Source organism: Hordeum vulgare, chromosome 1H (genome assembly GCF_904849725.1).
Source record: "Hordeum vulgare subsp. vulgare chromosome 1H, MorexV3_pseudomolecules_assembly, whole genome shotgun sequence".
NCBI classification, from domain to species: domain Eukaryota; kingdom Viridiplantae; phylum Streptophyta; class Magnoliopsida; order Poales; family Poaceae; genus Hordeum; species Hordeum vulgare.
Genome location: NC_058518.1, coordinates 220,560,627 through 220,632,715, shown reverse-complemented (window position 1 = coordinate 220,632,715; position 72,089 = coordinate 220,560,627).

Here is a 72,089-nt window from a genome sequence, read left to right as displayed (position 1 = left end):
ACCTCTACGGTGCTTGTGAGTGTGGAAAAATGACCAGATCCAAACAGCCCTCGAAGACTATCATGACTACTACTCGTCCATTTGAATTGCTTCACATGGATTTATTTGGACCTACTCATGATGCCACTCTAACAAATGCAGCATCTTTATACGGCTTTGTCATAGTTGATGATTATTCCAGATATACTTGGGTGCATATCATTCTGTATAATACTGAAGTGCAGGAAGTCTTCAAATGTTTTTCCTCAAGGGCCTCGACGAACTTTGGCGTCAAGATCAAACACATCAGGAGTGATAATGGGATAGAATTCAAAAACACTAGTCTTGATGATTATCTTGATGAACTTGGTATTACTCACGAATTGTCTGCTCCTTATACTCCTCAACAGAATGGCGTCGTCGAAAGAAAGAACATGACTCTAGTTGAGATGGCACGAACCATGCTTGAAGATATCAGACTCCTCGTCGTTTCTATCCTGAAGCAATCAACACTGCTTGCCATATCATCAACATGGTATATCTTCACAAATTCCTCAAGAAAACTTCATATGAACTCCTTAGTGACAAGAAACCCAATGTAAGTTATTTCAAAGTCTTCGGTGCAAAATGCTGGATTAGAGATCCTCACCATAGGTCAAAATTTGCACCTAAAGCACATGAGGGTTTTATGCTCGGTTATGGAAAAGACTTGCACACCTACAAAGTCTTCAACAACTATCACAACAAGGTTGTTCAAACTGTAGATGTGCGGTACGATGAAACTCATGGCTCGCAAAGAGAGCAATTGCCTCCTGATCGAGATAAATTGTCTCCTCAGGAAGCAATCAAGCTCAAAGCTACTAAAGACATTGTTCCCACTCAGGAAATTGCTGAAGAAATCACACCCAACACTGATGAAAATCAAGAAGATGCTCGTGAGGAAATTGCTCCAGAAAAAATTCCTCAGCCCAGACGAAATCCTCAACCAGCTCATCCGAGGATTGCAAATGAAGTAGAACTTTACAAAATCCTCGATGACATCAATGCGCCAGGTCCTCTCACTCGCTCAAAAGCTTCACACTTAGTTAACTTTTGTGGGCATTCTTCTTTTGTGTCTATCACAGAACCTTCAAAAGTTGATGAGGCTTTCATGGAACCTGAGTGGATTCAAGCCATGCAAGATGAACTTCTTCAATTCAAGCTAAATGACGTGTGCGAGCTCGTCAAACGACCAGATCCTCGCAAGCACAATATCATCGGAACCAAGTGGATTTTCCGAAATAAGCAAGATGAGGATGGTCCAGTGGTGAGGAATAAGGCACGACTTGTAGCCCAAGGCTACTCATGGGTTGAAGGAATTGATTTCGATAAAACTCCTGCACCTGTTGCTAGACTTGAAGCTATTCGAATACTACTTGCTTATGCTAATCATCATAACATTACCTTATATCAAATGATGTGAAAAGTGCATTCCTCAATGGTAAGCTTGAGGAAGAAGTATATGTTGCTCAGCCCCCATGTTTTGAGGATCCGAAGAATCCAAACAAAGTCTTCAGACTCAAAAAGGCGCTCTATGGCCTCAAGCAATCCCCTCGGGAGTGGTATGATACATTGAAGGAATTCCTCATGAAGAAAGGCTTCAAACCTGGTTCACTCGATCCAACTCTTTTCACAAAATCCTATGACAATGAACTATTTGTGTGCCAAATATATGTCGATGACATCATATTTGGTTGTACTGACAAATGTTACAGTGATGAGTTTGCTTACATGATGAGTGAAGAACATCAGATGTCTATGATGGGGGAGCTGAAATTCTTCTTAGGTCTTCAAATTCGTCAACAACGCAATGGAATCTTCATATCACAAGAGAAATACATCAAGGATGTTTTGACGAAATTTGACATGCATGAATGCAAAGGTGCCAAGGCTCCCATGCCTACCAACAACCTCCTCTGCACTGACGAAAATGATAAAGAATTCGATCAACATGTATATTGCTCAATGATTGGATCTTTACTGTATTTGTGTGCATATAGGCCAGATATAATGCTTAGTGTTTGGATGTGTGCTCCTTTTGAAGCAAAACCGAAGGAATCACACCATAAGGCTGTGAAGCATATTCTTTGATACTTAGCTCACACACCAACACTAGGATTATGGTACCCCAATGGCTCAAATATTCATCTTGTGGCATATTCTGATTCTGACTATGCTGGTGACCGTGTGGATCGGAACTCAACTTCTGGCACTTGTCATTTCCTCGGAAGATCATTAGTCTGCTGGTCCTCAAAGAAGCAGAACTGCGTTTCTCCCTCCAGTGCCGAAGCTGAGTACATTGCTGCTGGATCATGTTGCGCTCAATTACTATGGATGAAGCAAACCCTCAAGGACTACGACATCAACATGAAGAATGTGCCTCTCTACTGCTACAATGAGAGTGCAATCAAGATTGCATACAACCTAGTAAAACACTCGAAGACTAAGCACATCGAGATTCATCATCATTTTCTTCGGGACCATGTAGTCAAGGGCAATATCATCATCGACCATGTGAAGACTGACGATCAACTAGCTGATATTTTCACTAAGCCCTTGGATGAGAAAAGGTTTTGCAAGTTGCGGTGTGAGCTAAATATCTTAGAATCTTCAAATGTTTTGTAAAAACAAGCACACTTCCTAACACTTATGCAAAATTGATGACTTAGATGTGCAACACACAAAGAATTGATTTTCTTCAATCAATGAAGAATATCACTCGTAGTGTGAGGAAATTAATGAAGAATCTGGTTCTCATGGCCCTAGGACAATTGTACGCGGCGCCTGAAATCATCATTCTTATACGGTGGGTCACGCCACCACCCAACTTTGAAAACCTTCAAGCTGCTTTTTCATCAAAGTTGAAATTCATCAACCTGACGCTTTGTCACAAAATCCTCAAGTTTTTCAAAATCTTCAAAACACTTGATGATTTTCATTTACCTATATATATATAGACTGCGATTTCAAAGTCATCAAGAACATTCACATAGCTATTTCTTCAATTTGATACTTCATCTAAGTGAATGTGATCGGACCCGACTCCTCTCCATGCTGTACTCAACTAGTCTATTCAATTCTTCATATGTGTTCTACTTGAAACTTTATTCAAAATCCTCACTGTGTACTTATCAGCTGAGAATTTTGCAACGAAATCCTCAAATCTTCAAAATTTATTTTTATATTGTTACACAGTAACTGAATACCACTTCCCACGATCAGATAAGAATGATATCCACCGCTTTAATCTGAGGCTACATGTGTCATGCGGAGACGAATGGGCAAGGGCAGTTCGATCCGAAAATTTTGGCGGGACCGTTTTCACCTGAGCTATAAATATATCCTTACCCCTTCTGTCCAAACTCTTCCTTCTCTCGACCTTCTCTCCGCCTCAAGCAAAACCTAGTGCCACCGCTGGAAATCTCGTCGCCGGTGAGGAACAACTTTACTGCCTCGACCTTTCCGTCGCCAAACTCACGCCGGAAGCGGAACATCTACATCCGCCGCTGCCGTAGCCGTCTTCTGCCGCCAAGTTAGGGTGCAGCGGACTCGAACCGAAGAACATCTTACTGTTATTGTCTCTGTTCTTCGTGCTTGCCATATAGGGTAATTAAAATCCTATTTTATCGTCCCTTTCAATCTACTAGTTTACCTTAGATTCGAGAAATATGTTTTTCCTCAGTGTCTATCAGCTTCGCACACTCTATTCCTCAAACACTTGATGAATTTCACTAAGCCACTAAAATTCTTCACGTGATTCTTCAATTGTGCAACTTTTCAAATCTGCACAACTCTGGAACCCAAGATTAGAGTGCTTAGACAAATTCCTCAACCCACTGGTCAAATTCCTCAACTTTAAAATTTCAATTTCTTCAAATCTGAGAACGCATATTACCTCTCCAAATTCTTCGCACCTATACTATGCTCACAAGTACAAAATGTCAGCCGATGAATCTCTAGGTTCTCATGAACTTAACTCATTTGAAGCGTTCCTCGAAGAAACTTTGCGAGTGTCATCAGAATCCTCAAGAGTGCAAATTCCTCAGCAAAAGCCTCAGCCGAAGAAAATGGAAGACGACAGAAAACAAAAGGGTGGAAAGAAACTTGAACATAACACTGCAATTGATATCCTTGAGGATATATACCTCGACTATTTTACGTGAGATGAGCAAGAACCTATGGCAAAAAGGAAAATCGGGCTTCAAAGGATAGAACGCAGGTGGACTAAGGAATGGAAGGAATATCGCTTCATCACTCCCAAGTATGCGAAGAAATTCGCCCTCAAGCCACCTTGCAAAAGGCCTCCTCTTGGTGATCATCAGGTAGCACATCCCTCAAGCATCAAAACTGTTGATGATTACCCTGAGGAGAAAGACAAACACTTGTCTAAACTTCAGAAGAAAGCAACAACTATAGTGAGGAAATTCAATGAAGAATCTGTTGCTGCCACTGCAGCCACCTCTTCTGCTGTGAAGCTTTTGGTACAGCTATTCCTCAAGTGAAGGCTGTGCCATAGAAACCAAAGGCTTCAAAGCCTAAAGAGCAATTGCCTCAGAAGGCTGCACCTGCAACAAAACACTCAACAGCTACACAGGCCTCAAAGCCTGAACACAAGCAGACTATCAAGCAACAACCTGCTCACTCCAGCTCTTCTGTACCATATGCCACGAGCTCAGAGACAAAGTCTTCACCAACACCATTGAAGACTAAAATGACTGCTGGAAGGGGCATCAGGCCCAGCCCAAGCAAAGTCATCAACGTCCCTTCTGCATCAGAAGCAAGTGATGAATTTGATGATGAAACTCTTCAAGCCAACATCAGAAACAAGCAGGAACGTGTTGCACAAGCTTCAGGCAGCGCTATTCCTATTGCCATGGATCCAAAAGTTCTGCTGGACTACATCAATGTCTGGTATGATCATCCAAACACACCCATTGATGACTTGAAGCTTCCCCCATGTATCAGCCATATGGTGGCCACATTCATCAATGAGGCCAAATGGAAAGAGACGCAAGCCAAGCAAGCAAAGGCTGCAAAACTGAAGGAGAAATTCCTGAGGCAGAATCTCCTCGATGTGTCGCGTGATAATCTTGTGTCTACCCAGGCTGAACTGAAGACTTTGACCGACAAGTACACGAAACTATCTGATCGTCAAAGTCTCAAGTCAAATTTCATCAAGTTTGCAACTAACGCAGTTGATGAATATAACAAGAAGGCTACTCCGCCAGCAAAACCAAAGCAGCCAGAGCCCAACTATTATGTTCAGCTGACTGAGGAAGATGAAGAACCTCCTGCTGAGGAAATGCCTCAAGATAGTCGAGCTGATGAACCTATAATTGAGGAAATACCTCAAGACACTCCAGCTGATGAATCTGCTCCAGCTGAAGAAAAAGCCTCAGCTGAGGAAACTGCCAGGACTGATACTGCACGAGCTCCTGAAGAGAAAATTCCTTCACCTCAATCCTCAAAGGTAAAGAAGATGGTTCCGTCTACATCAAACGTGAAGAAAACCAAGGCTGTTGAGAAAGAAGCAAAGAAAAGAAAAGCTTCCTTAACCCCAGAATCATCACAGGCCAAGCGCCTCAAAACACTTGATGAAACTGCTCCAGTGGATGCTGTGCCTCTGAAGGTAGCTCCATCATATACTTTGATTCCCTTCGGAATTGACTATGTCATTCTTGAAGAAGATGAGGGAACTCCGATTGATGAGGAAATGAAAGATGCTGATTCTGAAGAAACCATGGATGAGGAAATTCAAATTGATGATATTCCTCAGTCCTTCATTCCTCACAAGACATCTGATGATCCTGCTCAAGGATCAGCTGCAACAGTTGAAGATTTTGCCTCCTCCACCAAGCAAATTCCTCAAGCCAAGGAAAATCCTCAAGCTGAGGAAAACCATCAACCTGATGAAAATCCTCAACCTGAGGAACATGCTGAAGAAAATGCTCATGCACCCAATACTGAAACTGCTATTGTTGTGGTCAACTCTGAAACAACAATGATAGTATCTCCTCAAGAAAAGTAGCATAATCTTCAGCCAATGCAAAATCAGCCTTTTTCAAAGAGGCCAAAGTTTCAGAAGGAAGCATTCTATGAAGAACGGATGTATTTCATCGGTGACAATCCATATGACAAGCTTCGCATCAGGCACAGAAAGTTTTGGACAAGGACTCAGCTCAACTACTATGCCTCTGTGCTTTGTGGAACAAAGAAAATATTTCAGCATAGGCATATTCCTCATGTTGAGATGGAAGAAATTCCTTGCTTTGCCCCAGTCCTCAATGTTCTTCGTGAAGTCGGACTTCTGCCTCTCTGCATTGATATCAGTGATTGTAACAGTGATATTGTTCTTCAATTTTATGCTACTTTGCACATCTCTGGAGACCCGAAGGATATCAACACTTGGGTGATGGACTGGATGACTCAGCACACACATTACAAAGCTCCTGCCACTAAGCTACTGCGAGTGCTTCGAGTTTCAATTCCCTCGGAACAAGCTGTGTTGATGTATGATGAACGGGAGTTGCCCAACAAGCTGATGGAAGTCCTCATGAAGCCTTTAGCCAAGGATCAACCTCCAAGAATGACCTTTCTGGTTCAAGAATTGAAGTATGAACCAAGGACTGTCTACAGGATCCTGTGCAGTGTCATCGCTCCAATCAAAGACCATGATGATGAAGAAGATGTCGTAGGCATCATGAAGAATATCCTCTTCAACATCATCCATGGCATACCAATTAATCTTTACGACTTCTTCCTGAGGACTCTAGCTGACAATGCTATGTCACCCTTCGGCTTGAAGATTTACGCTCCATGGATCATGAGATTCATCAGACGCAGGTCAGGCATCAACTATCATGCTGATTTCAACAATCACATTGGATATCTGCCTCCTATCAGAGTCAACAAGAAGACTTTTGAGCCTGTTGAAGGAAAAGGAAAATCTGTCATCAATGAAGGAAGTCGGCCCCTTGATGGCTAGTTTCACGAACCAGAAGCATATTCTTTATGGGATGACACTGAAACTCAGGAGCCGCCTAGCCCTATTGCCCCAAGGATATTGACTAACAGAGAACTAATCCTCAGTCTTCAACAGACGGTCGATCGCAATCACAAATGGGTCAAACGTCAATTCAGTGCCACTATGAAAACCGTCAACAAGACTCATAATGCAGTGAAGAAAAATCACTACTATCTTCATGAGGTTTTTGAACGCACCTAGGCCACTCTGGCTCATCTGAAGACTCAAGAAGAACTTGATGAATTGGAGTTTACTCAGGACTTTGACTGGTCGTGGCCTCCCAAGAAGAAAATTCAAGCCAATTCCAGTTCCAGACCTTGAGGACAGTTCCTTTTCTTCATTCCGCCCTGCAGAATCTGATGAAGACCCAGAAGACACTACCACTGGCCCAAGGAGGAAGCCCGTCGCCAAGAATCCTCACGCGTCTTCTTCATCAGCCAAGAAATGAAAGTCCTCATGGGGCGTTAGTCCTCAGTTTTGTCCCTTTTCGCCACTTGATGACAAAGGGGGAGAAATATGAGAGTTAGTATTCACGCGGGATAAATTTTGGGGCTTATGAACTTTATTAAGTTACAAACTCTTGGTTCTTCTGAAGTGTTTTATGTAATGAGTTGTAACTTAAGCCCGATGGTACTCTGACGCTTTTGAATGTTTTTCTTTGCATGCTTATTCCTCAAATATTAATGCACGCATGCTGAAATTCGTCAGATACCATTTCTCATCATGCATTATCAAATTATTTATATTATATGTCATATGTATGCATGATTTACAAGATTCAGGGGGAGGTCTCCATGATATAAATCATCAATGTGCATTTGCTGTGAAAAGCAAAATCCTCAAGATATGCACATCTTCACGGGGAGTCTCTTTGTATCTTGATTTCAAATTCATCAAAATGAGTATTTACACTTCATATTTTTATCTCCGTTGAAGACTTAACCCAATTTTCATCAACCAACAAAAGGGGGGAGATTGTAAGTGCATCTAGTACCCCGTAGTAATTTTGGTGGTTTGAAGACTTATAGGTTAAGTATCTAATGTGTTCATGAGTGTACACGGGATCTATAAGTTGCCGAGGAGTTTGAAATATACGATGAAAATCAACCCCTAAAAATGTATATCTTCGGCTGAAGAAATTGGTCTTCTCCTAAAGACTTTGATCGCGAAGAAATTGCGATGAAATTGATATTCCTCATGAAGATATTGAAGATGAGGAATTCGGTGTGTGCTAAAGAAAAATGATCCGAAGACTTTGAAGCGTGAAGATTTATTCTTTTTGTTTCATTTTCTTCACTTTTGAGTCATAGGAACACCGTACTGTTAAAGGGGGTCGAGGTAACACTTTGGAATGAATTTCCACATGATGCTGAACCCAAGCCTAATCCTACCAAAAGCCTTAAGTGAGGAATATGAGAGACATGAGGACTCTCACAGTTGAGGGTCCCGACCGTTGCCGCAATTCACGCCACATCACCGATCTTATCCACACCAACGGTCATAGTATTTAAGGGCATTAATGTCAAATCATGTCGAGATGCTCCCAGGCTATAAATAGCCGCCCCCACAACCATTAGTTGGTTGGCTGCTCTGCGAGAAACTGACACTTGTCATTTAGAGCAACCCAAATTCCTCAGAGTCTTCGAGAGTAAATCATCAGTGAGGAAATACCCCAAACACCAAACCACAAACCAAAAACCAAGTGATTGAGCATCACTGAAGAATTTGTTCCTGTGTGGAACTGAAGCCTTTTACCTTCGAGGACTATGCATCATCTAGACGGTTAGACATCATGGTCTAGAGCAATCTAGCAGTCAATTGTGGATCGTCGGGTGACCAAGTTTGTGAGGGTTTGGAAGTCTGCCATGAAGACTTACCACGAGTGTTGGGCGAGGACTGTGTGTCCTTAGCTCAAGGATAATACGGTAGGGACCGTGTGTCCCGGGAATGTGTGTCCTTTGGTTTCAATACCAATCCACTCCAAACCAGACGTACAACTATCATAACAGTTGGAACTGGGTCATCAACCACTGTCTTCACTATGATACGGGTTCTATTTCTTCAACTCTTTCAATTCCTCGATATTGTATGTTGAAGATTTTGAAAGTGCGTTATATCGACTAGAGGGGGGTGAATAGGAGATTTTTAGAATTTCATCACTGAGGAAATTCCTCACCGATGACTATCTTACAACGGAAACAGTAAAGGATCAGACGTGCAAACGTTCACAACCGCAGTATTTCAGAGTGAAGAATGTGAAAACAGATTGCACAGTGAGCAGGCACGCAGAATACAGATGAGGATTAACTAACGTGAAGAATTTGAGGTTGAGGAAATTCAGAGAAAGTCTTCAGCAAATTCTTCAAACAGTCATAGTGAAAGTCATCAACACATAATACAGGGAAAGTAAAGAGTTGAGGAATTATAACACGTTTCTCAGTGAAGACAGTCGTTGATGACCCAGTTCCAACTGCTGTGACAGTCGTACATCTGGTTTGGAGCGGCTTGGTATTGAAACCAAAGGACACCCAGTCCTGGGACACACAATCCCTACCGTATTCTCCTTGAGCTAAGGACACACAGTCCTCGCCCAACACTCATGGTAAGTCTTCAGGGCAGACTTCCAAACCCTCACAAACTTGGTCACTCGACGATCCACAATTAACTGCTGGAACGTTCTAGACCATGACGCCTAACCGTCCGGAGGATGCACAGTCCTCAAAGGTAAAAGGCTTCAGTCCCACACAGGAACAACTTCTTCAGTGATGCTCAATCACTAGGTTTGGTTTGTTGTTTCGGAGGGTGGTGTATTTCCTCACTGATGAATTACTCTCGAAGACTCTGAGGAATTTGGGTTGCTCTTATGACAAGTGTCAGTTTCTAACGGAGCAGCCAACTAGCTAGTGGTTGTGGGGGTGGCTATTTATAGCCTGGGAGCATCCCGACATGATTTGACACTAATGCCCTTAAATAATATAACCGTTGGAGTGGATAAGACCGATGACTTGGCGTGGTTATCGAAACGGTCGAAACCCTCAACTGTGAGAGTCCTCATGTCACTGATATTCCTCGCTTGAGGCTTTTGGTAGGATTAGGCTTGGGTTGAGCATCATGAGGAAATTCATTCCATAGTGTAACTTCGCCCCCCTTTAACAGTATGGTGTTCCTATTACTCAAATGCGAAGAAAGTAAAACAGAAAGTGTAAATCTTCATGCTTCAAATTCTTCAGAATGATTTTCTTCAGGAACCACCGGACTTCTCAATATCAGTATCTTCATGAGGAATATCAATTTCATCGCATATTCCTCGCAGATAGTGATGGTTAATCTTCACAGAGTTCTGTGTTTCAGTGAGGGTTTTCACAATGGCACCAAACTGGCGTTTGACCCATTTGTGGTTGCGATCCACCTTCTGGTGAAGACTGAGGAGGAGCTCTGTGGTATTCAGCACGCGATGAGGAACTGGGCTTGCTGGATGAGTCTCAGTATCGTCCCATGAAGAATATGCTTCTGGCTCTTTGAACTGGCCATCAAGGGGCCTGCTGCCTTCTTCAATCACAGATTTTCCTTTTCCTTCAATGGGCTTGAAAGTCTTCTTGTTGACCCGGATAGGAGGCATATAACCCATGTGGTTTTGGAAATCAGCGTGAAAGTTGATGCCTGTCCTTGTCCTGATGAATCTCATAATCCACGGGGCATATATCTTGTGATCAAAGGGGCACATGGCATTGTCGGCCAAAGTCCTCAAGAAGAAATCATGGATATTGATAGGAATACCGTGAATGATGTTGAAGAGGATATTCTTCATGAGGCCTACAACATCTTCTTCATCGTCATGGCCTTTGATCGGTGCGAGCACACTGCAGAGGACTCTGTAGACAGATCGGGTTGTGTACTTGAGCTCGTGGACGAGGAAGGTTGTTCTTGAAGATTTGCCTGCAACCAAATGCTTCATGAGGACTTCCATCATTCCATTTGGCAGCTCACGCTCACCATAAAGCTTCACAGCCCCATCTGAGGGAATTGGCATGGGCAGTTCTCTGAGGAGTTTAGAAGCAGGAGCCTTGTAGTGAGTGTTTTGTGACATCCAGTCAAACACCCAAGTGTTGATGTCTTCAGGGTTGCCAGATATGTGAAGAGTGGCATAGAACTGAAGAATAACCTCGTTGTTCTAGTCTGATATGTCTGAGCACATTGGAAGCAAACCTGCGTCGTGGAGTACACTGAGGACTGGCTCCAGGCAAGGTATTGCTTCAAGCTCAACATGAGGAATATGCCTGTGCTGGAATATCTTGTTTCGTCCACAGAGCACAGAGGCATAGTAGTTCATCTGAGTCCTTGTCCAAAACTTCAGATGCCTCATTTGAGGCTTGTCATAAGGGTTCTCTCCGATGAAGTACATGCGTTCTTCAAAGAAATTTTCTTTCTGAAACTGTGGACGCTTGGAGAATGGCCGACACTGAACTGGCTGAAGATTTTGCTGAGGAATAGGGGGAGACAACCATAGCAGTCTCTAGTTGAGCACAATGAATGCATTGTCTTGGGCGGGTGCATTTTCTTCAGCATTTTCCTCAGGGTGAGGAATTTCAGCAGCTGGTACTTCAGGCTGAGGAGATGGTGCTTGCTCTGGCTGAGCTTCAGGCTAAGGCATTTCTGCTTCTTTCTCAGTTGGAGGAGTTGGATCAGCATGTTCCTCATCTTCAGGAGTCTGCTCAGAGTGTTGAATTTCGTCAGCTTGAGGATTTTCAGCTTGTTTTTCCTCAGTTGGCTTTGTGGCAGAGGCAGTTTCATCAGCTGGTGCAACTGATGCTTGAACATTTTCTGTCTGAGGAATGAGAGGTTGAGGACTGTCGTCTATCTGAATTTCCTCATCACTGTGTTCCTCAGGGGCGACATCCTTCATTTCCTCATCTGCCTTCGTAGCTGGGTCTTCAATGACGACCATCTCATATGAAGGGGCGACATTGAGGGGCACAGGGTCCAGAGGAGCAGTTTCTTCAATTTCTTTGAGGCGCTTTGCCTCTGTTTCTTCTACTGCTGAGGAGGCTTTTCTCTTCTTGGCTTCCTTTTCAGCAGCCCTTGTTTTCTTCACGTCTGATGCAGATGGAATTATCTTCTTCACCTTTGAAGCTTTTGGTGAAGGTGTTCTCTCTACAGTTTCTTCAGCTGGTATTGAGGAACCAGCTCGAACAGAGTCATCAGCCTGCTTTGATGAAGCAGCTCGAACAGGAGCAGTCTCATTAGTGGCAGCAAGTTCATCAGTTGGAGTTTCCATGATGATTTCTTCAATGGCCGGTTCATCAACACGACGCTCTTGGTGTACTTCCTCAGCTTGAGGAGTTTCCACCTCATGAGGAGATTCATCTGCTGGCTCCTCGATCAAGGGTTGAGGAGTTGGTGCTGGGGGTGCGGTTCTCTTGTTGTAGTCATCAACAACACTAGTGGCCAGCTTGATGAAATTGCTCTTGAGGTTTTTTGCGATCTGACAGCTTGGCGTACTTGTCAGTCAATTTTTGCAGCTCTGCCTGTGTTGTCACCAGTGCATGAGGAGTCAGTTTGAGGAGATTCTGCCTGAGGAATTTCTCCTTTTTGATCTTTGCAACTTTGGCCTACCTGGCCTGCTGTTCTTTCCACTTGGCTTCATTGATGAAAGTGGTCACCATGTGACTGATGCCAGGCGGAAGCTTCAAGTCATCAATAGGAGTGTTTGGGTCCTCATACCAGATATTGATGTAGTCAAGGAGGACTTTGGGGTCCATGGCCAGAGGAATAGCACTGCCTGATGCTTGAGGTACTCTTTCTTGCTTGTTTCTGATGATGGCTTGCGGGGTTTCATCATCATATTCATCACTTCCCTCTGATGCAGACAGGACTGTGATGATTTTGCTCGGGTTGGGCAGAGGTGCACGTTCAGCAGTTGCCAAAGTCTTCACACGAGGTGTTGAAGACTTTGTCTCTGAGCTGGTTGCAGCTGGGACTGAGGAGCTTGAGCTGGCGGTCGTAGGCTTCACGACATGCTTCTGTACTGGTCTCTCTTGAGGCTTTGGAGGTGGAGTTGAGGATTTTGGTGCTGAGGAGATTGGTACTCAGGGTTTTGGCGCTAATGCTTTTGGTGTTGAAGGTTTTGGTAATGAGGGTTTTGGTGCTGAGGGTTTTGTGACAGAAGCCTGAGCAGACTTCTCTTGAGGCTTTGGAGCCCTTGGCTTTGACGGCACAGACTGCATTTGAGGAATTTCTGAGCCTGAGGTTTCTGCAGCTGAGGAATTAGCAGCACCGGAGGCAGCAACTGAGGATTCATTAAATTTCCTCACTGCAGCTTCTGCCTGCTTCTTGAGCTTGGCCAGATGTTTTTCTTTCTCATCTGGATAGTCATCAATTGTCATGAGGCTTGAGGGATGTGCTACTTGATGATCCTCAAGTGGGGACCTTCTGCCAGGAGGCTTCAAAGCGAATTTCTTCGCATATTTGGGAGTCACAAACCTGTACTCCTTCCATTCCTTCACCCATCGGCGTTCAATCTTCTGCAGCCGTATCTTTCTCTTGGCCATTGTCTCATTTTCATCAGGCGTGCAATTGTCCAAGTAAATGTCCTCAGGGATATCAGCAGCTGTGTTTTGCTCAAGTTTCTTTCCTCCCTTCTGTTTTCTGTCTTCCTCCATTTTCTTCAGTTGAGGATTTTGCTGATGATTTTGAACTCTTGAGGATTCCGATGAGCCTTGAAGAGTTTCTTCCAGAAACGCTGCAAATGAGTTAATGTGATGAGAACCGAGAGATTCATCAGCTGACATGTGTGTACCTGTGAACAGAGTATAGTTTCGAGGAATTTGGAGAGGTCATATGCGTTCTCAGATTTGAAGAAAATGAAAAAGTTTGACAGTTTGAGGAATATAACCAGTGGTTTGAGGAATTTGCCTAAGCATACTGTTCTTGGGTTCCAGAGTTGTACAGATCGGAAAATTCGCACAATTGAGGAATCTCGTGAAAATCTTAGATGCTTAGCATAGTTCATCAATGATTGTGGTGATAGGTAGTGTTTGAATAATCAAGTGTGCATCGTATCTTGAGGAAAAACAGATTTCACATAGAAGATGTAAAATTTTAGATCTAATCTTGCTGTAAAAATGGAATATATTTACCGTGGAAGGTGCGCACGAAGAACACAGAAAGTTGTGTGTTGGAGAGGCTCTTCGTTCGAGTTTCCAATGCACCCTAACTTGGCGACAGAGGACGTTTACGGCGGCGGCGGACGAAGATGGTCCGACTCCGGCGTGGTTCCGGCGACGGAGAAGTCGAGGCAGTGAAGCTCTTCCTCACCGGCGACGAGACTACCAGCGGTGGCGCTAGGGTTTGGTGGAGTGTGCTGTGGCAGGAGAGCGATGAGGCGAAGAAGAGGATGCCGAGGGGGATAAGGACATATTTATAGCCAAAAGTTACTGTTGGCGCGAGAATGTCGGACCAAATAGCCTCTGCCTCTACGTCTCCGCAGGACACGTGTAGCTCCCGTACGATGCGGTGGAGATAGTGGAGATCGTGGTTATCCGATCGTGGGAAGTGGGGGTTCAGTTACTGTGTCTTTAAAGAAACAATTTTTTGAAGATTTGAGGATTTTCATTACAAAATCATCAGCTGACAAGGACGCAGTGAGGATTTTGAACAAAGTTTCAAGTAGAACGCATATGAAGAATTGAATAGATTGGATAAGTATAGCATAGAGGGAAAGTAGGGTCCGATCACATTCACTTAGCAGAAAATATCAACTTGAAGAAATAGCAATAAGTGAATGCTGTTGAGGACTAGAAATCACAGTCTATCTAGTCAAATGAAAGTCATCAAGTGTTTTTGAAGATTTTCTAATAAATCATCACAATGAAGAACAACTGTTTTGAAGAAAAACACATTGTGAGGAAATTGATCATTTGAAGAAAATCAACTTGAGGAATTTCACATTGGGCAGTGGCGTTACCCACCATATAAGAATGTTGATTAAAGACGCCGCGTACAATTGTCGTAGGGCCGTGAGAATCAATTTCTTCGTTAATTTCTTCACATTCAGAGTGACATTCTTCATCAGTTGAAGAAAATCGATTCATCATATGTTGCACATCTAAGTCATCAACTTTGCATAAGTGTTAGGATGTGTGCATGTTTTTACAAAACATTTGAAGGTTCTAATATATTTAGCTCACATCGCAACTTGCAAAATCTTTTCTCATCCAAGGGCTTAGTGAAGATATCTGCCAGTTGATCATCAGTCTTCACATGGTCGATGAGGATATTGCCCTTGAGGACATGGTCCCGAAGAAAATGATGACGAATCTGGTGTGCTTGGTCTTCGAGTGCTATACTGGGTTGTATGCAATCTTGATAGCACTCTCATTGTCACAGTAGAGAGGTACATTCTTCATGTTGATCCCATAGTCCTTGAGGGTTTCCTTCATCCATAGCAATTGAGCACAGCAAGAACCAGCAGCAATGTACTCAGCTTCAGCAGTGGAGAGTGATACGCAGTTCTGCTTCTTTGAGGACCAGCAAATTAGTGATCTTCCGAGGAAATGGCATGTGCCAGAAGTTGACTTGCGATCCACACGGTCACCAGCATAGTCTGAATCAGAATACCCTACCAGATGAAGATTGGAGCCCTTGGGATACCATAATCCTAGTGTTGGTGTGTGAGCTAAGTATCGAAGAATATGTTTCACAGCCTTATGGTGTGATTCCTTCGGTTTTGCTTGAAAATGTGCACCCATGCAAACACTAAGCATTATATCTGGCCTAGATGCACATAGATACAATAAGGAGCCAATCATAGAACGGTATACCTGCTGATCAAAATCTTTACCATTTTCATCAGTGCCGAGGTGGCCGTTGGTAGGCATCGGAGTCTTGGCACCTTTGCATTCGTGCATGTTGAATTTCCTCAGAACATCCTTGAGGTATTTCTCGTGTGATATGAAGATTCCATTGCTTTGTTGACGAATTTGAAGACCTAAGAAGAATTTCAGCTCCCCCATCATGGACATCTGATATTCTTCACTCATCATGTAGGCAAATTCATGAGTGTATCTTTTGTCAGTACAGCCAAATATGATATCATCGATATATATTTGACATACAAACAGCTCATTATCATAGGATTTTGTGAAAATAGTTGGATCGAGTGAACCAGGTTTGAAGCCTTTCTTCATGAGGAATTCCTTCAATGTATCATACCATGCCCGAGGGGCTTGCTTGAGGCCATACAAAGCCTTTTTGAGTCTGAAGACTTTGTCTGGATTCTTTGGATCCTCAAAACCTGGGGGCTAAGCAACATATACTTCTTCCTCAAGCTTACCATTGAGGAATGCACTTTTCACATCCATTTGATATAAGGTGATGTTATGATGATTAGCATAAGCAAGTAATATTCGAATAGCTTCAAGTCTAGCAATAGGTGCAAAAGTTTCAACGAAATCTATTCCTTCAACCTGGGTGTAGCCTTGGGCTACAAGTCGTGCCTTGTTCCTCACCACTTGACCGTCCTCATCTTGCTTGTTTCGAAAAATCCACTTGGTGCCGATGATGTTGTGCTTGCGAGGATCTGGTCGTTTGACGAGCTCCCATACGTCATTCAGCTTGAATTGAAGAAGTTCGTCTTGCATAGCTTGGATCCACTCCGGTTCCAGAAAAGCCTCAACAACTTTTGAGGGTTCTGTGATGGATACAAAGGAAAAGTGCCCACAAAAGTTAACTAAGTGTGAAGCTTTTGAGCAAGTGAGAGGACCTGGCGCGTTGATGTCGTTGAGGATTTTGTCAAGTTCTACTTCGTTTGCAATCCTCGGATGAGCTGGTTGAGGATTTTGTCTGGGCTGAGGAAGTGGTGCTGGTGCAATTTCCTCAGGAGAATATTCTTGGTTTTTATCAGCGATGGGGATCGTTTCTTCACCAATTTCCTCAGTGGGGACAATGTCTTCAGTAGGCTTAAGCTTTGTTGCTTCCTCAGGAGACAACTTATCTCGATCAGAAGACAATTGCTCTCTTTGCGAGCCAGTAGTTTCATCGAACCGCACATCTACAGTCTCAACAACTTTGTTGTGATAGTTGTTGAAGACTCTGTAAGTGTGCGAGTCCTTTCCATAACCGAGCATAAAACCTTCATGTGCCTTAGGTGCAAATTTTGAGTTATGGTTCGGATCTCTAATCCAGCATTTCGCACCGAAGACTTTGAAATAACTTACATTGGGTTTCTTGTCAGTGAGGAGTTCATATGAGGTTTTCTTGAGGAATTTGTGAAGATATACCCTGTTGATGATATGGCATGCAGTGTTGATTGCTTCAGGCCAAAAGCGACGAGGAGTCTGATATTCTTCAAGCATGGTTCTAGCCATTTCAACAAGAGTCCTGTTCTTCCTTTCGACGACACCATTCTGCTGAGGAGTATAAGGAGCAGACAATTCGTGAGTAATACCAAGTTCATCAAGATAATCATCAAGACTAGTGTTTTTGAACTCGGTTCCATTATCACTCCTGATATGTTTGATCTTGATGCCAAAGTTCGTCGAGGCCCTTGAAGAAAATCATTTGAAGATTTCCTGCACTTCAGTTTTATATACTATGATATGCACCCAAGTATATCTGGAATAATCATCAACTATGACGAAGCCATATAAAGATGCTGCATTGGTTAGTGTGGCATAGTGAGTAGGTCCAAATAAATCCATATGAAGCAATTCGAATGGACGTGTAGTGGTCATGATGGTTTTAGAGGGATGCTTGGATCTGGTCATTTTCCCAGATTCACAAGCACCGCAGAGATGATCCTTGAGGAATTTGACTGATTCGATGCCGATGACATGCTTCTTCTTCACGAGCGTGTGCAAATTCCTCATGCCTGCATGACCTAGTCTTCGGTGCCACATCCATCCTTCTGAGGTTTTTGCTAGTAAGCAAGTGGCTGGTTGAGGACCTATAGAGAAATCAACAATGTACAAATCCCCTCTTCATACACCTTCGAAGACTTTGGATCTGTCAAATTCCATGATGACTACACATCTATATCTACCAAAGATGACAATCATATCAAGATCACAAAGCATCAAGACTGGCATAAGGTTAAAACCAAGGGATTCAACAAGCATCACTTTGTCCATATGCCTATCCTTGGAAATAGCCACTTCGCCAAATCCCAATACCTTGCTTTTACCTTTGTCAGCATATGTGATTTGCTTCAGAGGTGATGGAGTTAGTGGCATATTCATCAGTAAGCTTTTATCACCAGTCATGTGATGTGTGCAGCGACTATCGAGAACCTACTCAGTATTCTTGGGTTTGTCATCCTGCAGATGAATTAGTACAACTTACCATCTCATATGCTTCAGATTTGAAGAATATGATACTAATTTCATCAGATCAGTAATTTCATCATAATATAAATGTAAGGACGTGTGAAATATTTCTATTTCATCAATCATTAGCTTGCGTCCTATCAAGCATTTCCTCAGGTCTCCACCAAATTCTTCAGATGATGATTTTCATCTGGAGACCTGACCTGCAGAAGTGATTAGTTTGATTTCTTCACCACCCACATCTGAAGGGGTGGCAAAGCGTTCATCATCCTGCGAGCACCATATGAGAAAGGTGGCATTGAAGCTAATGCACTTCTCTTAATAGTAGGGGGATTAAAGTACTCATATGAATATGCAGAGAACTGGTTTGAGGATTTATGAACATAATGATTTGAGGAGTAACGCTCATATTCATATTCCTTGTAGTTTCCCTGCATGTTAGAAGCATAAGCACGGGTACGAGCATAGTTTTGACCAGTTGAGGATTTTGATCCTCTTGAAGACTTTGATCCTCCTGAGGAATTTGATCTGGGGTTCAGATTCTTCAGTGGTGGTGTCATGAGGACATTCACCTGAAGATTTTCAAGACAACTTTTGGGAACCCAGATTTTCCTCAGAGGAGGGCCATTCCTGCAGTTAGTTCCAACATATCGAGCAAATACTTCACCAGATTGATTTTTGAACAGTTTATAGTTGGAATCAAATGACTCATCCGAGGAATAGGATAATTCACATGAAAAGCCAGTTAGATTAGATGGATCAAAAGGAGGCCCAGTAGCAGCAACCCATGAGGTTTTGGGATACTGCTCAGGTTTCCAATAAGATCCATCAGCATTTAATTTCCTCTCAAAGGCAATTCCTTCTTTCCTCGGGTTCTTGTTCAATATCTGCTTTTTAAGCACATCACAAAGGGTTTGATGTCCTTTGAGGCTTTTGTACATGCCTGTCACGTACAATTCCTTCAACCCTGCATTTTCATCAGTAACATTTGTGTTTTCCTCAAGTGAGGAAATAGACACAACAGGTGCAGTTTTAGAATTTGTAGCAATGGTAGCATTTGATGATTCTCGTGAGGAATTAGCAGTTTCGCGTTCAATGCATTTAAGACATGGAGGAATAAATTCAACTTGACTAGCGCTGATCTGTTGAGCTAGTAATGAATCATTTTCCATACGAAGATCATCATGAGACATCCTCAGCTTCTCAAGATCAAGCTTCCTTTGAAGAAATTCATAGGAAAGCTTCTGATGATCAGTGAGGAGTGTATCATAACGATCCTGAAGATTATCAAATCTAGACTAACGACTTTTCATGTCATCAGTGAGGATTTGGGTAAGGTTCATTTCATCATTCAACAGATCATCACTTTTGTCTAGCAGTTTCTGAAGCTTTCCAAGAGCAGTTTGTTGTTTAGTGGCAATGATAGCGAGTTTACTGTAACTGGGTTTCTTATAATCATTAGGTTCACAGTCACTTGAATCAGAGGAGGAGGCATTATTTGGTACCTTCGAACCCTTTGCCATGAAGCAATAGGTTGGAGCGAAGTCATCAGCATAGTCATCAGTATGGATGGTGCAATCATTTTCTTCAAGATTGAAGATTGACTTGCTGACGAAAGTGGTTGCTAGTGCAAGACTAGCCTGTCCAGATTCTGAGTATTCTTTAGAACTTTCTTCTTCATCACCTTCCTCTGATTCTGCCTCGGAGTCCATTTCCTTGCCAATAAGTGCTCGAGCCTTTCTGAAACTAGTCTTCTTGTGTGATGAGGGCTGTGAAGATGAGGATTTTGAATATTTCTTCTTCTTCTTCGAGTCATCAGAACTGTCATCCTTGTATTTCTTCTTCTTTGATTCCTTTCCCCAACGGGGACAATCAGCAATGTAATGACCTGATTTCTTGCACTTGTGACAGGTTCGTTTCTTGTAGTCCTCAGATGAAGATTCTGATTTCCTCATGTCTCTTCTTGAAGATTTACCGAACTGGCCACGTCGTGTAAATCTCTGGAATTTCCTCACGAGCATTGCAAGCTCCTGTCCAAATTCTTCAGGGTCACAAATGCTGTCATTTGTGTCTTCTTCTTCAGATGAGGAAATTGCTCTAGCCTTTAATGCACGTGGTCTGGAATAGCTTTGTTCATATAGATCTCTCTTTTCTTCTAGCTGGAATTCATGAGTATTTAGCCTTTCAAGTATATCAGCTGGATCCAGCATCTTGTAGTTTGGTCTTTCTTGAATCATCAGAACTGAAGTATCAAATGAAGAATCCAAAGATCTCAGTAGTTTCTTCACAACTTCGTGATCAGTGATGTCTCGAGCTCCCAGTGCTTGCAGTTCATTTGATATGTCAGTGAGGCGATCAAAGGTGTCTTGGCAGCTTTCATTGTCATGTCTCTTGAAGCGATTGAAGAGATTGCGAGGAATGTCAACACGAGAGTCACGCTGGGTTGATACTCCTTCATTTACCTTGCACAGTCTCTCCCAGATCAGTGTTGCAGAGCCCAAAGCACTTACTCTTCCAAACTGGCCTGGGCTCAGATGGCCACAGATGATGTTCTTCGCTTGAGAATCGAGTTGCTTGAATTTCTTCACATCAGCCGCAGTGACACTGGTACAAATTATGGGGACGCCATTTTCTACAATATACCAGAGATCATTATCAATAGCTTGTAGATGCATTTGCATTTTGTTCTTCTAGAAGGGAAAGTTCTTTCCTTCGTAGGTAGGACATACTGCAGTCACCTTAAACATGCCTGCAGTCGACATAACTAAAACTCCAGGTGGTTAAACCAAAATCACATAGAACAAGGGAGTACCTTGCTCTGATACCAATTGAAAGTGCGTTATATCGACTAGAGGGGGGTGAATAGGAGATTTTTAGAATTTCATCAGTGAGGGAATTCCTTTTGAGGAAATTCCTCACCGATGACTATCTTACAGCGGAAACAGTAAAGGACCAGACGTGCAAACGTTCACAACCGCGGTATTTCAGAGTGAAGAATGTGAAAACAGATTGCAAAGTGAGCAGGTACGCAGAATACAGATGAGGATGAACTAACGTGAAGAATTTGAGGTTGAGGAAATTCGGAGAAAGTCTTCAGCAAATTCTTCAAACAGTCACAGTGAAAGTCATCAACACATAATACAGGGAAAGTAAAGAGTTGAGGAATTAGAACCCGTTTCTCAGTGAAGACAGTCGTTGATGACCCAGTTCCAACTGCTGTGACAGTTGTACATCTGGTTTGGAGCGGCTTGGTATTGAAACCAAAGGACACCCAGTCCCGGGACACACAGTCCCTACCGTATTCTCCTTGAGATAAGGACACACAGTCCTCACCCAACACTCGTGGTAAGTCTTCAGGGCAGACTTCCAAACCCTCACAAACTTGGTCACTCGACGATCCACAATTAACTGCTGGAACATTCTAGACCATGACGCCTAACCGTCTAGAGGATGCACAGTCCTCAAAGGTAAATGGCTTCAGTCCCACACAGGAACAACTTCTTCAGTGATGCTCAATCACTAGGTTTGGTTTGTGGTTTCGGAGGGTGGTGTATTTCCTCACTGATGAATTACTCTCGAAGACTCTGAGGAATTTGGGTTGCTCTTATGACAAGTGTTAGTTTCTAACGGAGCAGCCAACCAACTAGTGGTTGTGGGGGGTGGCTATTTATAGCCTAGGAGCATCCCGACATGATTTGACACTAAAGCCCTTAAATAATATGACCGTTAGAGTGGATAAGACCGGTGACTTGGCGTGGTTATCAAAACGGTCGGAACCCTCAACTGTGAGAGTTCTCATGTCACTCATATTCCTCACTTGAGGCTTTTTGTAGGATTAGGCTTGGGTTGAGCATCATGAGGAAATTCATTCCATAGTGTAACTTCGACCCCTTTAACAGTACGGTGTTCCTATTACTCAAATGCGAAGAAAGTAAAACAGAAAGTGTAAATCTTCATGCTTCAAATTCTTCAGAATGATTTTCTTCAGGAACCACCGGACTTCTCAATATTAGTATCTTCATGAGGAATATCAATTTCATCGCAGATTCCTCGCGATTCATTTCTTTAGCTTCAGACCAATTTCTTCAACTGAAGACATATATTTTTAGGGGTCGATATTCTTCAAATATCTCAAACTCCTCAATGACTTATAGATCCTGTGTATACTCACAAACACATTAGTTACTTAACCTATAAGTCTTCAAACCACCAAAATCACTAAGGGGCACTAGATGCACTTACAGATTTTCATTGACAGTGTTTGAAGAATTTGCTAAAGACTTTCTCTGAAGTTCCTCAACCTCAAATTCCTCACGCGAGTTAATCCTCACCTGCTTACTCTGTGCGTGCGTATTATGCAAACTGTTTTTCATATTTCTCATCTTGAAAACTGTTGTAGTGCTACTTTGCACCCCTCATCCTTCGTTGTTTCCGCGGCGAGTTATTCATCAGTGAGGAAATTCCTCAAAAGGAATTTCCTCAGCGATGATATTCTAAAAATCTCCTATTCACCCCCTCTAGTCGATATAACACACTTTCAATTAGAAGTATTCCCAAGAAACAAAAGTACCTAGTAATTCAATTGGCGTGCACGAGCTCTAGTAACTGGTCCACTATGTATAGTAGCTGGGTCTATGGGTGTAATAATGGTGTTGATGTCCTCATCATCCTCCCCTTCTTGAACTGAAGTCGTCCTCGACGGAAGCTCATCTTCCTCACCCAAATATGGCTTCAAATATGCAATTTTAAAAGTGGGACTAATCCCAAAATCTGCAGGCATCTCAAGTCTATATGCATTATCATTTATTTTCTCTAACACTTTGAAAAGACCATCAACACATGGCATTAGTTTTGACTTGCGCAAATCAGGAAACCTATCCTTACGCAAATGCAATCAAATAAGATCTGCAGGTGGAAAGACAACATGTTTTTGTTGGGGAACGTTGCATGGGAAACAAAAAAATTCCTAGGCACACGAAGACCTATCATGGTGATGTCCATCTACGAGAGGAGATTTGGATCTATGTACCCTTGTAGATCGCACAGCAGGAAGCGTTTAAGAGACGCGGTTGATGTAGTGGAACGTCTTCACGTCCCTCGATCAGCCCCATGAACCGTCCCATGAACCGTCCCACGAACCGTCTCGCGATCCGTCCCACGAACCGTCCCGTGATCCGTCCCACGAACCGTCTGGCGATCCGTCGCATGAACCGTCTTGCGATCCGTCTCACGATTCGTTCCGGTCTAGTGCCGAACGGACGGCACCTCCGCGTTCAGCACACGTACATCTCGATGACGATCTCCACCTTCTTGATCCAGCTAGAGGGGGTGGAGAGGTAGAAGAGTTCTCCGGCAGCATGACGGCACGCCGGTGGTGGTGATGATATAGTCCGGGAGGGCTTCGCCTAAGCTCCGCAGAAATACGATCTAGAGGAAAAACTGCGTGGCATAGGGTCGAGCAGCACGTGGCAAAGTTGTATCTCAAAAAACCCCAATACCTCTAGTATATATAGGAGGGAGGCAGAGGAGGAGGCAGCCTCAAACCCTCAAGGTTTGCCCGAAATTGGAGCTGGAGGAGTCCTACTCCAATCCTACTTGGAGTAGGATTCCACCTTCCCACTTGGAAACTCTTTCCACCTTGTGTTTTTTCCTTCTCAAACCTTATGGGCCTTAGTGGGAACTTATTCCAGCCCACTAGGGGCTGGTTTATGTCTTCCCATAGCCCATGAGACCACTTGGGGCATGACAGCCCTCCCGATGGTCCCCGGCACCCCTCCCGGCACTCCTCGTACACTACCGATGAGCCAGAAACTTTTCCGGTGACCAAAACAGGACTTCCTATATATTAATCTTTACCTCCACACCATTCCGGAGCTCCTCGTGACATCCTAGATCTCATCCGGGACTCCAAACAACTTTCGGTTACCAACACCTATAACTAAACTATACAGAAACATCATCGAACCTTAAGTGTGCAGACCCTGTGGGTTCGAGAACTATGTAGACATGCCCCGAGGTACTCCTCGGTCAATATCCAATAGCGGGACCTGGATGCCCATATTGGATACTACATATTCTCCGAAGATCTTATCGGTTGAACCTCAGTGTGAAGGATTCATATAATCCCGTATGTCATTCCCTTTGTCCTTCGGTATGTTACTTGTCCGAGATTTGATCGTCGGTATCCGCATACCTATTTACTTCTCATTACCGACAAGTCTCTTTACTCGTTCTGTAACACAAGATCCCGTGACTTACACTTAGTCACATTGCTTGCAAGGCTTGTGTGTGATGTTGTATTTTCGAGTGGGCCCCGAGATACCTCTCCGTCACATGGAGTGATAAATCCCAGTCTTGATCCATACTAACTCAACGGACACCTTCGGAGATACCCGTAGAACACCTTTATAGTCACCCAGTTACATTATGACGTTTGATGCACACAAGGTATTCCTCCGGTGCCAGTGAGTTATATGATCTCATGGTCAGAGGAACAAATACTTGACACGCAGAAAACTATAGCAATAAAACGACACGATCAATATGCTACGTTCATAGTTTGGGTCTTGTCCATCACATGATTCTCCTAATGATGTGATCCCGTTATCAAGTGACAACACTTTCTATGGTTAGGAAACCTTGACCATCTTTGATCAACGAGCAACTAGAGGCTTACTAGGGACAGTGTGTTGTCTATGTATCCACACATGTATTTGAGTTTCCAATCAATAAAATTCTAGCATGGATAATAAATGATTATTATGAACAAGGAAATATAATAATAACTAATTTATTATTGCCTCTAGGGCATATTTCCAATAGTCTCCCACTTGCACTAGAGTCAATAATCTAGTTCACATCACCATGTGATTTCAATGAATCCAACACCCATATAGTTCTGGGTGTGATCACGTCTTGCTCGTGAGAGAGGTTTTAGTCAACGGTTCTGAAACTTTCAGATCCGTGTGTTCTTTACAAATTTGTATGTCATCTTATAGATCCTGCTACTACGTGCTATTCGGAAATACTCCAAATATCTACTCTACTATACGAATCCGTTTCACTACTCATAGTTATTCGGATTAGTGTCAAAGCTTGCATCGACGTAACCCTTTACGATGAACTCTTTAACCACCTCCATAATCGAGAAAATTCCTTAGTCCATTAGTTACTAAGGATTACTTTGACCGCTGTTCAGTGATTCAATCCTGGATCACTCTCTGTACCTCTTAACATACTTGTGGCAAGGCACATATTAGGTGCGGTACACAGCATGGCATACTGTAGAGTCTACGGCTAAGGCATAGGGGACGACCTTCGTCCTTTCTCTTTCTTCTGACGTGGTCGGGCTTTTGAGTCTTACTCATATTCACACCTTACAATACAAACAAGAACTCCTTCTTTGCTGATCTATTTTGAACTCCTTCAAAAACTTGTCAAGGTATGCATTTCATTTGAAAGTTCTGTTTCAGAATTTTGATCTTCTCCATAGATCATGATGCTTAATGTTTTAAGTAGCTCTATCCAGGTCTTCCTTTGAAAAACCCCTTTCAAACAACCTTTATGCTTTACAAAAATTCTACATTACTTCTGATCAACAATATGTCAACCACATATACTTTATCAGAAAAACTATAGTGCTCCCACTGACTTCTTTGGAAATACAAGTTTCTCATAAACCTTGTACAAAACCAAAAGCTTTGATCATCTCATCAAAGCGTATATTCCAACTCCGAGATGCTTGTACGAGTCCATAAAAGGATTGCTGGAGCTTGCATACTTGTTAGTATCCTTAGGATCGACAAAACCATCTGATTGTATCACATACAATCTTTCCTCAAGGAAACCGTCGAGGAAACAATGTTTTGTGTTCCTATGTGCAATATTTCACAAATAATACAGCAACTACTAACATAATTCCAACAGACTTTTAGCATCGCTACGAGTGAGGAAGTCACATCATAGTCAACTCTTTGATCTTGTCGAAAACATCTTTGCGACAAGTCGAGCTTTTCTTAATAGTGACTTATCACAATCATCGTCTGTCTTCCTTTTAAAGATCCATCTTTACTTAATAGTCTTACTACCATCAAGTAGTTCTTCCAAAGTCTACACTTTGTTTTATACATGGATCCTCTCTCGGATTTCATGGCCTCCAACCATTTGTTGGAATCCGGGCCCACCATTGCTTTTCCATAACTCGTAGGTTCATTGTTTCTCAACAACATGACCTCCAAGACAGGGTTACCGTACCACTCTGTAGTAGTATGCGACCTTTGTCGACCTACGAGTTTTGTAGTAACTTGATCCAAAGCTCTAATGATCACCATCATCAGCTTCCACTTCAATTGGTGTAGGCGCCACAGGAACATCTTCCTGCGCCCTGCTACACACTGGTTGAAGTGACGGTTGACTATCCTCATCAAGTTCCACAACCCTCCCACTCAATTCTTTCGAGAGAAACCTTTCCTCGAGAAAGGATCCGTTTTTAGAAACAAACACTTTGCTTCCGGATCTGAGATAGGAGATGTATCCAACTATTTTGGATATCCTATGAAGATGCATTTATCCGCTTTGGGTTCGAGCTTATCAGACTTAAACCTTTTCACATAAGCATCGCAGGCCCAAACTTTCAAGAAACGACAACTTAGGTTTCTCTAAACCATAATCTATAATGTGTCATCTCAATGGAAATATGTGGTGCCCTATTTAAAGTGAATGCGGTTGTCTCTAATGCATAACCCATAAACGATAGCCGTAACTCGATAAGAGACATCATAGTATGCACCATATCAAAATAGGGCGTAGCTATGACGTTCGGACACACCATCACACTATGGTGTTCAAGGTGGCATGAATTGCGAAACAATTTCCACATTGTCTTTAATTGTGTACCAAAACTCGCAACTCAGATATTCATCTCTATGGTCATATCGTAGACAGTTTATCCTCTTGTGAGGACGATCTTCACTTTGAAATAGCATTGAACTTTTCAATATTTCAAACTTGTGATTCATCAAGTAAATACTCCCGTATCTACTTAAATCATCAGTGAAGTAAGAACACAACGATATCCACTGCGTGTCTTAGCACTCATTGGACTGCACACATCAAAAATGTATTAATCCCAACAAGTTACTCTCTTGTTTCATGTGGCATGATTTGCATGTCTCAAGTGATTCAAAATCAAGTGAGTCCAAACGATCCATCTCTATGGAGCTTCTTCATGCATTTATACCAACAGGTATGGTTTGCATGTCTCAAACGTTTCAAAAATGAGTGAGTACAAAGATCCATCGGCATGGAGCTTCTTCATACATTTTACACCAACATGACTCAAGTGGCAGTGCCACAACTAAGTGGTACTATCACTATTACTTTATATCTTTTGGCACTAATATTATGAACATGTGTAACACTACGATCGAGATTCAATAAACCATTGAGGGTAAATATTCAAGCAAATAGAATAACTATTATTCTCTTTAAATGAATAATCGTATTGCAATAAACACGATCCAATCATGTTCATGCTCAACGCAAACACCAAATAACAATTATTTAAGTTTTACCACCAATCCCGATGATAGAGGGAGCATGCGATGTTTGATCACATCAACCTTGGAAACACTTCCAACACATATCGTCGCCACACCTTTAGCTAGTCTCCGTTTATACCGTAGCTTTCATTTCGAGTTACTAATTACTTAGCAACCGAACCGGTATCCAATACCCTCGTGCTACTAGGAGTACCAGTAAAGCACATCATGTATATCACATATACTTGTGTCGACTTTTGCGAGCCTTCTTTTTACCAAGTATCTAGGATAGCTCCGCCTCAGTGAACGTTCCCCTCATAACAGAAGCACTTAGTCTTGGGTTTGGGTTCAATCTTTGGGTTTCCTCATTAGAGCAACAACTGGTTTGCCGTTGCATGAAGTATCCCTTTTTAGCCCTTGCCCTTCCTGAAACTAGTGGTTCTACTAACCATCAATAATTGATGCTCCTTCTTGATTTCTACTTTCGCAGTGTCAAACATTGCGAATCACTCAAGGATCATCATATCTATCCTTGATATGTTATAGTTCATCATGAAGCTCTAGCAGCTTAGTGGCAGTGACTTTGGAGAACCATCACTATATCATCTGGAAGATTAACTCCCACTTGATTCAAGTGATTGTTGTACTCAGACAATCTGAGAACATGCTCAACGATTTGAGCTTTTCTCCTTTACTTTGTAGGCAAATAATCTTGTTGGAGGTCTTATACCTCTCAACAAGGGCACGAGCATGAAATCTTAATTTCATGTCTTTGAACATATCTCATGTTCTGCAAAGTTTTCAAAACGTCTTCGGCGCCTTGCTTCTAAGCCATTAAGTATTGCGCACTAAACTATCATGTAGTCATCAAAGACGTGTATGTCAAATGTTGGCAACATCCACAGCCGACGCCAGAGGTGCAGCACAACGAGTGGTGCATTAAGGACATAAGCCTTCTACGCAGCAATGAGGACAATCCTCAGTTTTACGGACTCAGTCCGCAAAGTTGCTACTATCAACTTTCAACTAAATTTTCTCTAGGAACATATAAAAACAGTAGAGCTATAGCGCAAGCTACATCGTAATTCGCAAAGACCATTAGACTATGTTCATGATAATTAGTTCAATTAATCATATTACTTAAGAACTCCCACTCAAATAGTACATCCCTCTAGTCATTTGAGTGGTACATGATCCAAATCCACTATCTCAAGTCCGATCATCACGTGAGTCGAGAATAGTTTCAGTGGTAAGCATCTCTATGCTAATCATATCAACTATACGATTCATGCTCGACCTTTCAGTCTCTTGTGTTCCGAGGCCATGTCTGCACATGCTAGGCTCGTCAAGTTAAACCCGAGTGTTCCGCGTGTGCAACTGTTTTGCACCCGTTGTATGTGAACGTTGAGTCTATCACACCCGATCATCACGTGGTGTCTCGAAACGACGAACTGTAGCAATGGTGCACACTCGGGGAGAACACAATTTTGTCTTAAAATTTTAGTGAGAGATCAGCTCATAATGCTACCGTTGTTCTAAGCAAAATAAGGTGCATAAAAGGATTAACATTACATGCAAGTCATAAGTGACATGATATGGTCATCATCATGTGCTTCTTGATCTCCATCACCAAAGCACCGACACAATCTTCTTGTCACCGGCGCCACACCATGATCTCCATCATCATGATCTCCATCAACGTGTCGCCATCGGGGTTGTCGTGCTACTTATGCTATTACTACTAAAGCTATGTCCTAGCAATGTAGTAAACACATCTGCAAACACAAACGTTAGTTTAAAGACAACCCTATGGCTCCTGCCGGTTGCCGTACCATCGACGTGCAAGTCAATATTAACTATTACAACATGATCATCTCATACATCCAATATATCACATCACGTCATTGGCCATATCATATCACAAGCATACCCTGCAAAAACAAGTTAGACGTCCTCTAATTGTTGTTGCATGTTTTACGTGGCTGCTATGGGTATCTAGTAGATCGCATCTTACTTACGCAAAAACCACAACGGAGATGTGCAAATTGCTATTTAACCCCTCCAAGGACCGCCTCGGTCAAAACAAATTCAACTAAAGTTGAAGAAACTGACACCCGCCAGTCATCTTTATGCAACGAGGTTGCTTGTCAATCGATGAAACCGGTCTTTCGTAAGCGTACGAATAATGCCGGTCCGGGCCGCTTCAATCCAACAATACCGCCAAATTGAGAAAAGACTAAGGAGGGTAGCAAATCGAACATCACCGTCCACAAAACCCTTTGTGTTCTACTCGAGATTACATCTACGCATGAACCTAGCTCATGATGCCACTGTTGGGGAACGTTGCATGGGAAACAAAAAATTTCCTACGCACACGAAGACCTATCATGGTGATGTCCATCTATGAGAGGAGATTTGGATCTATGTACCCTTGTAGATCGCACAACAGGAAGCGTTTAAGAAACGCGGTTGATGTAGTGGAACGTCTTCACGTCCCTCGATCAGCCCCACGAACCGTCCCATGAACCGTCCCACGATCCATCCAACGAACCGTCCCGCGATCCGTCCCACGAACCGTCCCCCGATCCGTCCCACGAACCGTCTGGCGATCCGTCGCACGAACCGTCTTACGATCCGTCTCACGATCCGTTCCGATCTAGTGCCGAACGGACGACACCTCCGCGTTCAGCACAAGTACAGCTCGATGACGATCTCCACCTTCTTGATCCAGCAAGAGGGGGCAGAGAGGTAGAATAGTTCTTCGGCAGCGTGACGGCGCGCCGGTGGTGGTGATGATCTACTCCGAAAGGGCTTTGCCTAAGCTCCGCAGAAATACGATCTAGAGGAAAAACTGCGTGGTATAGGGTCGAGCAGCACGTCGCAAAGTTATATCTCAAAAACCCCCAATACCTCTAGTATATATAGGATGGAGGGAGAGGAGGAGGCAGCCTCAAACCCTCAAGGTTTGGCCGAAATTGGAGGTGGAGGAGTCCTACTCCAATCCTACTTGGAGTAGGATTCCATCTTCCCACTTGGAAACTCTTTCCACCTTGTGTTTTTTCCTTCTCAAACCTTATGGGCCTTAGTGGGAACTTATTCCAGCCCACTCGGGGCTGGTTTATCTCTTCCCATAGCCCATGAGACCCCTTGGGCGTGACACCCCTCCTGATGGTCCCCGGCACCCCTCCCGGCACTCCTGGTACACTACCGATGAGCCCGAAACTTTTTCGGTGACCAAAACAGGACTTCCTATATATTAATCTTTACCTTCGGATCATTCCGGAGCTCCTCGTGACGTCCTGGATCTCATCCGGGACTCCGAACAACTTCCGGTTACCAAGACCTATAACTCAACTATACCGAAACATCATCGAACCTTAAGTGTGCAGACCTTGCGGGTTCGAGAACTATGTAGACATGCCCCGAGGTACTCCTCGGTCAATATCCAATAGAGGTACTTGGATGCCCATATTGGATCCTACATATTCTATGAAGATCTTATCGGTTGAACCTCAGTGTCAAGGATTCATATAATCCCGTATGTCATTCCCTTTGTCCTTCGGTATGTTACTTGCCCGAGATTTGATCATCGGTATCCGCATACCTATTTACTTCTCGTTACCGGCAAGTCTCTTTACTTGTTCCGTAATACAAGATCCCGTGACTTACACTTAGTCACATTGCTTGTAAGGCTTGTGTGTGATGTTGTATTACCGAGTGGGCCCCGAGATACCTCACCGTCACACGCAGTGACAAATCCCAGTCTTGATCCATACTAACTCAACGGACACCTTCAGAGATACCTGTAGAACACCTTTATAGTCACCCAATTACGTTGTGACGTTTGATGCACACAAGGTATTCCTCCGGTGCCAGTGAGTTATATGATCTCATGGTCACAGAAACAAATACTTGACACACAGAAACCTATAGCAATAAAACGACATGATCAATATGCTACGTTCATAGTTTGGGTCTTGTCCATCACATGATTCTCCTAATGATGTGATCCCATTATCAAGTGACAACACTTGTCTATGGTTAGGAAACCTTGACCATCTTTGATCAACGAGCTAGTCAACTAGAGGCTTACTAGGGACAGTGTGTTGTCTATGTATCCACACATGTATTTGAGTTTCCAATCAATAAAATTCCAGCATGGATAATAAACAATTATTATGAACAAGGAAATATAATAATAACTAATTTATTATTGCCTATAGGGCATATTTCCAACAATTTTCTACCCTTATCTCCAGCAAGTTTATATTTAGCATTCATGCGCTCAATGTTTTCCTTAGTTAACTCATGCATCTTTAGTATCAAATCAACACATTCTTTGGCATCAAAATTAACCTTCTCCGAAGATGGAAGAGGTAACAAATCAATAGGTGCACGAGGTAGGAAACCATACACAACTCCAAAAGGACACATCTTTGTAGTTGAATGCAGCGAACGATTATAAGCAAATTCAATATGAGGCAAGCATTCTTCCCACAGTTTTAGATTGTTCTTCAAAACAGCCCTAAGCACAATAGACAAAGATCCATTGACCACTTCAGTTTGTCCATCAGTTTGCGTGTGACATGTAGTACTAAAAAGCAAATTTGTCCCCAACTTAGCCCATAAACATCGCCAAAAGTTGCTAAGAAATTTAGCATAGCGATATGAAACAATCGTATTTGGCACACCATGCAAGCGAATAATTTCATGAAAGAACAAATCAGCCACATTAGCGGCATCATCACTTTTATGACATGGTATAAAGTGTGCCATTTTAGAAAATCTGTCCACGACAACAAATATGCTATCCCTCCCCTTCTTTGTTCGAGGTAAACCTAAAACAAAGCCCATAGATATATCCTCCCAAGGAACACTAGGTACAAGCAAAGGCATATATAAACCATGAGGATTGAGTCGTGACTTAGCTTTTTGACATGTCTTGCAGCGAGCAACGAAACGCTCAACATCCCGTCGCATCCTTGTCCAAAAGAAATGTGTAGCAAGTACGTCCTTGATACGTATCCAACGTATCTATAATTTTGATGGTTTCATGCTATTATCTTGTCAAACTTTGGATGTTTTGTATGCCTTTTATATATTTTTTGGGATTAACTTATTAACTCAGTGCCAAGTGTCAGTTCTTGTTTTTTCCGTGTTTTTGACCCCTTTCAGAGGAGGATTTTGAACGGAGTCCAAACGGAATGAAACTGCCAAAAAGATTTTTTTCGAAACAAAAAAAGATCGGGAAGCCGGAGAATCAGGGCAGGGGGCCTACAGGGACCCCACAAGCCCTCATGGCGCGGCCGGGGGGGGGGGGGGCGCACCCCCTGGCTTGTGAGCTCCCTGGGCCACCTCTGCCCTAGGTTTTGCGCCTATATATTCCCTAAAATCCCATAAAAAATCAAGAGATCATCGAAAGTACTTTTCCGCCGCCGCAAGCTTCTGTCTCCGCAAGATCCCATCTGGGGCACGTTCTGGTGCCCTGCCGGAGGGGGGATTCGGATACGGAGGGCTTCTTCATCAACACCATGACCTCTCCGATGATGCGTTAGTAGTTCACCATAGACCTACAGATCCATAGCTAGTAACTAGATGGCTTCTTCTCTCTCTTGGATCTTCAATACAAAGTTCTCCATGATCTTCATGGAGATCTATCCGATGTAATCTTCTTTTGCGGTGTGTTTGTCGAGATCCGGTGAATTGTGGATTTATGATCAGATTATCTATGAATCTTATTTGAGTTTCTTCTGATCTCTCTTATGCATGATTTCATATCCTTGTAATTCTCTTCGAGTTGTGGGTTTTGTTTGTCCAACTAGATCTATGATTCTTGCAATGGGAGAAGTGCTTGGTTTTGGGTTCATACCATGCGGTGACCTCACCCAGTGACAGAAGGGGTAGCGAGGCACGCATCATGTTGTTGCCATCAAGGGTAAAAAGATGGGGTTTTCATCATTGGTTTAAGATTATTCCTCTACATCATGTCATCTTGCTTAAGGCGTTACTCTGTTCGTCATAAACTCAATACACTAGATGCATGCTGGATAGCGGTCGACGTGTAGAGTAATAGTAGTAGATGCAGAAAGTATTGGTCTACTTGTCTCGGACGTGTTGCCTATATGTATGATCATTGCCGTAGATATCGTCATGACTTTGCGCGGTTCTATCGATTGCTCGACAGTAATTTGTTCACCCACCGTGATATTTGCTATTTTGGGAGAAGCCTCTAGTGAACACTATGGCCCCTGGGTCTACTCCACACCATAATTTCAGCCTTACACTTTTTCTTCGTTGCACTTTCCGCCTTTAGATCTCACTTTGCAATCAATCTTGAAGGGATTGACAACCCCTTTTAGCGTTGGGTGCAAGCTCTTTTGTGTTTGCGCAGGTACTCTGGACTTGACGAGATTCTCCTACTGGATTGATACCTTGGTTCTCAAACTGAGGGAAATACTTACTGCTCCTTTGCTGCATCACCCTTTCCTCTTCAAGGGAAAAAACGACGCAAGCAAGAGAAGTAGCAAGAAGAATTCCTGGCGTTGCCGGGGAAGGACCTTTGTTGCCGTAGCAGTCATCCATCTTCTTCACGCCAAAGTGTCCCATCAATCCTCCTCCATGCGCCTCCTGTAACAACAAAATACGAACGGAGTTAGCTGAAATGCATAGCTTGTTAGCACGAAACACAAATCCATTATTAATGATGAAATTGTTCCATGTTCTCCCTTCTTTACAATTTTCCAACACATCTTTGAAAGCAGCATCATGCACATATTGATCTTTGATGGTCTCCAAACCAAATATTTTAAATTCAAGTTGTGAAAGCATAGTATAACGACGAGACAAAGCATCAGTAATAACATTTGCTTTACCCTTCTTGTGTTTAATGACGTACGGGAAAGTCTCAATGAATTCAACCCATTTAGCATGTCTACGGTTCAAGTTTATTTGACTTTTAATATGTTTCAAAGATTCATGATTAGAATGTATGACAAATTCTTTAGGCCATAAATAATGTTCCCATGTTTCCAAAGTACGAACAAGAGCATATAATTCCTTATCATAAGTAGAATAATTCAGACTAGGCCCACTTTATTTCGGAAAAGTATGCAACAGGTTTACCATCTTGTAATAACACACATTCTAATCCAATTCCACTAGCATCACATTCAAGCTCGAAAGTCTTATTAAAATCAGGAAGTTGGAGTAAAGGAGCATGTGTTAACTTATCTTTCAAAACCGTGAAGGCTTCTTCCTGTGTGGTACCCCAAGAATAAGGCACATCCTTCTTTGTAAGCTCATTGAGAGGTGAAACAATGGTGCTGAAATCTCTCACAAAACGCCTATACAACCCGGTGAGTCCAAGGAAACTCCTCACTTGTGTGACCGTTTTGGGCTGCGGCCAACTCTCAATAGCTTCAATCTTGGCTTTATCAACTTCAATTCCCTATGGAATAACAACATAGCCAAGAAAAGATACTCGGTCTGTGCAAAAGGTGCACTTCCCAAGGTTAGCAAATAAATGTGCATCACGTAGAGCAGTAAAAACAACACGCAAATGATCCAAGTGTTCCTCCAAAGATCTACTATAAATCAGTATATCATAAAAGTAGACTACCACAAATCGTCCAATGAAAGCACGTAAAACCTCATTCATTAATCTCATGAAAGTGCTAGGTGCATTAGTCAATCCAAAAGGCATAACTAACCACTCATATAAGCCAAACTTAGTTTTAAATGCCGTTTTCCATTCATCTCCCAGTTTCATGCGAGTTTGATGGTATCCACTATGCAAATCAACTTTGGAGAAAATTATAGAGCCACTTAATTCATCAAGCATATCATCTAGCCTAGGAATAGGATGACGATAACGAATAGTAATATTATTAATGCCTCTACAATCAACACACATACGCAATGTACCATCCTTTTTCGGCACTAGAATAATAGGAACAACACAAGGACTAAGAGATTCACGTATATAACCTTTGTTGAGCAGCTCTTGTACTTGACGCATAATCTCCTTCATCTCCTCTGGATTGGTACGGTACGGTGCACGGTTGGGTACCGATGCACAAGGAATTAAGTCAATCTGATGCTCAATCCCTCTAATAGGTGATAATCCTGGTGGCACGTCTTGTGGAAAGACGTTAGCGAACTCCTGCAAAATGTTAATGACAGCAGAAGGAAAAGAGGGTGGCATGTCCTCAAATGAAAATAATACCTCTTTGCATATGAAAGCATAGCAAATAGATGTAGTAATATCAAAATCAGTAATATCAGATTTAGTGGCAAGTAAACAACCACTCTTCAGTTTTATTTCAGAGGCAACACCAGATGATGATTTAGTAGGCTTATTGTGTTGCTCAAATTCCTTCGCTACAATCTGATTTTCACTCTTATGTAGGTCCTGTTTTGCTTTACTATCTCTAGCAATGTCATCTATAATAATATGTTCAGGAGACATAGGAAGAAAAGTTATATTTTGATCCTTATGAACAAGAGTATACTGATTTGTTACCATGGTGTACAATTTTTTTTATCAAATTGCCATGGTCTACGAAGTAAAACGGAGCATGCTTGCATGGGTACCACATCACAATCAACAAAATCATAATATGTAGCAATGCTAAAATGCACACGGACAGTACATGTTACCTTAACCTTGCCACTGTTGTTGAACCACTGGATATAATAAGGATGAGGATATGGTCTGGTGGTGAGAGACAACTTCTCCACCATCTCCATGATAGCTAAGTTGTTGCAACTCCCTCCATTGATGATTATGCAAACAAAACGTTCCTTTACCACTCCCTTAGTATGGAACAAGTTGTGCCTCTGATTTTGCTCAGCCTGTATTACCTGCACACTTAAAACACGTTGAGCAACTAAGCTTTCATACCTGTCAGCGTAGTCAGCAGCCATGTATTGTGTCTCTTGTTCAGTATCATCTACACCCCGTTCTTCACTTGCAATAAGATCTAGATCTCCTCGTCATAATCACTAGCAGAGTCATATCCACCATCCTCAGTAATAATCATCACACGCTTGGATGGACACTCTCTCGCATAATGACCTCCACCCTTGCAACGACGACATATAACCTCATGTGTTTGCCCTGTATATGCCATGGATGAAGAAGAGCTCTGTGGTGCCGGGGCCTGTTTCCTGGTATCTTTGGTGGAGTTGGCGGCTGAAGCAGGCGGTGCGGATGTAGGAGGACGTGTGGAAGTACACGTGGTTCGTGGCGTTCATGAGGAAGTGCGACCTGCAGAAAAGTTAGTTCTCGCCAATGCGTGTTGATCCTACACTTCACGTTCAGCTTTTCAAGCAAGATGGAATAAATGAGTGATAGCGTTAGAATCCTTATATTCTAGGATAGTCTGAATATCTCTATTTAATCCATCCATAAAACGTGCAAGCATAGCTTCATTGTCCTCAACAATACCACATCTAATCATTCCAGTTTGTAATTCATGATAATATTCTTCTACATATTTTTTTCCTTGGCTTAAACGCTGCAAGTTTTGAAGTAATTCACGTTGATAATATGGTGGAACCCAATGAGTACGCATAGCAGTTTTCAAAGTAGCCCAAGTAGTTGGAACATTAGCATGATGTATTCGACAATATTCAGACCACCAAACACAAGCAAAACCAGTGAAAGAACAAACAGCAGCAGCAACACGTCTATCTTCAGGAAATTGCAAGCATGTAGAACGTTGCTCCGTTAAGTAAGATATATATCAGGAACATATCAACCATCAAAAGTAGGAATATTTAATTTAAGCTTAGGGAGATGGTCATGATCCCGTACCTGATGGCGTGGTGCATCCCTACCACTGCGATTGTATCCATGTGGACTACCGACGACTTGTCGTGGTGGTTGTTCTGCCTGGTGTTGAATGGCAACAACCTCTCCCTCATCATCGTAATCACCATCATAATCATCATGATAATCCTCATTCTGCTCAGCCATAGAAACCTAGGTAGTAGCAGTAGGAGGAGGAGCAGCAACAGTAGTAGCAACAACACCAAAATTCTGCACTTCGCCGACAAGCACACGTCGCGCTCGTGGCCACTATTGTGGTTGAAGAGGGACATAAGCTACAACTGGTAGTGGTAAATGGGCAAGCACCTCATTGAACTTGGCATTCATCTTGGTGTCGAGCTTCTTCTCCATACCTTCGAGCTTGTCCATGGCCTCTCCAAAGGTGGTCACGAAATCCTGTACCTGGTCAGACATCATTTGCTGAAATTTGTCATGGAGCTCCGTGTTGGTCAGGTTCTCCCAGTCGATCTCCTCGTCTTGTGATCCTGGCATGGTTAGCAGCAATTGGAAGACAGAAGAATATGAACCTACACACTACTAGGAAGTGGTGGTAGTGGTGCTGGTGTGTCACAAATCCGTCAAGCAAATCTTAATTTCTTACCAATTCTTACCCAGCAGCACGTGGCGATCCGCAACCGGTGTAGTAAAAACTCTCAAAGCTTGGATAGAGCGATTCCCAGGTGGTGCCAAACACACGATGTGTGGAGCTCAGAAGGCTTATAATATGGTAGCAAGAAAGGTCAACAATAATCAGTTCAGAGATTCAAAATTGAAAAGACGCTCACGACGGTACCGTGCTGGTCCTAAGCCAGACTGTACTAGAGACGCGAGCCTAGAACACCAACGAAGTCACATACTAATCAAGGGAAGAGCCACTCTGATTTTTTTCTCTGTTTTTTTGCGCTCTTATTTTTCTGTGCTCTTATTTTCTAGAAAATCACTATAAAGGCGAGTGTCACAAAACTCTTCCCAAGCACCAAAAACAGGATATGCAAGATTTTTTTTGACATTTTATTTATTTTATTTCTGGAGCAATTCGGGGCTGCGACGACCAAAAATTGCGACAAAAATCACTATGATGGCGAGTGTCTCAAAACTCTCTAAAAAGCCTAATAAAACGATAGGAAAAAAAATTCACCCCTCGAATTTTTGGCCTAAAAATTGCTCTGGAAAGCGTGCCAAACTCTTTTTTTTGAAACTTTCTCTGGTAAGGAGACGCGAAACTGAAATCAAACAGATCTTGAAATTAACCTAAGACAAAAAGGATGCAGACTATGATTGTGGTGGGTATATGGTGGTGGTATATGGCAGCAAGGATAATGTTAGCGTGGTGGTGGTATATGGCAGCAACGATGATGGTAGCTTGTATATGGTATATGGCAGCGATGAAAGATGGTGCGGTGGCGGCGTGACAACCTGTGAACAGAACTCGAAACTCTAAAGAACTAGACACTAAAACCAGCAACTTGACACGATGATAACCGCAATTTCAACAAAGCAAACTACTAAAAAGACTATGCAAAGGCTCAGATTGGTTCGGATATGATGATCTAACCCTATTTTTTATGGCTTTTTGTGGACTTTAGGTATGAAGAACAGATGTGATCTAACTACGAAAAACCGGAAAATCTCACGGAGCAACCTGGAAATTTGATACCATGTCACGCCCAAGATGCGACCCTATCCTCAATTTGGCACGGGGACCTCGTCAGGGATAGAAGCACATCTTGTCGTGTCGCAAGAATGGATATCATTACAAGTACATGTACTGAAAAGAAGAGATATATAATAGAATTGGCTTACACTCGCCACAACCTACATCAGAGTCACTTCAGTACATTACATATTCATCAAGAGTAAGAGCAGGGTCCGACTACGGACGAAAACAAACAAGAAAAGAAGAACGACGTCCATCCTTGCTATCCCATGCTGTCGGCCTGGAACCCATCCTAGATCGATGAAGAGGAAGAAGAAGAAGCAACTCCAAATGAACAACCAACACGCTCGCGTCAAATAACCTTTACCTCTACCTGCAACTGGTGTTGTAGTAATCTGTGAGCCACATGGGACTCACCAATCTCGTTTCCAAAGGTATTAAGACTAGCAAAGCTTAATGGGTGAGGCATGGTTAAGTGGTGAGGTTGCAGCAGCGGCTAAGCATATATGAGGTGGCTAAACTTACGAGTACAAGGAATAAGAGGGGATGATCTACGCATAACGGACGTGAACTACTCATGATCAAATGAATGATCCTGAACACCTACCTACGTCAGACATAACCCCACCGTGTCCTCGATGGGAGAAGGAACTCATGAAAGAGACAGTCACGGTTACGCACACAGTTGGCATATTTTAATTAAGTTAACTTCAAGTTATCTAGAACCAGTGTTAAACAAAGTTTCCACGTTGCCACATAACCGCGGGCACGACTTTCCGAAAGATTTAACCCTGCAGGGGTGCTCCAACTAGTCCATCACAAATTACCACAAGCCGCATAGAAATCCTCGATCACGAAGCTCGCGATCTCGTCGGACTCCTTAGTGGAAAACCTCAACTCTGAGATTACCCAAAGCATCACCGGAATCCCGATGCACAAGATGTCTCGTCAAAGGTAAAACTAAACCAGCAAGGCCACCCGGCGTGTCGACAATTCCGATAGGAGCCACATATCTCGTTCTCAGGACACGACGGCTGAGCGACGCGTACGGTGGCCTGATAGAAATCACCCAAGTTGCCCTGGGTTGGCCCGCACAATGCTCTGTTTTGGACCAGCACCATCAGCACTGGCCCTCCTTGTATTATGTGAAATTACTCCTCGGGTTCATGACGCCCTATGCTTTCAGTATTACCAACGTTATTATGTTGGGCAAATGTAGTACCAATGTTGGGCCTTGCCGGACCAGCTTTAATCTAAAACGAATTATCAAGGGGGTCCTCATAACAACCCCGATCGTGTTAGGAGCGCTCGTTTATGGAACATACCACCGGTAGCCGAAACTAAGGGGGCAAAGGTGGAACAAAACACCAAGCTAGAAAGGCCAAGCCTTCCACCTTTTACCAAGTATATAGGTGCATTAAATTAAATAGCATTTGAATAGGGTGATATAACAAGGAACCCATGTTATCACATGGAAGCAACTGCACCTGCAACTAGCAACGCTAACAACATGGATAAGCAAGCGGTAACATAGCCAATCAGTGGTTTGCTAGGTCGAACAGGTTGAAGGTTTCATGTCATTGTTGAGAGGCTCATATATAACATGTGGTAGGCAACGAGACATAATTGATAGAAGTGATAAACTAGCATGGCAATGATAGTAATGGTATCTGGGGAAATGGTCATCTTGTGTGAGATCCCGCTTGGAAGAAGAATGACTCCGTGAAGTCGGCAAACCAACGTAGTCGAACGGGTCCTCACATTCCGACATGCTTGCGGAACTCTATCGAGATGGGCAAACCGGAAACAAACATCAACACAAATATTCAACACACGATGCACACATGATGCACAACCTACTATGATGCATGAACACGTTAAAATGCAAGGCATGGCATGGCAATTCACCTCACGCAAACACTATGCATTAAGTGAAGCTCCATATGCAACGGGTTGCATATCGACGAAACTCCACGATTACTTATTTAATTCACTCCCGATTATTTACACGACAATATTAAATCGTTGTTAACATGGCAAGGGGTGAAGCGATGATTCTACGTGTCATACTAGTCGATAGCACGCGGGACTTAGAACGGAGCTACGACACAAGAGACATGCAACACACGATATATCATGCCATGAATGCGTCATGCATGCGAGTACAACACCACGGGCAAGAAGAGAAAGAAACAAGTGTCGCCACGGCGAGCGAAAGGGAACCGTGGTGGCAAGACGGAAACGAAGCCACGACAACGTTCCTATCCCAACAACTCGTCGAGATATCGTGCCAACGTATAGGGAGCGTGTGCGGGAACGCTAAATAAAGATGGGGTGATCCCGTTTATCGGGTTCCCATGTGTCGGGCACAACATAAGAGGAACAACGTGCAACGGGCAACATACGGTGCAAACATACATTCATCTCATACATCACATGAATATGGTTCACGGCCACATCTCATCGGTATACCTTCGAAGCATGCAATTCGGAGGGGTTCGAGTCATCGCGGTGTGAGCATAGGTCATCGTGGAAGTCATGGTCATCGTGGAATTCGGGTCTCGTCGACGGTAGTCGTTCTCTTGTCGTCGGTACACGGCCTTCGACGTTGGTTACGGTCTTCACCTCGGTAGTCGATCACGTTCCGGGGGTCGTCGAGGACGTAGTGGAACTCGACGAACTCGTCGTCGACCCACGGCAGGCGGGGATGGTGCACGTGGTCTTTGGTGACGTAACCAGCGACAACAAACACAACACGACGCAAGCAGCAAGGCGGCAGCAGGCAACCAAGAGCACGACAAGCTAGCACTATCTAGCAGCAAGCTACGACAACTAGCACTACAACTAGCAACAACATCTAACAGCAACTGGATATAGCAGCTACTAGCAAGCAAAGCTACTACACCTAATCAACTACAGCTAGCAGCAAGCAAACAACAAGGCAAATAGCAGCAAGAGCAACTCCTACAGCAAGTACATCACTAAGCAACAGCAGCAGCTACACCAAGGCAAAGCGGCAAGCAACAGCAAGCACTATAGCAGGACACGGCAAACTACAACTACAGCAGCAAAACGACAACAACAATAGCAAAGCCAACAGGTAGCAGGCAAGCAAGCTAGCTAGCGGCGCAACCGGCAAGCAGGGCAGCAGCAAAGCAACAGCTACAACAGCAACAGCTAACGCAGCAGCGGCAGCAACATGCATCAGCAGGGCATCGGCTCAGCTCATGGATGGGGAAAAACGACACGGACTGGGGCACTTGCAGCTGCGAGTCGGCGGCTCTGTGCGCGCGTGAGCAGGAGGTTGGGCGAGGCAGGGGCGGGAGAAGAGGCGGGTGACGGGGAGACGGCGGCTGCGGCCACGGCTAGTGCAGGAACGGTGGTGCGCGGGGCTGGCGAGATCGAGGCCAGCCGAGGCGAGGCCGAGGGGGCGCGGAGAGCGCAGGCGGCACGGAGCGCAGGCGGCGGGCACGGGACGAGGGAGGTCGAACGAGGGCGGTGGCGGCGTGAACGGGAGGCTGACGAGGCCATGGCTACCGGCGGCGGGGCTGCTCAGCCTGGGCATGGGGAGATCGAGGAGGGGGAAGGGGAGGACGAGAGGAGGGGATCAGGGGCTGTGCACAGAGGAGGGAGACTGGAGTTGCGGGGGACGAGGGAATGAGGGAGGATGGGCTCACTAGGCCAGGGGACCTGGCTGGGCCAGCCGGCTAGGCCTGCTCCCTCCCCCATTTGGTTTTTTTCTTCTTAAAAAAAACAAATAGAAAACCGCACACCAAAATAATAAAAGGTTTTTTAATAAAAAATAATACTCTTTGGCTCCTTTAAAAACCATACCCCAACTATAAGAAATAGTTGGGCATTTTTAAAGAAATAAAAATAAAACCCTTTTTAAGAATAAAATAAGACCCTTTTATTTAAAGAATAAAATAAAGCTCTTTAAAGGAGAAAAGAAAATGAGACTGTGTTTTAAAATAAAACAAAAGGAGAAATAGAATAAAAACCCAAGGGTTGCCCCCACATTTAATTAAAGTTTTTTTTAAAAGAAGACACATTTATTTGAAGGGGTTAAAACAAAAAATTTAGCAAAACCACAAAAAGAATTAGAGAGGAAAGAGAAGGTTTTAGGTCCGCGGTGTAACAGGGTTCGAAGCGGCTCTGTTGCACCCACTCTCAACACGCCAACGAACAACGCCACACTAACAAAGCACTCACAAGCAACACCGACAAATAACACAGTTGACATGATGCCATGCATGATGCGACGATGCAAACTAAATGATGACGCAACAAATAAAACTAATCACACGACGGAAACGGAAATAAAGGGGGAATCTTCTGGGGCGTCGGTCTCGGGCTGTCACATACCACTTGATAGAGGCGAAGTTGTCCGTGTCTTTCGATGAGATCTTGGGTATCGTTTTGGTGGAGTAGACTTTGACGATCCGACTATGAACGTGTGAGGACGTCGCGCCTTAGCAATCGCTAAACCAACTCCGAGAGGTTATTGACCACGCCGGAGCATGATCAACCTGACCACGAAGGTCTGTTTCCTGCACGCAAACGAAGAATAAGCAAGAAACCAAGATGCAATCAAGATATTGCGAATATAAGAGGAAAGCTTTATTGATGGAGGTGGGGTTCTGTGACGCCTTTGTCTCGTCGTAGAACACAAACGAAGAACACGAAGTTGCAGCTATGGCAAACTTGTAATCTAAACAAAACCCAAGTCTAAACGGTGCCCTAAGGGCTGTATATATGAGGGAATAGGGAGGCAATTTCGTGACCCTTGGAGGAGGGGTCCGAAAACAGCCCTAAACTCGGTTTCCCAACACATACAGACTCTAAAAATAGCCTATATTATGGTATTTCGAAATTACATGGGCCTGACCCAAAAATAAGGTGGCGCAACACCTATAATAGCCTATGGACGAAATTTATTAAGTGGCGTCTTGAATATTTCGTCCAAAGCCTTCATGCTCTCCTTATGGTGGCTTTAGAGTGCAAAAATCACCAGTGGAAGCTCCATTGTTCTCTCCCGCGCGTGCACCTTCTTCTCCATGCTTGATTCTGCTCCAACGGATATCCTTCTTGTCCATTCTAGGTCCTTCATTCATGAGCACAACAAAATTATCTAACTTAGGCAACATCATATGTTCATGAACATTAGAAGTATTCCCAAGAAACGAAAGTACCTCGTAATTCAATTGGCGTGCACGAGCTCTAGTAACTGGTCCAGTATGTATAGCAGATGGGTCTGTGGGTGTAACAATGGTGTTGATGTCCTCATCAAGTCTCCTCCACCTATTGAATGTATCCCATTCAAAATACCACTTGGGATAATTGAAATAATTAAGAAAATTGTTATGCAGGAGATGGAACAGTCAATCCTGGTATTCATTTGTTGAAACTTACAGAACTTTGTGAGTTATTTAAGCTTTCAGGTTTGACAAGAGATGGAGTAATAAGGAAAATATTTGCCTTGTCAGTGAAAGGAAAAGCATTGGAATGGTATAGGCTACCAGATGATTCTCACCTACGGGATTGGGAAGAGATCCAGTCTCTCTTTTGCTCCAAGTTTTATCCTCTTCATGAAGTCCATGAGAATAGGAATCATGTTTATAATTTCTATCGTCATAACGGAGAGAGCATAGCTCAAGCTTGGGGGAGACTGAAAACTTTAATGCTAAAATGTCCTAACCATGGGCTCCCCAAAGATATGATTATTACTAATTTCTATGCTAGGCTCTCTCGACAGGATAAAGACTTGCTCGATGCTTCCTCTATGGGTTCTTTCACAAACGAAAGGATTGATGCTAAACATGAACTCCTTGAAAGAATTCAACGCAATACTGAAGATCGGGAGATCGACAAAGGTAAAGAGTCAGGTATAAATTATGAGTATGATTGCATTAAGTCCTTTGTTGAAACTGCAAGTTTTAATAAGTTTAGTGCTGAGTTTGGGCTTGATTCTCAACTCCTTGTTTATTTCCTCAAATCTATTGCTTCACATATTAATATGCCTAAGGAAAATTGGATCAAGCATCATGAACCTTTTAAAGAGATTTGCAAAGAAAATGAAATTGTTAATGATAATTGCAACATGCATGATCCAATTCCTGAAAATGAAGTTTTATATAAGCATGTTAATTTTTGTGGAGTGGATAGACCTTGTGAAAGGCCTATGATTGAAGAACAGAAGTATTGTAAGCAACATAAGCATGAAAGAACAATCACTTGGGTTAGAGAGTTAAATGAAATTGCTAGAGAATTGTGTGACCTTTATCCTTTTACTTGTGAACTTTGTGGTATAGATGGTCACTTTAATTTTCAATGCATGTATTTTCAAAACAAAATTGTTAACAAGTTGTGTGATAACATGATCACTTCTGATCTTTATGATGAACTTATGTTATTTTTGATGTGTGAAGAGTTATAAAAAAACTTCCTTGCTAGATGATAATGCCTTAGGAATAAATAACATTTTGCAAAAATACCATCTCTATTGTGTTGTTAATTGCCATGAAAATGATTACATAAGTAAGATTAGAAAGGAGGGAACTTTACCAAATCAGAAAAATGTCTCTTATATCTCCACTAATAAAAAGGAGAGTTTCTCCCAAGTTTCCCCTATTGTTTCTAATGATAAACCAGAATATGTGGAGAAGCTTCCTCTCCAACCACTCCCTCCTAAGGTCAAGAAGGATAAAAAGAAGAGGAGGAAGAGGAACAAGAAGGAAGAAGAATGGGTATCAACCTAGCCTGAGCATATTCCTCGTATAAACTTTTATCCTAACAGACATAAATTTATGGAGGATGGTGAGCTTGATTGCATTCATAATTATCTTGATGATAAGTCCGTAGGTACTATTGAAGATGATTTTTATTATGATATGCATGTTACTTATTGTGATTGGGAAGATGATGATAATGCTACTTATGATCTTGAAAATCTTTTTGGTACCAACTTTGAAAATGATGATATGGAAATCTCTAAGCTTGGGGATGATAGGATTGCAAGTCCTTTAACCATTAGTGATGTGATAATTGATAATTATTTTGCTAGTAAGAATAAATACAACATGTTTACAAATATAGTTGCTAGCAATAATAATGCTCTTCTCTAACATGATGATGTTATAACTCCTCTCTATAGTGATTGTAAAGATACCTATGACATAAGGAGAAATTATTCTTACAAAACTTGTCATAATCATGGAGGGAATTACTCCCTTGCTGAACAACATCTCCCCAATACACAATTAATCTATAGTGTTCAAGTTGTTTATGATAGTCCTACTCCCACTATTACAAATGAGAAAGATTATGCTTATGTGGAGAGTAAGAGTACCTTTTTGCATGTGGGTCATGGTAACAATGCTTTATGTGATACTTATATTGTTGAGTTTATTCATGATCCCACTGAAAATTATTATGAGAAGGGAACATATGCTTATAGATATTTCAATAATATCAAGTTCCCACTCTTTCTGTTGAAGGTTTTGAAGCTGCACTTGTTTTGCCTTCCTAAGCTTATTGCTTTGTGTTTCAATGAATTATTCTATTACAATATTCCTATGCATAGGAAGCATGTTAGACTTAAATGTGTTTGGTATTTTCCTCTTGATGCTCTGTTTTGTTCTACAACTCTTATTCCTATGAGAGCATCATTAAAATCTTAAGCCTATCTTTATGACCATAAAGAAAGAGCTCTAGGGAGACAACCCTTGTTATGTTTACTTTGAGTTTTTTACTTTCAGTTTTTAGTGGTCTTGACGTGTGTTCTTACTGTAGAAACATCATTGTATCTTTATTTTTAAGCTTCGTGCCAAGTTTTAGCCTCCGATTGCAAGAAATTTCAAAAGTTGTGACATGCCCTCCAGAAACAGATTATGTCTGCTTGACGGAAAAATTCACCAAATATCACCGGATCATCTTTTTGATCTGAATTATTTTGACAGTATGCACGATACAATTGGATTTCTGGCGTTTGTTCTGAGTTTTTTGATTTGAGTTGCAAAAGTGCCCTAAAAAATTATTTACTACCTGCTGGTCTGTTTTTCATAGATTCTGCCACATTTTGCGTTTTCATGGTTTTGCAAATCTTAAGCTTGCTTTTTGTTTGCAAAAACTTTTTGGCAATCTTGAGAAACAATATATATTCATGAAAATATTTATTTCCAGTGGAGAAAAAATATTTTATTATGGGTACTAACCACTTTAATCAGCTTATGATGAGTTTCGTATGAAGGGAGTTTTCAAGTATGCGATGGAAGATGATGAAAGAAGATCCAGGAGTGTCAAGCGCTCAAGCTTGGGGATGACCCCATGCACCACCAAGAAATATTCAAGGAGACTCAAGCGTATAAGCTTGGGGATGCCCCCGTGCATCCCCTTCTCCATCAACAATCGTCAGTTCGTCCTTCTCCATGCTATATTTTTATCACTTCATATGTTATGTGCTATGCTTGGAGCGTCCCGCTCATTACTTTTTAGTTTGTTTTAGTTTTGCTTGATGTTCATAACAAGTTGGACTCTAGCCTTATTTGTTTGGGAGATAAACACGCTCCACTCCACTCTAGAACACAACATATGTTTTCATGCTTATCCTTTTTGTGTGTTCTTTATCTTTGCATATCTGCTATCATGCTTAGCTCTTAGTTTTCAAGCTTTATCTTTTAAGAGCTTTTATTTAGGTTGCTTTTGGAACTCTCTTGAGCTATCATGCTTATATTGTTTAGAGAGTTGGCTTGTTGCACTGAGTTGTGTGTCTTGCATGAGTAGGTAACTGAGGTTGCTATTTAATTACAGTAGTAACTTGCAATAGTTTTGAGGTATTGATTTGAGTAATGTTTGGACTATTTGAGTAACTCTAGCTACTAGATGGATCACTAACCTTTGGAGGGGTTGGAATATATAGAGTACCCTCACATTACCATGGGTCGAGGATGCGCAAGGATAACCAAACCCCCAAACAGTCCTCCTCGGGGTACTTGTCTCTTTGTGAATCTCCTAACTAGATAGAGAGTTACCGATAATAAGTGCATGAGTTCTTCAGACTAATGTGAGTATTCGATTGTTGGCACTTCCACCATCCATATTTTGCTATCCTCTTCGGTACTGTGCATTGCCCTTTCTCATCTTGAGAGTTGGTACAAACTTCGCCGGTGCATCCAAACCCTTAGCATGATACGCTCTGTCATCATAAGCCTCATTATATCCTTCATCAAAACAGCCACCATACCTACCTATTAAGGCATTTCGATAGCCTTTATGAGATACATTGCCATGCAACATCCACCATCTCATGACTTGATCTTCATGTCATACATGCTTTTGCTTGATCGAGGAGCCGCAAGCTAGTTGGGCCTTGCCCTTATTATTGCTACATGACGCGCTAGTTTCATTGCATATCCTGCTAAACTGGCAGAGGCATACATTTGCATACATCATGATAGTTTTCATTTGTCTTTATGTTTAGTACTTCTTATAAAGTGTGAAGATCTTATTTTTATTATTGTAAAATATAGAGTGTTGCCCTTAAGTGAGGAAAATATCCCAAAGAGGACAAATGAAAAGATCCCAAAGAGGACAAATGAAAAGATCCCAAAGAGGACAAATGAGAGATTAGTAGATAGAGCCAAAGAGGCCACATAAAAATAAAAAAAAGAAAAAAAGAAAAAAAGAAAAAATGAGAGAAGGTGGCAACACTACTATTCCTTTTGAAAGATACACACTCGTACTCCATTGTTATATTTGTACTCCATAGAGATTATCATTCATGCATAACTATGTGGGGACCCTTACACTATAGAACTTGGCTTGTATATTCCAATGATGAGCCTCCTTAAATGAGTTCTAGGTCTTCATGAGAAAGCAAGTTGTATGCACCCCCACTAGTTCCATTGGAGAGCTTACCTTAGATCATATGTGGATCCGTTGCATGGCAATCTCTACTCCTCACATCATATCTATCATTTGGCTTTCTCTCGCCTATGGTTGTCCTCATTGATGTGAGCCTTTCACACCTTTTTTGTCTTCCTTCCCCATCATTATTCTCTATGCCATCCTAAGTGCCAACATATCTTGCTTGCGCTCATCCATTGCATGACTGCTGAAAGTCGAAAGGGAGAGAATCATTTTGACTTGTGCCTAACTAGTGGTGCGGGGATGAGTCAAAATAAGATTCTGAAGGAGACCAAGTGTGAAGTTTTAGTAGATTGAGTTCTCAATTAAACTTTAAAATATTTTTATGCTCTAAACCCATCTCCCATTTCTTGCACGCAAACACCATTTGGAGACATTCGAGTCACGGACAGCAAGAGCTCTTGCACCTTTATGTTCTTACTTTGCTAATTTTCAATACTAAATATAGAATCCTGCTTGTTACTTTCTTGACTTGAATTGCATATCTCACTTGCTTTACTTTGAAGTTCTTATATGTGTGTTAGCATGTCACCACGGAAATTATTTGTTATATCATTTGCCTACTCGAGGACGAGCAGGAATTAAGCTTGGGGATGTTGATACATCCCAATGTATCTATAATTTTTTCTTGTTCCATGATCTTTTGGGGACATTGTTATATGTTTTGCTACACTTTTATACCTTTTCACACATATTTGGACTAACCTAATAACTCAGTGCACCCAGTGCCAATTTCTGTCTGCTGATATCTTTTTTGCACGGACTTTTACCCGAATTTACAGAGTCCCAGAAATCCCGAGAAAAATATATAAAAATCAGCGTGACGGAAGCTTCCGGAGCACCAAAGGTGGGCCAGAGGGGAGCGAGGGCTTGCCCAGACGGCCTCCCTACATGGCCTACCTCCTGGCCACGCCCATAGGTTTCCTGGGTGGGGCCCACCTCTTCTGGTTCCCTACCTTGGCTCCTACTTTTATCCCCGTGGAGGAAACGCTGATTCGAGGACCCTTTTCTCCAGAAGCAATTTCGATCTCCGTCGCCATCGCCAACAAGTTTCGGGGGACCAGAATTCGTGTGCCAGCACGTTGCCGGGACGGGGAAGTGCCCCGGATTCATCTCCATTGACATTGCTTCCTCCCTCCATGAAGCGGGAGTAGTTCCTCCTCGGGGCCGAGGTCTTCTACAGTAGCTATGTGGTTAATTCTCTCTCCCATGATGTGAGATTTATTGTGATCATAGGCTATGTTAACCTAGGGTGATCCCATGATGTTTTCCCTTCTTCTATGTATTGGATTGATGTACTTACTTGATCTTATCTATTATAATCCCCGAGACTATGGTGACAGCGGTCTATTGGACATGGATTAGAAGAATATTTTCATGAGTGATTTCCTCTTTTGTGAATTGATTGAAGATTGAGAGTCTCTTGGTTCTTGTCTTTGAATATCCTTGAGATACGTTGTGGAGATTATGGCACTCTCTTTGGATGGCCGCGGTGACATTGGGAAATCCATAGCTGAGAACTACGAACTCTGAGGTGTGCTTTTGTCGCCCTACATAATTCTCGTCCTCTCTTTATCACAAAGGAATAACCTCCGAGTACATCAGCATTGCATGTTTTAGTGGAAATATCATGTGATTAGACTATGTTAATGTTGTTGGGAGTTGCCACTAGTGAAAGTATGAAGCCTCGACCTTGTTTCTCACCATTGTTACACCGTTTATGCTCACTTTTGTCACTTGCTACCTTGCTGCCATTTTTATTTCAGATTTACAATACCTTGTTTTACCATCCATATCACTTGTCTTTTAACATCTCTTCGCCGAACTAGTGCACCTATACAACTGACAATTGTATTAGGTGTGTTGGGGACACAAGAGACTTCTTGTATCTTAATTGCAGGGTTGCTTGAGAGAGACCATATTCAACCTCTACTTCCCCGAGTTCGATAAACTTTAGGTTATCCACTTGAGGGAAATTGCTATCCTACAAACCTCTGCACTTTGAGGCCCAACATAGTCTACAAGAATAGAAGCGTGCATAGACATCACTAACCCACTAGCGTCGCAACCACCACCCTTGCCGCCCACAAGCAACAGGGATCCTCGCGGGCCCCGATGCGGCAAGGAGGTTGCTTCGCCGTGTCCCCCCGTAACATCTTCCTCGGCATGTGTCCACGTGGGAGACCTGAATGCGCAGGATGCGCTGCTCATGGCAAGCGGACTACTCCGACATCGCTCGACGGATGGAGGCTATGACGCCTGGGCGGACCACATCGTCAAGCTCGTCATCGTCACCAGGAGGGCCGCGGCACCCTATGTCCCGCTTTGGCCCCTGATGCCAAAAGAACGGGGCTCGACCAGCGAGCTGCCTCCACCGCTGTGCATCGACTCAATCAATCCACAACCCGAGGGGCCCAAGTAGGGTTCACCTAGCGTCATACTCGTGCTCCTCCGGGTCACGGCAACCACCTTTGGGCCGCCGCTAGGATCCTACGGTGGCGCGTCCGAATTAGTTGGCGGGTTGTTCTGCACTCACCACAACGCGCTCACTCACAACACGGAGGACTGCCGGGCAATCGGGTCTTCCCGCAGTGAGTGCGCCATCTGGCCCCAGAATCGCGTCAATCGCACTGCCGGGTGTGAAGGTGACCATGGCACGGGTGAAGGACATGACCTCGGGGACCACTGATACGCCCATTTTGCATCATGATTTCTTGTAGTTTTTTTACTTTGTTCTTGTCCATTCTTCCAAATTGTTATGCAATTGTTATGCCTTTTTCTCTCTTAATATGCAAGGAACATCACAATGAGGGGAATATCCGGAAACTGGGATTCTGGACTGGAAAACGGAAGAATAGGCATAGAAATCACCAAACTCCAAATGACTTGAAATTTCACAGAGAATATTTTTGGAATATTTAAGAATTTTTGGAACAAAAATACACCAGAGGAGGGCTGCCAGCTGGGCACAAGCCAACAGGGCGCGGCCCAGCCCCTGGTCGTGCCCTGGTGGCTTATGGGCTCCCTGCTGGCCCTCTGACGTCCATCTTCTACTATATGGTGTGTTTTACCCTAGAAAAATCAAGAGATTACTTTCGGGATGAAGCACCGCCGTCTCTAGACAGAAACCTGGGTAGACGCCCTTTTTCTCTCCGGCAGTGTGATTCTGCAGGGGAAATTTCCCGTCGGGAGGGGGAGATCGAAGCCATCGTCATCACCAACGCTTCCTCCTTCGTGGGAGAACCAATCTTCGTCAACATAAACACCAGCACCATCTCATCTCCAACCCTAGTTCATCTCTTGTCTTCGATCTTTGTCTCAAAACCTCAGATTGGTACCTATGGGTTGCTAGTAGTGTTGATTGCATCTTGTAGTTGATGCTCGTTGGATTAATTGGTGAAATATATTATGTTTGGATCCTTTGTCACCATCATTATACATCTGATCTTGAACATGATGATGAGGTGTGAGTAGTTACTATTGTTCCTAAGGACATGGGATAAGTCTTCTCACAAGTAATCATGTGAAATTAGCATTCGTTCGATATTGTGATGATATGTAGTTGCTTCTCTTTGTGGTGTCGCGTGAACGTCGACTACACGACACTTCACCATATTATGGGCCTAAGGTAAGGCATTGTGGAGTAACAAGTAGATGATGGGTTGCGAGAGTGACAGAAGCTTAAACCCAGTTTACACGTTACTTCATAAGGGGCTGATTTGGATCCACACGTTTCATGCTATGGTTAGATTTATCTTAATTCTTATTTCATAGTTGGGGACGCTTGCATGAGGGGGTAATCATAAGTGGGTTGTTTGTTCAAGTAAGAACAACACCTTAGCACCGGTGCACCCACATATCAAATTATCAAAGTAGCGAACGCGAATCAATTCAACATGATGAACATGACTAGATAAAAATCCCCATGTGTCCTCGGGAGCACTTTCTTCATATAAGAACACTTTCCAGCCTGTCCTTTGCTGTAAAAAGGATTGGGATACCTTGCTTCACCTTAGTTACTATTTTTACTTGTCACTTGTTACAAACTATCTTGCTGCAAAACTATCTACTACTGTCACTAATAGCACTTGCACATAATACCTTGCTGAAAACTCCCTATCATTTCCCTCTGCTCCTCGTTGGGTTCGACACTCTTACTTATCGAAAGGACTACGATTGATCCCCTATACTAGTGGGTCATCAAGACTTTTTCTGGCGCTGTTGCCGGGGAGTGAAGCGCCTGTGGTAAATGGAAATTGGTAAGGAAATATTTTTGCTAAGTGCTAAAATTTACTGTTACTTATTGCTATGGACGGTCACCCTTTGAGTGGCTTTTTTGGGGCATCTTTGCCTCGAAGGGAAGTGTAAAAGGTTGCTCCTCAACCTACTGAACCTACTTAGAATATTTATTATGAAATTCATTCTGGTTTGTTAGAGAAACTACTGGCTAGTCCTTATGATGGTACAACTCATCCTGATTATCATTTAATATTTGTCGATGAAGTTTGTGGACTCTTTAAGCTTGCAGGTTTGGCTAGAGACAAAATTAAGAAAAAAGTTTCCCTTTATCTTTGGAGGTAAAAGCAATTATATGGTACAAGCTATTGGATGATGTTGGATCGTGGGACTAGAATCGCTTGAGGCTGGAATTTCATCAGAAGTTTTACCCGATGCATCTAGTTCATCGTGATCGGATTTTTTATTTATAATTGCTGGCCTCGTGAAGGAGATAGTATCGCTCGAGCTTGGGGGAGGTTTAAATCTATGATGCACACCTGCCCCAACCATGAACTCTCAACAAAAATGATCATACAATTTTTTTATGCTCAACTTTATCATGATGATCAAGTACTACTCGGTTCTTCTTGTACTGGTTCCTTTGTGAATAGGACTATTGAATTCAAATGGGATCTTCTGGAAAGAATCAAACGCAACTCTGAAGATTGGGAAGTCGACAAAGGTAAATAGTCAGGTATAAGTCTTAAGTTTGATTGTGTTAAATCTTTTGTGGAAACTAATACCTTTCATGAGTTCAACAATAAGTATGGCCTTGACTCTGAGATCGTAGCTTCTTTCTGTGAATATTTTGCTACTTATGTTGATCTCCCTAAGGAAAAGTGGCTTAAATATCACCCACCCACTGAGAAACAATTAGAGGAACCTGTTAAGATTAAGAAGGAAGAAATAATTGTTAGCCATGTTGACCCAATTGATCCTACTGCTTACATTGAGAAACCACCTTTCGCTGTTAGAATTAAGGAACATGCTAAGGTTACAACTGTGGTTAATAAGAGCTACATTAGAACACCCACACCTTCTGAACAAATAAATGTTGAGTCTAATGTTGTTATGGTTAAAGATCTTCTAGTTTATAATATTGATGGTCAAGTTATCTACTTCTATGGTGAAGCTGCTATAATTGCAAAACCTGTTAGAAACAAACATGATGAGCTAGATAAAAATAAACCAGTTGTTGGCACGCATGTTGTTTCAGTTAAAATTGGAGATCATTGTTATCTTGGCTTGTGTGACTTGGGTGCTAGTGTTAGTGCCATACCTATTTCCCTCTATGATGAAATCAAGAATGACATTGTACCCCCTGAACTTGAATATATTGATGTTACTATTAAACTTGCAAACAGAGACACTATTGCACCCCTTGGGATTGTTAGAGACGTTGAAGTCTTGTGTGGAAAAAATTAAGTACCCAACCAATTTCCTAGTATTTGGTTCAGAACAAGATAATTTTTGTCCCATTATATCTGGCAGGCCTTTCTTGAGCACCGTTGATGCTGAAATTAATTGTTTAACTAGAAAGGTTAAAGTAAAGTTTGGCGATGCATCTCATGAATTTAATTTCTCCAAGTTTAGTAAGCAACCTCATGATAAGGAATTACCTAGTAAGGATGAAATAATTGGTCTTGCCTCTATTGCCGTGCCTCCTACCGATCCACTAGAACAATATTTGCTAGACCACGAAAATGATATGCATATGAATGAAAGAAATGAGATAGATGATATATTTCTTAGACAAATAGTTATTCTTAAACACAACTTACCAGTTGATATTTTAGGGGATCCCCCTCACCCAAGGTAGGTCCCGTGTTTGAGCTAAAAACTTTACCTGATACCTTGAAATATGTTTATCTTGATGATAAGAAGATATATCCTGTTATTATCAGTGCTAACCTTTTAGAGCATGAAGAAATGAAATTACTTAAAACTCTGAAGAAGCATAGGGATGCTATTGGATATACTCTTGATGATCTTAAGGGCATAAGTCCCACTCTATTTCAGCACAAGACTAATATGGAGCTAGATGCTAAACCTGTCATTGATCATCAACGCCGCTTAAATCCCAAAATGAAAGAAGTGGTGAGAACTGAAATACTAAAGCTTCTCGAGGCAGGTATAAGCTATCCTATTGTTGAGTGTAAATGGATGAGTCCCGTTCCTTGTGTTCCTAACAAAGGAGGTATAACCGTTGTTCCTAATGACAAGAATGAACTTATTCCGCAAAGAATTGTAACTGGTTATAGGATGGTGATAGATTTTAGGAAGTTAAATAAAGCTACTCGGAAAGATCATTACCCCTTGCCTTTTATTGATCAAATGTTGGAAAGATTATCTAAGCATAAACATTTTTGTATTCTTGATGGATATTCTGTTTTTTCTCAAATATCCGTGTCTAAGGATGACCAAGAGAAAACTACTTTCACGTGCCCTTTTGGAACTTATACTTATAGAGTATGACTTTTGGTTTATGCAATGCACCTGCACCTTTCAAAGATGTATGACTGCTATATTCTCTAACTTTTGTGAAAATATTATTGAGGTTTTCATGGATGGTTTTTCTGTTTACGAGACTTCCTTTGATGATTTCTTAAGCAACCTTGACCAAGTTCTGCAGAGATGTGAAGAAACTAATCTTGTCTTGAATTGGGAGAAGTGCCACTTTATGGTAAACGAAGGTATAGTACTTGGGCATAAAATTTCTGAGCAAGGTATTGAAGTAGAAAAAGCCAAAGTTGATGCAATAGAGAAAATGCCTTTCCCAAAAGATATCAAAGGTATAAGACGTTTCCTTGGTCATGTTGGTTTTCATAGGCGCTTTATTAAAGATTTCTCAAAAAAATTCTAGGCCACTAACTAATCTTCTTCAAAAATATATTCCGTTTGTTATTGATGATGATTGTATGGAAGCCTTTGAAATACTTAAGAAAGCCTTGATTACTGCACCTATTTCCAGCCACCTGATTGGAATTTACCGTTTGAAATTGTGTGTGATGCTAGTGACTACGCTGTTGGTGCTGCTCTAGGGCAAAGAGTAGACAAGAGATTGAATGTTATTCGTTATGCTAGTAAGACCTTAGACAATGCTAAACGAAATTATGCCACCATTGAGAAGGAATTTTTAGCAGTTGTGTTTGCTTGTGATAAATTTTGACCTTACATTGTTGACTCAAAAGTTACCATTCACACTGATCATGCTGCTATTAAATACGTAATGGAAAAGAAGGATGCTAGACCTAGACTTATTAGGTGGGTGCTCTTACTATAGGAGTTTGACTTGCATATCATTTATAGGAAGGGAGCTGAAAACCCCGTAGCAGATAACTTGTCTAGAGTGGAAAATGTTCTTGATGACCCACTGCATATTGATGATAATTTTCCTGATGAACAACTTGCTGCTATAAATACTTCACAAAGTACTCCTTGGTATCCTGATTATGCTAATTATATTGTCGCTAAATACATACTACCTAATTTCACATACCAACAAAATAAAAATTTCTTCTATGATTTATGACATTACTTCTCGGATGACCCACATCTTTATAAAGGAGTAGATGGTATTATTAGACGTTGTTTACCTGAGCATGAACAGGGACAAATCTTACGGAAATGTTAGTCCGAGGCTTATGGAGGGCACCATGCTGGTGACAGAACTGCACACAAGGTATTACAATCTGATTTTTATTGGCCTACTCTTTTTAAATATGCTCGTAAATATGTCCTTTCATGTGATGAATGTCAAAGAATTGGTAAGATTGGTAGACGCCAGGAAATGACTATGAATTATTCACTCGCTATTGAACCGTCTGATGTTTGGGGATTTGATTATATGGGACCTTTTCCTTCCTCTAATGGGTAAACACATATTCTAGTTGTTGTTGATTACGTTACTAAGTGGGTAGAAGCTATTCCTACTAGTAGTGTTGATCATAACACTTCTATTAAAATGCTTAAGGATATTATCTTCCCGAAGTTTGGAGTCCTAAGATATTTAATGACTGATGTGATTCTCATTTTATTCATGGTGCTTTCCGTAAACTCTTAGCTAAATATGATGTTAACCGTAGAATTGCATCACCCTATCACCCTCAATCTAGTGGTCAAGTTGAATTGAATAATCGAGAAATAAAGTTAATTTTGCAAAAGACGGTTAATAGATCTAGAAATAATTGGTCTAAGAAACTCGATGATGCTCTATGGGCTTATAGAAGTGCCTACAAGAACCCTATGGGGATGTCCCCTTATAAAATGGTTTATGGGAAAACTTTTCATTTACCTCGTGAGTTGGAACATAAAGCTTATTGGGTAACTAAAGAACTTAACTATGACTTTAAGCTTTCCGGTGAGAAAAGGTTATTTGACATTAGTTCACAAGATGAATGGAGGACACAAGCTTACAAAAATGCCAAGTTGTTTAAGGAAAAGGATAAAAGATCGCATGACAAAAGAATCCAAAAACGAGAATTCAATGTAGGAGACCTGGTGCTTTTGTACAATTCTCGTTTTAGGTTTTTTTCAGGTAAGATTCTCTCCAAGTGGGAAGGCCCTTATGTGGTTTAAGAGGTCTATCAGCCAGGTCCTATAAAGATTAATAACTTCAAAGGCAAAAACCCGAAGGTGGTAAATGGTCAAAGAATTAAGCACTATATCTCACGTACGCACCTTAACGTTGAAACTAACATTATTCAAGTTATGACTCTCGAAGAACACATAAGAGAGACCCTTCCGAACACTCTAGAATGCTGAAAAGGGGTAGGTATGTGATACAGTAAGTAAACTGACTCCAAAAATATCAAAAAAATAATTTCTGTCGTTTTTGGTATTTTAGAAAAAATACGAAAATAAAAGGAGTGAGGAGGACTCGCGTGGGAGGCACAAGCCAACAAGCGCGGCCCAGCCCTTGGCCGTGCCCTGATGGCTTGTGGGCCCCTCACGTGCTCTTTGGACTCCGATTTATTCTAGAACACGTATTCTAACCTAGAAAAAATCATTATATATACTCCTGTATGTTTTGACCATCACATTGTGAGTTTCTCCTCTGTTCTTGTTTTGAGTTGTTTTGCTGACAGATTTAGATCGTCATGACTTCACCAAGGCCATCCAAGGACAAGTTTTTCGAGAAGGTCATCAACCCCTATCGTCCGGAGGTGATGAAGCACCCTAACGCCATTGAGATGAGCGATGGGGTGCTTCACATCTGGGATGTTCAAGGTCCCAAGAAGGAGGTAAGCGAGAAGGCCACGTTTGTAGCGGTGGAGTAGGAGATCTTCAAGTGACAAGGGATGGTTGAGCGTGGGTTGAGTGCTAGCCACTCCATGATCACGGGTTTCATCCGGGATATAGGATGGACACAAAGAGCGTGGGGGGGGGAGGTTCTTTCCAAGCTCCAAGAACAGATTGACCGCCTCCGAGATCAAATCTATGAACTCCAACTCCAGAACTGTGAGTATGAATCTAGGTTTACAAGGATGAGCCTTGCCGCAGATTTCAGGATCCCGGAGACGTGGGTTTCTTTCCTTGATGGGGAACCTATGCCTTGGAAGATGGAGGATCGCAGCTCACCACCACCATCACAGAAGAACACTTGAGTACATGGATATGGGCACCACCTTTGGCTTGTTCCAAGCTTGGGGAGGTGCCCCGGTATCGTATCACCATTGCTTTTTATCACCGCTGTCTATTTTAGTTCGATCTTTAGTTTTTCGTGATTTAGAAAGTTAAAATTTCAGATTTGCTTTGTTTAGAGTTTTTGCTTTGAGTTCTACCTATCCTTGTAATCGAGTGCGAGAGTTATATAATAAAGTTAGTTGGGATAATGTGCCTCTCCCTCACTTGCACCCATCATCTTAGCATGGCAATCAAAATAATAGAAAAAGATCATATGCTTATCTCATGAGAAGTAAGGACTTCACATAGGAAAGAGGTACGAGGAATAAGAAGTGTTGAAAACTAACAAACATAGTGTTAGTAATTGGTATGATCCATGCAAAAGTATGACAGAGAAGAGGAGATTTACATATAAATACACTATTTTGAACACCTGCTATGATTGTGAGCTCCCATCAAAATAGTATATAATGACCAAGTGTTGAAGTGGGACATGGTAGACAACATAATGATCATGGTTGTTTTCATTTTCATAAAGGTTATATGGTATTGAATCCTTTAACATGTGATGCTTGCTTAAGATCTTTCACTAGCCCTGAAGAGTCGCACTAAGTAGAGATACTACTTGTGCATCCATAACCTTTAAACCCAGTCTCTTGCCATGAGAGTCCACCATACCTACCCATGGATTGAATAAGGTCCTTCAAGTAAGTCGTCATTGCTGCACAAGGCAATAAAAATTGCCTCTGATCATGTAAGATTTCTTATTGTAAGGGAAAGTAAGCTTTGTACGATCTTGTGATGCTGAAGCAATAAAAGCGACGAAGTGCATAATAAAGTTTGGTATCATGAGGGGCAATATTAAGTGATGTTCCTTTGCATGAAGAGATTGAACATATCAAACAAATAAAAGCTCATGACGACCTCTGCTTCCCTCTGGGAAGGGCATGTCTTTTACAATCTTACAAATTTTATATTCTTCAACTCTTTAACGATAGACATTATGTGTTAAGGAAATATTCAAACAAATATAGCCAGTTGAATGTAGATGATCATGTTCCATTACTATTGACATTATCCTTGAGGTAAGTAAGTTGGGTGGCAAGAATAATAAAACCCACATCTTCCTATGTGTCCCACAGAATCACTTGTCCCAAAAATATACAATGTGTGTTAACAATCATAGAGGCCTACATTATAGTTGAATATGTGAACTTGCTAGAAATACAAAGCTCTTACATAGACCCTTCTCTCAAGTACAAAAGCTATGATTATCCCAATAACTAATTGCATTGCTTGTTGGTTCTCAGTAAAGATTATGCTTCGTGTTTCTTCAGTTGTGAATAGAACATTACTTGTTTATGAGAAGTTATATGATGAAAAACTTGCTACCAAGATGTTATTCATGATGCTCTCATGCTCGTATTCTGTTTTTATCAACACCTCTCTCTCAAATTATGTGGTCATTATTTTGGAGCTCGACTTTCGCTTGAGGACAAGCGAGGTCTAAGCTTGGGGGAGTTGATACGTCCATTTTGTATCATGATTTCATGTACCTTTTTTACTTTGTTATTGTCCATTATTCCAAATTGTTATGCAATTCTTATGCCTTTTTCTCTCTGAATATGCAAGGAACATCACAATGAGGGAAATATCTAGAAACAGGGATTCTGGACCAGAAAACGGAAGAATAGGCAGAGAAATCACCATACTCCAAATGACCTGAAATTTCATGGAGAATATTTTTGGAATATTTAAGAATTTCTGGGACAAAAATACACCGCAGGAGGAGTGCCAGCTAGGCACAAGCCAATAGGGCGCGACCCAGCCCCTAGTTGCGCCCTCATGGCTTGTGGGGCCCCTGCTGGCCCTCCGATGTCCATCTTCTCCTATATTGTGTGTTTTACCCTAGCTAAAATCAAGAGATTACTTTTGGAACGAAGCACCGCCGTCTCGAGGCGGAAACCTGGGCAGAGGCCCTTTTTTCTCTCTGGCAGTGTGATTCTGCTGGGGAAATTTCCTGCCGGGAGGGGGAGATCGAAGCCATCGTTATCACCAACGCTTGCTCCTTCGTGGGAGAACCAATATTCATCAACATCAACACCATCACCATCTCATCTCCAACCCTAGTTCATCTCTTGTGTTCGAACTTGGTCTCAAAACCTCAAATTGGTACATGTGGTTGCTAGTAGTGTTGATTACATCTTGTAGTTGATGCTTGTTGGATTAATTGGTGAAAGATATTATGTTTAGATCCTTTGTCACCATCATTATACCTCTGATCTTTAACATGTTTATGAGGTGTGAGTAGTTACTATTGTTCATGAGGACATGGGATAAGTCTTGTCACAAGTAATCATGTGAAATTGGCATTCGTTCGATATTTTGATGATATGTATGTTGTTGCTTCTCTTAGTGGTGTTGTGTGGACGTCGACTACATGACACTTCACCATGTTATGGGACTAAGGGAAGGCATTGTGGAGTAACAAGTAGATGATGGGTTGAGAGAGTGACAAAAGCTTAAACCCTACTTTGCGCGTTACTTCATAAGGGGCTGATTTGGATCCACACGTTTCATGATATGGTTAGATTTATCTTAATTCTTCTTTCGTAGTTGCAGACACTTGCACGAGGGGGTAATCCTAGGTGGCTTGTTTGTTCAAGTAAGAGCATCATCTTAGCACCGGTCCACCCACATATCAAATTATCAAAGTAGTGAACGCGAATCAATTCAACATGATGAACATGACTAGATAAAAATCCTCATGTGTCCTCGGAAGCACTTTCTTCATATAAGAACACTTTCCGGCCTGTCCTTTGCCATAAAAAGGATTGGGATACCTTGTTCCACCTTAGTTACTATTGTTACTTGTCACTTGTTACAAACTATCTTGCTGCAAAACTATCTACTAGTGTCACTAATAGCACTTGCAGAGAATACTTTGCTGAAAACTGCCTATCATTTCCTTCTGCTCCTCGTTGGATTCAACACTCTTACTTATCGAAAGTACTACGATTGATCCCCTATACTTGTGGGTCATCAACCACCCTCACCAGGGCCGGCGCGACCAACCCCGCGGAGGCGATCTGCCTCAAGAAGATGCTTGACGCGGGTGGCCTTGCAGGGCGTGCCCCCAGGACGGTGCCGCCCTGCCGCCATGACTGCAACCCCTCGGGGCAAGGGTGCTGTAGCAGACGTCGGTATCAGGGGCCTCGCGCGCCGAGCCGATGCCCGCCTCTCTCCGGCATAGGAGGTCGTGCCGGGCGCCCACATCAGGCTGGGCTCGGGGGCACCCACCTCGAGCAACCTAGCTTGGTCGGTGTGATGAGGGGGCGCCCGAGGACCCGTGGAGGCCCGCCCTAGCATGTGCCCTAGCACGTGCCCCATGATCCGGGAGTGTGGCGCCAAGCGCCAAGGGCACATGAGTTCGCCGCTCGGGAGATCGACAAGCTGCAAGAGGTGGGGCCAAGCATGTCTCGTGAAGTGTCGGGACCCCACGGGCCCTTGAGGCTTCACGAGCCGACCGACCCCAACCAGAGGGGTAGACCCCAATGGCACGTGTCGTCAAGAGGCCAGACGCTCCCGTGACAGCCTGGTCATTAGGTGACTTCTTTGGTTGTTAGAATCAAGCAATTTCCGGTATTTTGCATTGCCCCGAGCGAGTGTTTCCTGTATATGCAACGAACTTGATTAACCTTGACTTGAGATGGTGTAGTTTGTCTAAATCTTAAGCTCTAGTGTCTTGCCGCTGCAGGGGGTCGGCGCGCTCCCAAAACCGTCGTGTGATGGTTCCATGGTGGGTGTTAGACACGCATCTATGTCAGGACTTGTCCTTGCACCACCGAGAAATCTAACTGACCGAGCTGTGGCTCACGGGCTGGACACCCATGCTAGTCATCTCACCAAGGTCCTTAGTGTCACGCCCTCCCGGAGACCTGTCATGGGCAGATGGAGGGAATGCGGCTTGGCTCATGCTGCCACGTGGCAGGTGTCGTTTTATGCCCCATAACGGCTCTCCTGATGACGCGCTCTTGTGGCCACGCAGGGCGCGATGGCGCTCATGTTTGGGCCATAGGAGCGTTGTGCTAACATGCGTGCTCGTGCGCTCAAACATGCGGGAGCACGTGAAGACCGGGTTAGGAACTCCTGAGCCTTGTGCCTGGGGTGTCCGCCCAATTATCACCGCCCGTGACACTCTCACGTAAGAATGAGTGGGTTGTATACACCCGGAGCCTCCTAAATGGTAGCCCATGATGAGCCGTGTTGTGGCCTTGGTGGAGGGCTCCTTGTCAATGTCAAAACCGATTGATCTCGAGTAGGGGGTCCGAACTGTGGATCTGGGATCGATGGATAACAAGGTACGAAGGAAACGATGTTCGCCCACGTTCGGGCCCTCTTGATGGAGGTTGAAAGTGTGTTATATCGACTAGAAGGGGGGTGAATAGGCGGTTTTTACAAATTCATGAGTGAGGAAATTCCTAGTGGGGAAAGTCCTTAGTCATGAACTGAGTGCAGCAGAGATAGTACTTAAATAGATATGCAAAAGCAACCATAGCTAAGTTCTTAGAGTGAGTTGAAGTATTCAGTTTGCAAAGGTCACATGAACATGATAAGCAGGTGGTGAATAACTCAGGTGAAGAATTTGAGGTGAGGAATAAAGAGAAAGTCATCAGTCAAATTCTTCAAATAATACAGATCTAAGTCATCAACATGAAATTGAGGAAATGAAGGAGTTGAAGAAATATAATCCGTAGCTTGATGAATAAAGTGGTTTGATGACCCAATTCCAACTGATGTGACAGTTGTACATCTGATTTGGAGCAGCTTGGTATTCAAACCAAAGGACACATAGTCTCGGCACACACAGTCCCTACCGTAGTCTCCTTGAGCTAAGGACACACACTCCTCGCTCAACACTCATGGTAAGTCTTCACGACAGACTTCCAAACCCTCACAAACTTGGTCACCGGCGATCTACAATTCACTCCTGGATGCTCTAGACCATGACACCTAGCCGTCTGGAGGATGCATAGTCCTCAAAGGTAACAAGCGTCGGTTCCACACAATAACAATCTCTTCAGTGATGCTCAATCACTTTGGGTTTTGGGTTTTGTTTTGGGTGTTTGGGGTTTTTCCTCACTTGATTATTTTCGCTCAAAGTCCTGAGGATTAGGTTTCTCTAAATGACAAGTGCTAGGTTCTTTCAGAGCATCCAACTAGCTAGTGGTTGTAAGTGGCAGCTATTTATATCCTCGGAGCATCCCGACATGATATGACATTATTGCACCCAATGATAAGACCGCTGTGTGCATAGGATTGGGGACACGTGGCACGCAGCGTGGCAACGGTCGAAACTTTCAACTATGAAAGTCCTCATGCATCTCATGTTCCTCACTTGAAGGATTTGGTATGTGTAGGTTTGAGTTGAGCATCATGAAGAAATCTTTCGTTAGTGTTACCTTGACCCCCTTTAACAATACAGTGTTCCTATGACTCAATAAAGAAGAAAATGAAACAGAAAGAGTAAATCTTCAGGCTTCAAAGTCTTCAGATCATTTTCTTCGAGATACACCGAGTTCCTCATCTTCAATGTATTCACAAGGAATAGCAATTTCTTTACTATCAAAGTCTTCAAGGAATGACCAAAGTCTTCACCCAAAGACATACATTTTTAGGGGTCAATATTCTTCAAATAACTCAAACTCCTCAGCAACTTATAGAACCTGTGTACACTCACAAACATATAAGTCTCTTAACCTATAAGTCTTCAATCCACCAAAATCACTAAGGGGCACTAGATGCACTTACAATCTCCCCCTTTTTGGTGGTCGATGAAAAATAGGTTGATATTTCATCAGGAATAAAAATATGAAGTGTGTGTACAGAGTTTAAGGAACTTGAATACAAGATATAGAGAAACTCCCCCTGAAGATGTGCATGTTTGAGTAATTTGCTTTGGACTACAAATGCACATTGATGATTTATATCATGGAGATCTCCCCCTATATCTTGTAATTCATGCGTGCATTTAACATATATTATGAGGAATTCGAAATGCATGATGAAAAATGGTGTGATATGTCTCAAACGTATCTATAATTTTTGATGGTTTCACGCTGTTATCTTGTCTTCTTTGGATGTTTTATGTACCTTTTATATCTTTTTTGGGACTAACTTATTAATTCAGTGCCAAGTGCGAGTTCCTGTTTTTTCTGTGTTTTTTACTCTTTTCAAATCTGATTTTGGAACGGAGTCCAAACGGAATAAAAACCCCGAAATGATTTTTTCCCGAGCGGAACAAGATCAGGGGGCCTCTGGGCCAAGCCAGCTAGGCTCCAGGGAGCCCACAAGCTCCCATTCTGCCACCAGGGGGGAGGCGGTGGTGTCAGGGCTTGTGGCCTCCCTGGCTGCCCCCTGACCTAGATCCTTGGCCTATATATTCCCAAATATTCAGCAAAAAAATCAGGGGAGCCTCAAAAATACTTTTCCGCCGCCGCAAGCTTCCGTTTCCGCGAGATCTCATCTGGAGACCCTTCCCGGTGCCCTGCCGGAGGGGACTTTGGAGTTGGAGGGCTTCTTCATCATCATCATCGCCCCTCCAATGACTCGTGAGTAGTTCACTTCAGACCTACGGGTCCGTAGTTAGTAGCTAGATGGCTTCTTCTCTCTCTTGGATCTTCAATACAAAGTTCTCCATGATCTTCATGGAGATCTATCCGATGTAATCTTCTTTGCGGTGTGTTTGTCGAGATCCGATGAATTGTGGATTTGTGATCAGATTATCTATGATATATATTTGAGTCTTTGCTGATTTCTTATATGCATGATTTGATATCCTTGTAAGTCTCTCCGAGTCTTGGGTTTTGTTTGGCCAACTAGATCTATGATTCTTGCAATGGAAGAAGTGCTTGGTTTTGGGTTCTACCATGTGGTGACCTTTCCCAGTGACAGTAGGGGCAGCAAGGCACACATCAAGTAGTTGCCATCAAGGGTAAAAAGATGGGGTTTTTATCATTGGTTTGAGATTATCCCTCTACATCATGTCATCTTGCTTAAGGCGTTACTCTGTTCTTATGGACTTAATACACTAGATGCATGCTGGATAGCGGTCGACGTGTGGAGTAATAGTAGTAGATGCAGAAAGTATCGGTCTACTTGTTTTGGACGTGATGCCTATAGATATAATCATTGCATAGATATCGTCATGACTTTGCGCGGTTCTATCAATTGCTCGACAGTAATTTGTCCACCCACTGTCTACTTGCTTTCATGAGAGAAGCCACTAGTAAACACTACGGCACCCGGGTCTATTCACATCCATCGTTTACACCTCCGCTTTTACTTTGCTTTGTTACTTTGTTGCTTTCAGTTCTCACTTGGCAAACAATCTATAAGGGATTGACAACCCCTTCATAGCGTTGGGAGCAAGCTTTTGTGTTTGTGCAGGATCTTGAGATACTCCTCCACTGGATTGATACCTTGGTTCTCAAACTGAGGGAAATACTTACCACCGCTATGCTACATCACCCTTACCGCTTTGAGGGAACACCAACGCAAGGCTCCAAGGCCACGGGGGAAAACTTTTGCATACTTTCCTAGGAAGTCCCTTAAGGCGTAGCCGCAGCACAAGGATCAAGCCAAGTATTCTCTCGTCGACGTGCCTATTTGTGGTGCCATTGGAAGGTCTTTTGTTGCAGTAGCAGAAGTATTTCTGGCACCGTTGCCACGGGGGGAGAAATCAATATCTATCCAAGTAGGTCTCACAAACTCTTCTCTTGCATTTAGTTTTGTTGCCAGTTGCCTCTCGTTTTCCTCTCCCCCACTTCACATTTGCCGTTTTCCTTTGCCTTTCTCCTTCGCCGTTTTCTTTTTCCTTTTGCTGTTTTCTTTTGCCCGTTTCACTATCTCTTCCTGCTCGTTTGTGTGTGAGATAGTCCATCAATGGCTAGACCCACCACTCCAAACGACACCCCTGAAAATGAAGTTCTCAATTTCAGGAAAAATGAGGAAGAAAATTTGAAGGACGCTTGGCACAGGATTTGGAATGCTCAAAGTAGATCTACTCATAAGCAATCCACTACCGTCCTCCTTCGCAGTTTCTATGTTGGAATTTCACCTTGGAATAGGTATATCCTTGATACCATTGTAGGCGGGAACTTTTTGAGGAGCCATAATGTTGACTCCTATAGAGCTATCATGAATTTGGTAGGCTTACCCCCACTCATGGTTAATGGAACTATCTTGACCTTGGAACGCGTGATGCAAAGGCTTGACGCTATTGAAAACAAAATTGCCAAAGTTGAACTTATTGTGGGTTTGGATAGAAAGATCCACAATCAAATTACTTAGTACGGATCCAAAGTGGGAAACTTTTTGAAAAATTTAAAGGAGAAGGAACTTATAGTTAATGATTCTTCTAGAATTGGCAAATTAGAAGATGTCATAACCAACTTGGGTTCCGCTTTTGCCGCTGTGCAAAATACTTCAAATCTTACTCTCGAAAAGACCGTCAAGCCTGTTTTTGTTCCTAAAGCTAGTGGCGAGTCATCCAATAAAGATGAAAAATCTTAAGATGATAAATGATCACACTACCTATGGTATGAGCACCAAAGATGACTATACGTGATTTCATCACCTTTCGCCTAGCTAAGGGCGTTAAACAAAAGCGCTTGTTGGGAGGCAACCCAACGAATCTATCCTTTTTATTTCTGTTTTGTTTTTTCGCACTTTCATAATTCTGTTATGATTGTGTTTTTTGTGTTTCCTTTTGTGTTTGTGCCAAGCAAAACCGTTATGATTAGTCTTGGGGATAATCGTTTGGTCATGCTGGAAAAGACAGAAACTTTCTGCTCACAAGACGAATTTTCATTTCTTTTATGTAAGATCGTTTGAGTTGATTATTTTTGCTGCTGATTGCTACGCAAATTCTTCAAACTGTCGTAATGTTTTAGAATTTTTGGAGTACCAGAGGTATACGAAATATACAGATTGCTACAGACTGGTCTGCTGTTAACAAATTCTGTTTTTGTTGTGTTGGTTGCTTATTTTGATGAAACTATGGATAGTATAGGGGGGTATTAGCCATGGAAGATTGAAAGTACAGTAACCCAACATCAGCACAAGTAGAATTTAAGTTTGCTACAATACCTAAGGAACTGGTGGTTTGCTTTCTTGTACTAATGTTATCACGAGTTTCTGTTTAAGTTTCGTGTTGTGAAGTTTTCATGTTTTGGGTGAAGTTCTTATGGACAAAGAGATAAAGAGTGGCAAGAGCTCAAGCTTGGGGATGCCCAAGGCACCCCAAGAGACTCAAGGATGCCGTAAAAAGCCTAAGCTTGGGGATGCCCCGGGAAGGCATCCCCTCTCTCGTCTTCAATCCACCGGTAACGTTACTTGGGGCTATATTTTTATTCACCACATGTTATGTGTTTTTGCTTGGAGCGTCTTGTATCGTAGGAGTATTTTTGTTTTTTGTGACACAATTATCCTTGCTGCACACCTAGAGAGAGACACATGCACACACCGTGATTTTGTCGAGCTTCACTTATATGTTTTGGTAGACAATTCAGCTCACATGTGCTTCACTTATATCTTTTGAGCTACATACTTTTGCTCTATGCACTTCACTTATATCTTTTAGAGCACTGCGATGCGTGGCTTCGTAATTGATCTATGCTTTGAAAGTAGTCTCAAAAGGGGTAGTTATCCAAAGGGATACGAAAACTTGCACCTTCACGTGCATTGAATAGTTAGAGAAGTTTGATTCCTCTAAATTAGTTTTGAGATATGGTTGTGGTAATATTGAAGTTATGCCAGTAAGGTGTTGTGGATCTATAAATACTTGTGTTGAAGTTAGTGATTCCCGTAGCAGGCACGTATGGTGAACCCCTATGTGATGAAATCTGAGCATGATTAGTATATTGATTGTCATCCTTTGCGTGGCGGTCAGGATCGCGCGATGGTTTATACCTACCAACCCTTCCCCTAGGAGTACGCGTTGAATGCTTTGTTTCGATTACTAATAAAACTTTTGCAACAAGTATATGAGTTCTTCATGACTAATGTTGAGTCCATGGTTTAGATGCACTTTCACCTTCCACCATCACCATCTTCTTAGTGCCGTGCAACTTTCGCCGGTGCACAAAACCCACCATTAGCCTCCCTCAAAACAGCCACCATACCTACCTACTATGGCTTTTTCAAAGTCATTCCGAGATATATTGCCATGCAACTACCACCATTACATGTGCCACCACATCTACATTGCTATTGCATGATCGTAAGATAGCTAGCATGATGTTTCCATTGATGTCTATGCCATGCTAGATCATTGCCACGGTACACTACCGAAGGCATTCCATATAGAGTCATAGTTTCTCTAAGTTTTGAGTTGAAAGTGTGATGATCACCATTAATGGAGCATTGTCCCATGTGAGGAAATAAAAGAGGCCAAAGAAGCCCACAAAAAAAAGAGGCCAAAGAGCCCACCAAATAAAAAAAATGAGAGAAAAAGAGAGAAGGGAGAATGCTACCACTTTTTCCACACTTGTGCATATTAAGCACCATGATCTTCATGATTGAGAGTCTCCCGTTTTGTCACCACCATATAGCTAGTAGGAAATTTTCTTTATATAACTTGGCTTGTATATTCCAATGATAGGCTTCCTCAAAATTTCCTTAGGCCTTCGTGAGCAAGCAAGTTGGATGCACACCCACTAGTTTTCTTTAAGAGCTTTCACATACTCGTAGCTCTAGTGCATCATTTGTATGGAAATCCCTACTCATTCACATTGATATCTATTGATGAGCATCTCCACAGCTCATTGATATGCCTAGTTAATGTGACTACCTTCTCCTTTTTTTTGTCTTGCAACCTCCACCACACTCCACACCATCTATAGTGCTATATCCATGGCTCACGCTCATGTATTGCGTGAGAGTTGAAAAGGTTTGAGAAAGTAAAGGTGTGAAACAATTACTTGGCCAATACCGGGGTTGTGCATGATTTAAATTCGTTGTGCAATGATGATAGAGCATAGCCAGACTATATGCTTTTGTAGGGATAACTTTCTTTTGGCCTTGTTATTTTGAAAGTTCATGATTACCTTGCTAGTTTGCTTGAATTATTATTGTTTCCACATCAATAGCAAACTATTGTTTTGAATCTAATGGATCTGAACATTCACGTCACATAAGAGGAATTACAAAGGACACCTATGCTAGGTAGCATGAAAGCATCAAAAATTCATTCTTTATCACTTCCCTACTCGAGGACGAGCAGGAGTTAAGCTAGGGGATGCTTGATACGTCTCAAACGTATCTATAATTTTTTACGGTTTCACGCTGTTATCTTGTCTTCTCTGGATGTTTTATGTACCTTTTATATCTTTTTTGGGACTAACTTATTAATTCAGTGCCAAGTGCCAGTTCCTGTTTCTTCTGTGTTTTTTACTCTTTTCAGATCTGATTTTGAAATGGAGTCCAAACGGAATAAAAACCCCGAAATGATTTTTTCCCGAATGGAAGAAGATCAGGGGGCCTCTGGGCCAAGCCAGGTGGGCTGTAGGGAGCCCACAAGCTCCCACTCCGCCACGAGGGGGGAGGCGGCGGTGTGAGGCTTGTGGCCTCCCTGGCCGCCCCTGACCTAGATCCTTGGCCTATATATTCCCAAATATTCAGCAAAAAGTCAGGGGAGCCTCGAAAATACTTTTCCGCCGCCGCAAGCTTCCGTTTCCGCGAGATCTCATGTGGAGACCCTTCCCGGCGCCCTGCCGGAGGGGACTTTGGAGTTGGAGGGCTTCTTCATCATCATCATCGCCCCTCCAATGACTCGTGAGTAGTTCACTTCAGACCTACGGGTCCGTAGTTAGTAGCTAGATGGCTTCTTCTCTCTCTTGGATCTTCAATACAAAGTTCTCCATGATCTTCATGGAGATCTATCCGATGTAATCTTCTTTGGCGGTGTGTTCATCGAGATCCGATGAATTGTGGATTTGTGATCAGATTATCTATGATATATATTTGAGTCTTTGCTGATTTCTTATATGCATGATTTGATATCCTTGTAAGTCTCTCCAAGTCTTGGGTTTTGTTTGGCCCACTAGATCTATGATTCTTGCAATGTGAGAAGTGCTTAGTTTTGGGTTCTACCATGTGGTGACCTTTCCGAGTGATAGTAGGGGCAGCAAGGCACACATCAAGTAGTTGCCATCAAGGGTAAAAAGATGGGTTTTTTATCATTGGTTTGATATTATCCCTCTACATCATGTCATCTTGCTTAAGGCGTTACTCTGTTCTTATGGACTTAATACACTAGATGCATGCTGGATGGCGGTCGACGTGTGGAGTAATAGTAGTAGATGCAGAAAGTATCGGTCTACTTGTTTTGGATGTGATGCCTATAGATATAATCATTGCATAGATATCGTCATGACTTTGTGCGGTTCTATCAATTGCTCGATAGTAATTTGTCCACCCACCGTCTACTTGCTTTCATGAGAGAAGCCACTAGTAAACACTACGGCCCCCGGGTCTATTCACATCCATCGTTTACACCTCCGCTTTTACTTTGCTTTGTTAGTTTGTTGGTTTCAGTTCTCACTTGGCAAACAATCAATAAGGGATTGACAACCCCTTCATAGCGTTGGGAGCAAGCTTTTGTGTTTGTGCAGGATCTTGAGATACTCCTCCACTGGATTGATACCTTGGTTCTCAAACTGAGGGAAATACTTACCACCACTATGCTACATCACCCTTTCCGCTTCGAGGGAACACCAACGCAAGGCTCCAACGCCACGGGGGAAATCCTTTGCATACTTGCCTAGGAAGTCCCTTAAGGCGTAGCCGCAACACGAGGATCAAGCCAAGT